Raw genomic sequence first — 72089 nt, forward strand, 5'->3', positions numbered from 1 at the left:
AAAACTGAGGCAGAAGAGGAAACTGCCTCTACAGAGGCCGACAGGTGCTTGGCTGCTACTGTCAGACGATTCTGTTGTTTTGTTTTTGTCGGGCGCCTCTTCGCACCAGTGACGTTGGCGCTGCTCCAGTGAGTTAGCAAACTAACTCAGTTAGCTTATTTCCCATCTTTCAAGATGGAGGAGAATTATATAAGTCGTCTTAGGACATTTTCAAAACTGAATTTTCAGTTAAAACAAAAGCTCATAACTGATGGAGGACCAACACCGGAGCTTAAAGGTTTGCTTCAAACTAAGGGACAGAAGACAACTCGCTCCTTCCAAACAGACTGGTGCACCCGAAAAAAATGGCTGTGCTGCCACAAACCGACTGTACTGTTTTCTCTGCTTACTGTTTTCAACCTGTGATAACGTCTGGACTAACGGGATATTGTATAAAATATATAAAACTAAGACCACAAATGGTTTTCAGTTCTCTAAAACATAACTGATGACACCAACTTAGATTTTTAAGTCAAGTAAAGTCAAAGTTTTGTGTTGATTTGCAGTACTGTGTTAACTAAATGTATGAGTGCTGTGTTACCTAATAAGGCAGAAGTCCTTTGTTAACCAAAAGCAAAGTCTCTGTCTATGTTTTTATTTATGTTCATTGTACACTAAGTGTGTTAGGTCCCGTGGTATTTTTTAAAGTCAAAGTTCTGTTTTAAGTTAAGTTCACAGGATGTTAGCTAAAGTGCGGCAGTCTTTTGACTTCTCTGTGGGCAGTCCCTCAAAGTGGTAAGTGATATCCCATTCTTAATCTATAAGGTTCACTATGACGTCAGTCTACCTTTTGCAGCTATAACAGTTTTAACTATTCTGGGAAGGCTGTCCACAAGGTTTAAGAGTGCGCTTTTTGGGCATTTTGACCATTCTTCCTGAAGCAGTTGTGAGGTTACACACTGATGTTGGACAAGAAGGCCTGGCTCTCGGTGTCTGCTCTAATTCATCCCAAAGGTGTTCTATTGGGTTGAGGTCAGGACTCTGTGCAAGCCAGTCAAGTTAATCCACACCAAACACTGTCCAAAATGTCTTGGTATGCTGAAGCATTCAGGGTTCCTTTCACTGATACTAAGGGGCCAAGCCCAGCTCCTGAAAACCAACCCTACACCATAATTTCCCCCTCCACCAAACTTTACACTTGGCACAATGCAGTCAGACAAGTACCGTTCATTGGCACCAACCAAATCGAGACTTGTCCATCAGATTGCTAGATGGAGAACTTTGTCATTCCACAGAACGCGTCTCCACTGCTCTAGAGTCCAGTGGCAGCGTGGTTTCAGTGTAAAAATGATTCATGAATAGATTTTGTGAATTGCTCACAGCACCTATATAATCAGGATGCTGTACTGTGAAGTTGGTTTAGGCAACATCCAGCTCCATGTTGTACCCATGCATACTTGTTAAGTGGTCTTCACACCTCACACTCCTTTGTTTAAGTGACGATCCAGTTCTTTCCAGTTGTGATGCCTAAATGTGGTAAACAAAAGACACCAGAGACATGGATCAGACCAGTGGTCTCTAGTTGATAGCTTCTGTTCCTAGTTCATTAGGCTTTTGGTCCTGTGAGGGTGACCTAGAGACAGGCCAAATTCCATACAGTACTTTGTTAACAAAGCCTTTTTAATGGCTTGGTACCACAGCCTCTCCTAGTTGTGGTGAGAAGAGAGGGTGCTGGAACCCGTGGACCACCTGAAACGGAGACAGACCATTAGCAGCTGAGGGTAGTGAGTTATGTGCATACTCCATCCATGTCAGGTTTTCTACCCAGGAGGAGGGGCTATCAGCACACCAGGCCCACAGGCCCTTCTCTAATTCCTGGTTTAGCCTCTCACTCTCAATCTGACCGTTGGACTGGGGATGAAACCCAGAAGACAGGCTGACCTTCATTCCTAGGAGTTTGCAAAATTCCGTACAGAACCGGGACAAGAACTTGGGAGCCATATCAGACACCATGTCCTGTGGTATGCCGTGTAGTCGAAAGACGTGGTGGGTTATGGCTTTGGCGGTCTCTGCAGCCGTAGGGAGCTTGAGGATGGGAATGAAATGGACCATCTTCGAAAACCTTTCGACTACAGTGAGTATGGTGATAATACCTTGGGAGGTTCGTAATCCTGTTACGAAATCCATAGATATGTGTTACTAGGGGCATCAAGGAACCGGGGGGGGGGGGGGGGGGGGTGCAGGAGATCAGGAGGGGCGAGGTGAGAAGATTTAGAACGGGCACATATGGGACAAGCTGACACGAAGTCCTACACATCCTTGACAACAGATGGCCACCAAAAACGCTGCTAGAAAACCTTGAGAGTTCAGGGAAAACCAGGACGTACATGTAGCTTGCTAGAATGGCAGACGTCAATCACCTTAGAGCGAAGGGGTTCCTTGTAGCTGCCTGACTGACCTCCTCCTCAACCTCAACAGCTGCCCCCAATCGAACAGATGGTGGGAGGATGAACTTAGGCTCCTCCTGTTGCTCTGGGGGCATATATTGTCTGAATAGGGCATCCGCCTTGTTGTTGCGGGTACTGGGCCTAAAAGACAAGACAAAATGAAAACGCTTGAAATCAATGGCCCACCTAGCCCGCCAGGCATTCAACCTCTTTGCAGTCCTGATGTACTCCAGATCCTTGTGGTTGGGGAGGACTGTGAAAGGGTGCTTGGCCCCTCCAACCAGTGTCTCCATTCTTCCAATGCCAGCTTGACCGGCAAGAGTTCCTGGGTCCCCACGTCGTAATTCCGTTTAGCACGGGATAGTCTCCTGGAAAAGAAGGCGCAGCGGTGCCATCTGGAATCCCTAGGACTCCGTTGGGAGGACGGCCCCCACCCCAGTTTCTGAGGCATCCACCTCCACCAGAAAAGGGACATCCGGATCTGGGAGATTGAGTACAGGAGCAGACGAGAACCTGGTACTGAGGTCCAGAACAACCGAGTCCTGGTGGATTTTAACTTGTGGAGGGGTGCCGCTATTTGGCTGAAACCTTGGATGAAGCAACGCTAAAAGTTAGCAAAGCCTAGGAATCTTTGTAACGCCATGCGTGATGTGGGAGTAGGCCATTCCTCTACGGCTTTAACCTTGATGGGGTCCATGGTTAAACGAAAACAAACCAGTTCAACATATCGCACAGTACGTCGTTCACTAGGTTCCTGGAAGACCGCTGGGGCGTTTGTTAGGCCAAAAGGCATTACTAAGTACTTATAATGTCCTGCCAGTGTGTTAAAGGCGGTCTTCCACTTGCCCCCCCCTTCTCACCCTGGCTAAGTGATAGGCATTCCTCAGATCCAGCCTGGTACGCACCTCTTTAACTCAAAAGCCGATGAGATCAATAGTAGGGGATACCTATTCCGAATAGTGATCTGATCCCCAATAGTCGATGCACAGACAAACACCTCCATCTTTCTTCTTAAAGAAAAAAACAGCTCCAGCAGGAGAGGTAGATCAGGGGTGTCCAAACTTTTTGCACAAAGGGCCAGATTTGATAAAGTGAAGATGCCTGGGGGCCAGTAGATGCTTCTGATGTTTTTTAACCAAAAAAGTTACATGTTACAATGTACACAATTATGAAACAATTTTCATCGTCACAATTCTTTTTATTTTTCAAATGGCAGTGTAACCAAATATAAGCCGCTCAGGCAGACGTGAACAACTCTTAAACGACAACTCATATCTGGGGAGTCAGATAACAACTGTATGAAATACCTTAAATTTACATGAGTTTGATAAATATCTTTGCCTCATGAACATTTTAAACAGGAGTTATATGTAATGCAAAGTTGTCTCTTATCATTAAAGTTTAAAACAAGTACATTTTGCTCTTATCTTTTACAACATCTTTCAGAGTAATAGTTTGTTACAGGTACACAACAACAACAGTTATATCCAAATCTTATTCAACCCCTTAAGTTCTACTGTCCCTCCTGAAGGAAACCTGAGGGCATCATGCGAGTTATGACTGTGTACAATCTAGCTGCTAAACCTCAGCGACACAAGCTGCACACCGTTGGAAAGCTTAGACTTTCGTCTTTCCGACCATATAAACCATTTCCAGCTACAACAACCACAGAACAGTCACCAAATGTTTAAAAAACAATAACCATAAATCCATAAATTTTCCATCACTTACTTTTGACAACTTCTGAGCTTCAAATCGCGCTCAATCACGTCATGTGTGGTCTCTTTTCGTTCGTTACGATCCAGAGAATGTAATCCAATAAAGCGTTTCGGTCCAAAACACACAGTACATCCACACTGGTCCAAAAACTACAAGTGTTCTGCTCCAACTCGTGAGCGAAAAATAATTTTTTCCAACTTCTGTGAGCCATAACTCGCTAAATTCAAAAGCGAAAGTAACGGGAACTTTTCAAGATGGAGGCTCCCGGGCTTCGGCTTCAAACGAGACCAACAAAGCCGTAAACCTCCGTTCATTGGCCCCACCATAGCAACCCCTAGCACACGTGGTCCAACCCTCCCCCTCCCCCCACTCACAGGCCACTAGCACTGTCTAACAGTTAGACAGTGCTAGTGGGCCATAAATAATACATGATAAGACCGAAGTTGCGGGCCGTATGAAATCTTACTGCGGGCCGTGATTGGCCCCCGGGCCGGACTTTGGATATCCCTGAGGTAGATGGTCGAATAAGACCAGCAGCCAAGGATTCTGTTATTTTCCCCTCCATAGCCTGACGTTCTGGATTAGTGAGCGAGTACAACCTGCCTCTATGTGGGGGGAGTTAGGGATCAGATCTATAGCACAGTCATAGGGGCGGTGCGGGGGTAATGACGTGGCTCTGGACTTATTAAAAGCAGTTTCGAGATCGTGGTACCCAATGGGAGCTGTAAGAAGACCAGGGCCATGGACCAGGTCGGCAGGAATAAAATTGGAGTCCGTCCCAGAACCCTGATGGGGAGCTGTTGCTGCGGGGAGCTGATAAAAGGGGATGAACGGAAACGAGCGCCAGGGGTCTGAGAACAAGAACGGCTCAGCAGGGACCTGATCCAGCCCACTGAGTGTCCCCTTTTACTGAACAGGAGCGAATGGAATGTCCCGAACCTCCTGTCAGGGACTGTCAGGAAACGAGCGTGATGCAGGACCTACATGCACAGCTGGAGACAGAACTAGCTTGGAGGTTCGTTTAATGAAGAATCACTCCACAAACGGTGGGCAAAAAAATCAGCGTCAGACAGGCAGCGATCGCCAACAGGAGATCCAGAACACACAGGCAAAATACCCACAGGGAACAGGCAAAGACAGGTAAGTATGAAAAAAAAAACAGGATCTTACGTAAGAACATGAGAAAGATCTATCTTATCTTATCTTATCTTATTTTACTTGAACAGTAACAGAAAATCAAATGCTGGACTGAGGTGATAACACGCTACGATCTGGCAGAGAACTAGGGTACAAGCTGGGACTAAATACACAGGTAATTACTGAATGAAAACAGCTTGTGGGCCTCTAGGTTAATCCACGGGTGTAGCAGGTCGTTGGGGAGCAGGACAGGGAAGGACAGGAAGGCGCTGATGAGAAAACTGTCTCTCATACTAGCGTTCTCTAAAACGTTGAAAGTGCAAATAAAACTTACACCTGGTGTCGAATGTGCTTCTCTGAGGTAATGGCAGACGATCTGGCAGCTAATGGAGAGAGAATAGGAGATTAAGTGCGAAGGAAAATTGACCACAGCTGAATAAATCAGGCAACTAGGCAGCAGGTAACAGTGGAAAAAGGGCAAGGGGAAAGAGAAAAAAAAAGGTTTTTTTAACATAAACTACCCAAGGAGTGCTGGTACCGACAGCCTTGATTTGAACACAATCTTTAAAGTGATGAATCCCCGAAGAACTTCCTTGTTAAGCAGTTCACAAATATATCTGGTTCTCATGACTCAGGTGAGGTTCTCTGAAAGTTGAGTCTTGTCAACTGAAACTGCAGCAGAAGCGTTTGTAGGTTCTACTACAATTTGGGTCCTTCTTGGGGGATGGTTCTTCACACCTACTCAGTCTTTTGTCCACCTGCTTCTTTACATGTAGGAAGTGAAGTTGAACTAATGTGTGGGACTTCCCGCGGACTGAGGAAGATAACTTTGTCAGTTGTTAGTTATTTCTGTCTAGTTGAAAAAATGGTCAGAAAATTTAGTGGTAATCAATAAAGGACAGTAGTAAGTAGAAAAATGAATCACTTCTCATTATTTAAATAGAATATCCATCTGGTTTATTAATGTTTGACTAAAGGGTGTTTTGTTCAAAACTGCTATGACTTTCAGCTTTAAAGTTAGAATAGACTCCACTCAACCAGCATTGATTTCATGTCAGTTGCTGATATAGTTTGTTGTTCACACAACACTAAACCTCAACATTCATTCACTCAAAGTCTTGTTAATTTATAAAACACTGAGTCAGTGTTTATTCTATGTCAGAATAAAAAATGAACAGCTATAGTTTTTGTAGTTATTCTAATAAACTTGGTTTATTATAAGCTGAATAGTATTTACTGATCCTAAATTGCTAAGTGTCAGGGGCTTCTGAGGTGAAGGACCCATATGCACGGTTCAGACAGTTGCAGATGAGAGTAACAGGATTTATTAGGCACAGGCAGAGTAAAGTTCAGGCAAGGTCATACACAGTGGGACTCAGGTAAAAGCACAAAGGGAGCAGGCAAACTCAGTTCAGGGGAGAGGCAAGGTTTCACTAACAATGAGCACAGCTGAGGTGCAGACAAGGAGCAGGCAGGAATCAGAAGTTAGGTTCAGGCAGGATCAAAAAACAAGGTGAGCTATACAGAAATGCTGGCAGGTGGTGTGTGTATACGCAAAGAGTAACAATCTGGCAAATGACTAGTGTGTGAGCTGGAGTTTAAATACTAAGGCTGATCACTCATTATGAACAGGTGTGTCTGGTGTGAACCGGTGATTGCGTGAAAAACAGCTGTGGTGGTTAAAACAGGAAGACCTTAAAATTAAAACAGGAACTGAGACAAAACATAAGTGACATGGCTGTGATATGAGCAGAGCAGGAAGTCCTTTCAAAGTAAAACAGGAACTGTAACTAAAACATGACAGTGGCATGGTTGTGATGTGAGCAGAGCGGGAAATCCTTTCAAACTAAAGCAGGAACCAGACCGAAACTGTGACACTAAGCAGCTCACAGAGGAACAGTTAAGGTACTTTAGGAAGAGGCCTCAAAGGTTGTTAGCACCATTAACTTGTATGATGCTGTATGACTTCCGTCTGCCTGGACACTTCTTCCAGCTCTTCCAGTGGGACCCCAAGGTGTTTCCAGGCCAGCCGAGAGACATAGTCTCTCCAGCTGGTCCTGGGTCTTCCTCGGGGCCTCCTACCCGTGGGACATGCCCGGAACACCTCCCCAGGGAGGCGTCCAGGAGGCATCCGGACGAGATGCCCGAGCCACCTCAACTGGCTCCTCTCGATGTGGAGGAGCAGCGACTCTACTCTGAGCTCCTCTAAGGTGACAGAGCTCCTCATCTTATCGCTAAGGAAGCGCTCAGCCACCCTGGGGAGGAAGCTCATTTCAGCCGCTTGTATTTGTGACCTTGCCCTTTCGGTCATAACCTAAAGCTCATGATTATAGATGAAGGTAGGAACATAGATTAACCGGTAAATTGAGAGCTTTGCCTTTTGGCTCAGCTCCCTCTTCACCACGATGGACGGATACACCGACCACATTACTGCAGCCGCTGCACCAATCCGTCTGTCAATCTCACGCTCCTTCCTTCCCTCACTCATGAACAAGACCCCAAGATACTTGAACTCCAACCTAGAGAGAGCAAACCACCATTTCTTCGTCGAGAACCATGACCTCAAACTTGAAAGAACTGATTCTCATCCCAGCCGCTTCACACTGGCCGGATGAAGCACATGGATGGAACACACTAACCCTGTCCCCCTTTTTGTGAAGAGGGACAACCACCCCGGTCCAGAGGAACTGTCCCCCTCATCCATGCGATGTTGCAGAGGCGTGTCACCCAAGACAGCCCCACAACATCCAGAGACTTGAGGTACTCAGGACGGATCTCATCCACCCCCGCTGCCCTGCCACCAAGGCTTTCCAACTATCCCGGTGACCTCAGCCTGTGTGATGGGCGAGTCCACCTCTGAGTCCCCTGCCTCTGCTTCCTCAGTAGAAGGCATGTCGAAGGGGTTGAGGAGATCCTCAAAGTACTCCTTCCACCGTCCAATAACATCCCCAGTTGAGGTCAACAGCTCCCCACCTCCACTGAATACAGAGTTGGTAAAGGACTGCTTCCCCCTCCTGAGGCGTTGAACGGTTTGCCAGTATCTCTTTGAGGCCGAGCGATAGTCCTCCTCCATGGCCTGCCCGAACTCCTTCCAGGCCTGAGTTTTTGCCTTCGTAACGGCACGGGCTGCAGCACGCTTGGCCTGCCGGTACCCATCAGCTGCCTCAGGAGTCCCACAAGTCAACCAGACCTGGTAGGACTCCTTCTTCAGCTTGATGGCGTCCCTTACCTCCGGCGTCCACCACCGGGTTCAGGGATTACCACCACAACAGGCACCGGAGACCCTGCGTCCACAGCTCCGAACAATAGAGGCGGAGAACTTAGTCCACTCGTATCTATGTCTCCAACCTCCCTCGGAATCTGGTCAAAGGTGTGAGTTAAAGGTCCCTCTGACAGAGGGTTCAGCCAGACGTTCCTAACAGACCGTCACAAAACGTTTGGGCCTGCAAAGTCGTTTAAGTCCTGTCTTAGTATTAGTCATGCCACAGAGTAATGCTCGCCTGGAAAATAAAATGTATGTAATAAAAATAAAAATATGTAATATTACTTAAATGATGATAATAAGTGATTCTAAATTGTTGTTTTGATTAAATATTATAAACAATTAGTTCAGTAATGAGTTGCAATGTCATTTGATTCACGTGTCACAAATTTATCCTTTAAATCAAAATTTATCTAATCTGAAATCAAAATCAATCAGGTATCAGCACTGCACTGTCTGCTTTGGGTCTCGGATGCTATGCTTTGAGGAGAATGTGCTGGTGTAAAACCAGTTCAGCCAAGTTTCTAATATTGGCTGCTCTGTCTGAAATGAAGCTTCTATTGTTATGCTTATCTAAGCTTCCTAAAAAGTAAAAAAAAATTGTTTTATTTAAAATGGTTCCTAAAGCATGCAGGCTGACACATACAACATCCAAGTGGATATGGCCAAATATATACAATGAGAATTGAAGAAATCCAATTCAACCTAATACACCCATTAACTGATAAACATCCAGAAAGTAGTTTGCCAGCTATTGCAGCATGAGCTGCTATTCCTATGCTTATCATTGATAAAGGAAGTACAATACTCAACTCTGACATGAATTCAAGGTTTATAAAGTTGCAATTTCTCAGCTTTTTATTTGGGTCTGTAAGGACCCTATTATCTGTCGGTTTGTCTACCAAACAGAGTGTGAAAAGGACATAGCCAAGAACTATTCTCAGAACTATTTCTATACTTGACCCTGATTATACAGTTCAGATTTTTTCAGACAAGCTTTTGTGATCAAAGCTCCACTATTTGGTTTTACCCTGGAAGTGCATCATTGGTGGTTTAATTGGGGGTGGCCAAAATAGCATGTTTCACACCTTCCACGCAAGCACAAGGAGGGGGGCTGCTGGTAAGGTGCTAGAATGAGGAGGGTCAGTGCCTGTAAGTCAAATCAGCGAAAATGAATCATTGTGTCTGGATGGCTGTATAGCCATGGAAACCCATTCAATGAAGCTCTGTTGTCGAGCTAATCTGGAGGCCACATGAAGTTTGGAGGTCTGTATTGATCATCACTGCAGAAAGTTGGCGATCTCAGGATCCGCTCACCCCGCTCTGTCTGTTTACTGACAACCACTTCATGGCTGAGTTGCAGTGATTCCCAAATGCCTCCACCTTCGTATAATACAGCTGACAGTTTACTGTGGAACATTTAGGAGCGAGGAAATTTCGCGACTGGATTTGTTGCACATGTGGCATCCCATCACCGTTCCACACCAGAGATGGGGAAGTTCGATTATTTTACCTGACTTGGATCATTAACTCTTGAACAGTAAAGTGAACAAATCATTTCGAGTCACTTGCTCATTTCGTTCATTTACAGCCGGCGGTGCTGTGGGCGTTGTAATAATGGTTGCAGTTCTCAAACAGTATACACTGACGACAACATGGTTTGCTTCAGCGAACAAATTATCCTCACAACAAAACAAAAACACAACAAAATGCCACAAGCAATTCAAACCATGTGAAAATCTAGTAATTACACACCACATTAACGTGACTTCTGTCCTGCATCTTCTCTTCCATTGTTGTTTAGCAGCGCGACGGGCAAACAAACGATTGGTGAGGATCTGTATGAACGAATCACGAACCAACTGGGGTGATGCTGCTCGCTACAGAGTCTGCGCGGCCTGGCTGTCACGTGATAAATGAATGATAAACGATCCGTATGAACGAATCACAAAAGAACTGTAGTACTTGCTGCTCGCCATAGAGCCTGACCTGTGATCGATAAACGATGAACAAGAACAATGAACTAAACTGTGCAGCCCGAGCTACCTTTTACCTGATGGCTGGTAGAGAAGTCAAAGTAACAAATACACTGCTGCCGCCCCTGAAATATTACCCAGAGAGAAACACAAATACATACCTTTGATTAAATAACATTTATTTGAGAATAAAACAAAGACTGTGATACTATGCTATCACATATCCGTGAGGGTTTGATGGTCAGTCTGCTTTAATGAAGTTTCCACACAACCAGCTGATGTTATGGCGCTGGCTGTGTTAAATGTTTTGACCAGTGTGGCAATTTCAGCTCAACTGTGCAAAAGTTGCTTAGTGCTTCACTGGTTACAATAATGAAACTAGTTACAAACAGGAAATGTTGTCACAAAACAACAACAAACCTGGCAGCGTGCAAGCTGATTTATAACAGTATCTGTTTGGACCTTCAAGGTTGAAGCACAAAAAATGAGGTCCTAAGACAGGGTAGAAGAGGAGACTACATTTACCACCATGGTTGGGTGTGATTCCATTGGGGTTAGCTCATTATTAGTCAAAGGCCGAGCACTGTATGGAGGGTTGTAATGTTACATTTAATTTGAGCTCTTTAATAACATGGTTGCACCCCTATTCCTGAGACACAGTGTGAAGACAGAGCGGCTCTCATTTCAGGTCGACAAGATTTCATCTTCAATTACCTTAATCACGCAATAACCCCCTTACACTTGTCTTTATATATCTATATATCTATATATCCTTATGTGACTTGCTTAAAGGTCTGTCTCAAAGCACTGCATAATCATTCTAAACCTAATTACTACAGGGCTGTCTGATGCAGCCCCATGCGGCCCAATCATATTTGCATTGAGTGGCCAAAAGCACAGAAAGTGAGGCCGGATAGCGAGACATCCCACACATTGTTGTAAAAGCCACTACTCATTTTGTACATCATGGTAAGGTCACAGGGTATCCTTGCTTTATGTTCGTAATTCCTGTCTCTCAGACTTTTCTATCACTTGGTAGACATTCACATAGACATCTGTATTTCCAGACTAGAAACACAGCACAAACTGTGCTTGCACAAACCTAACTAAATATACTGAAGGCCTTTTCAAGGAGACTAATTATATTGCTTTTCACACTAAAGAATATTGAACTTCAATGTCTCAATAAGGTGTCTTTAAGTTTTCATTCCACAAAACCTTGTAGATCGTCCACACAGCCCCTGTCAATGTGTGGTTTTTAGTCGCCCTCAAAAAACAAGCTGTTTTTAGGGGCGTGTCGCAAGCGGAGCTGCTCGCCACACTTATATGCGAAAGCAAATGCCTTCTAGATTTTTTAACCTGTCATGGGGTTAGGATATGATAGGTGACAATACTTCCACACCACGGACCTCAAGAGAGCAATAATAATGTAAGTTAGTAAGTTATTAGTAGTATAAGTTATTTCGATAATGGAGCCCATTTGTTTTATCCTGAATCTAACCCTGAAGCTGGAGAGGAGGAGAAGAAACTGAGTTGTCATCTCTTCATGCTTGGTGTGTATGTCAAGGAGTTTCCTGGTCGATAAAAGACTCACTGTATGTTTATATTTAGACCACTTGTGGAATAACTAACTTACCATTTGAGTAGAAATGTGTTTTGTCGGTGCAATGCTCATTAAGAATCTTTTTAAGCAATTGTATTTTTATTTCTATTTACACGTTTTTCTCATCGGTGGGTCACCTTAATAGTTTACCCTATTAAAAAGAGAAAACTTTTAAAACTATGTTTTCCTGAATAAAAGTTCAGTAAAAATAAGTAATAGACAACACCAACTTTATTGTCAACCAGAAATGTTAAATACTCCGTCACTATATAGCGCTTTAACCACCCTTCCAAGGTCCAAAGCGCTTTACACTACTTCTCAGTCACCCATTCACACTCACATTCACACACTGATGCCAGCAGCTGCCATGTGCCTGTGCTAAGACAACAGAAACATAGTTTCAAAAATAAAATAACAATTCAAATATAAAATATAAACACTCTATAATAATTAAAATCCTCTATTGCCAAAGAAATTATCTTACTGTTGGTAAATGTACATACCTTCACTCCTGATCTGAGCATCAGATATCTCTGAACCAATAGCTATTTCAGTGATTTCTCTGTTTGACAACCTCATTGCATGTGGGTAACTAGGATGTGCCGTCCTACAGTATAAAAAAAGACAATTTTATATTTCTCACAAATTGTATCATTGTATTAGTCCTACAAATATAATTGCTGCATGCTACACATGATGGGGTAATAACAGACATAACCGCGTTCATCTGAAATTTCCTATTGTAGCAATCGCCCAGCTGCTGGAATCGTGTGCAGCCCTGCCCCTTAGGTTCCAGCTGGAGAGACCACTTGGGCACGCTGCGCGACCATTCTCTGGTTGTAGCCGACAGCATGCCACTAGCTTCCCAAACCCAGGTGTGTAGATACAGCAACAGACAGCAGCGCATTTAAACTGCTCTCTGGTTGTAGCCATTAGCATGTCGCTGGCTTTTAGCTTACCTCACATATGTGGGTTAGTAAGATTTAAAACAGACAAACTAACATATTTAGACATCACATAAGTATCAAGCATGTACTTACTACAGCGAGTGGATGACGGACTGTAGGAACAGATCCATTCTTTAACCTGAGCTGAGAAGCAAACCCAGCATTGTAGCACCCTCGTTCTCGAAGTCCACATAAATATAAATGCTGAGGCAGTGTAGCCAGCACTGATCCATTGGAAGGTTGAATAGATTCTGGTGTGGGTTAAAGCACCAAGGGAGGAGTCTTCCCACTGTGACTTTGCGGTGGATGACTTGCTTTGACTTGGATTAAGTCACAAAATGTGAAAAAAGGAGGAAAATCTACCATGCTCATTGTGTGTAAACATGACCCCTTGAATCATGGAAACGTTACAGAATATTTATAAAAAGTGGATTTTGCATGATCGGTCCCCTTTAAAGTCATGAGAGTGTACACTGACTCTGTAGACACTGGCGTTTCTTTTTCTGAAAAGTATAGTACCTTTAGTGACATGATATTTCTTTTAGACGTCCAGTCATTTGAAAGTGATTTTGCTCTAAGCAAACCTGCAGAAAGCTGTCACTTGGTAATTCCCTTTTCCATGCCTAACAATGGGAATGAAAATGAGAGAAAAGGGCAGGTTTAATCTTTACTGTTTGTTGAAAAAAAAGGCTGAGGACTATTGCATTTGGTGTATGTACACATTCACACATCACTAGCAGTTTACACCCACACAAGCACTAAACCTAGAATACATAGCATTATAACATGCTAGATAAAGACTGTTGTTGCGTGTGCCTCTAGCACATGCACTCCCAAGAATGTTAAGGATGGGAAGTAGCTTTATGCACGACCTTTAACTACTTTTCTTCACCACTCCACACCCATTTCTCCTTGACTGAACCTGCAGCTACAAGGAGGAGCAGGCATACAAGGTCCCAGGGGTGATCAAGGAGGAAGGGCTTAGTGGAGCAGGGGGACAAGGCTGTCACACCGTGTCAGCTGATGGCTTAGCGTGATGCATGTCACTTATCAGATTGGTGGGGGTTGGGGATCATAGTATGTATGCATGTATGACAGAGGAAGCATTGAGAAACTAGATGCAGATGCCTTTTATGTTGTTCCTTCATTTATACACATAAATATACATTAAACATGCATACACACACAATTTACATGCTCCTGGAAACATAATACCCTCCTCCAAAAATAAATTATAAAAAAATCACAAGCAATCCTTAATCCTTCCTTCAAGCTCAGTGCAGTAACTGGTCCTGTTAAAAGCTCCTTTATTCCCCCCCCTCTCCCTTCCCTTTTCATCTTTCTCACCCCTGCCTTGGTGCCCCAGTTCACTTCACTGCACACAAGCTTTCTTCTTCCACTTTTACTTAATCCACGCCTCACTCCCATTTATATGACCCCCATTCTCCATTTCAGAGTTGCCTTACAATTTTTGCAGCGTTCACCTATTTCTTTGTACATATAAATGCAAAATCACACTATATAATACTGTAAAGTAACAGTATATGAACTGTGTAAAATATTACTTTTTGTAACACCCAGCCATTAAGCAAATGACCAAGAATATTGATTTTATGTGGTAAGCAAATACACATTTACACTATCTATGAAAAAATAGAGCTTCTTTTAGATGATATATATATAACTATAAAAGATAATGTCAGTCTGAGGCACAGCTTACAATGTCTCCCTGATAAAATTGCGTAGTCAATAGAATATTATTCCTCAGAATGAAAATGAATAATCACATGGAAAACAAAATATTAATAATAATAAAAAAATATTGAATTTACACTTGGACACAGTGAAGCAAATGCATTCTCAAATCCCTAAATGACTAGAACTTAGATTCTATCAATACATACATACTTCTAACCATTCACACAATAATAAGCTTATCATAAAACAAATCAAATTTTGCGAAGTCTGAAGGTTGAGTCATGTCAGTTGGATTCTTTTCAGTAGAAACATTTTACCACTAATACAGATGACTTCTTTAGTCTGAAGGAAGTTGGCTGAAGGCCAGACATTTATCCTTCAGTAAGGTTTCCCCTCCCACCTTTAACGACGGGCTCAAAATGAAAACAAAGGGCTGAGGGTAGTGACTAGGTTTGAAGTCTCAAACTCCTCCCCTATCGTTACAGAGTCGTTGGGTTTGTCCTTACTGTTGGACTTGTGAATAGGTCTCGAGCTTCTCTGCAACGATCTTCTTTAGAACAACATACGCTAAGCTACTCGCTAGCTAAATAAGGAATCCTAAGGAATCTGTGGATATGTACCAAAGCATGCTAGCTATCATATTGTGATATTGGCTCATATCATGAGTTATTAGCCAATGAACACCATATGCTAAGCTAAATAAACAATGTAAACATTCAAATATTGTCATATATAGTCAATATTACTGGTGAACCAACCCCATTCTGTTATTCCTATGTTATGGGAAGTTACCCAAGAACTCTTTATCTGCCTTATCTGAGAACTTCTGCAGATGACAGGATGCTGAGGTGGACATGAACTCTGCAGTATAGACAGTGAACAGAAACAGATCCAGAACTGTTCCCTGCGTGGCTCCTGTGTTGCAGACAACCATGTCAGACTCACAGTGGCAAGCCCTCACATACGGCAATTGGTTCGAGAGGTAGTCCAGCATCCATGCAGACAGATATTGGTCCACCCCTATGTGCATCAACTTGTCCCTCCGAAGCAACAGTTGGATGGTGTTGAAAGCACAGGAGAAGTCAAAGAACATGATTCTTCACAGAGCTCCCAGCCTGGTCTAGATGACAGCATTCTCAACTCCGATACCCGTCTGGTAGGCGAACTGTAGCAGGTCCATTGACTGACTCACCATAATACGAAGATGGGTGAGCACCAGCCTCTCCATCGTGTTCATCAGATGAGAGGTCAGCGCCACCGGTCTGTAGTCTTTGAAGTCAGTCGGCCGAGATGTCTTTGGTAAAGGTACCACGCAGGATGTCTTCTGTACTGTAGGCAGAAAGGCACAACAGCACAAGAAGAGCAGACAATGGCGAAGTCACAGAAGCAGGCAGTCAGGCAACAGAAGGCAAGGCTACGGTACAGACGGGTGATCCAAACTTTGGTTCTAACATGGAGGTAAACCAAAAAGGAGAACCAAAACGAACACGGCAGAGTTACAACACGTGATCATTATACACAGATTGAGTCCAAGAAACGTTTACAACCAGTCCATGAGAGAAGTCCAAACACGGGAAAAACAACATAAAGTCATCCTTTCATCATCTCAGGGAGGATGAAGGTGAAGCGAGGCTCAATTCAGCAGCCGTTGGGCTGGAAGAAGACCACTAACGCCCAGTGGCGAACGGTGGGTTCTGGGAGGTCGGCATTGAAACAAGCCGCCTCCAGAGACCCAGAGGGAGCGACGACGTCCTCCAGCATGGGGGCCGGTGATGTCTGCCAGTCAGGATACAGGTGGAGGCCGATACATGTAGGCAGATAGGTACAACGTTGGCGGATGCCAATCCAGGAAGCTGAAGAGTCGAGGAGGTCGCTAAGCCAGGGACAATGGCAGATGAGGAGCTGGAACCAGACGAGAAACCAGAGCCAGAGATGAGAAACCGGAGTTGGAGCCAGAGACGAGAGACAAACCAGGGACGAGGACAGACGAGGAGACGGAGCTAGAACTAGAGACAAACCCAGAGATGGAGCCGGTTGCGTTGAGGGTCCATGACTGGAACAGGCTGTAGTGCTGCGGCCGGGGCAGGCTGCGGATCTGTGACTGGAGCAGGCTGCGGTGCTGCGACCGGGACAGGCTGCGGCCGGGGCGGGCTGAGGTAGATGAGGTTGGGGAATTAGCTCAGAGTCCTCAGGGTTCTGACTGGTTCTGACCATGAGAGGTCAGGGTAGGGTCGCCAGGAACCAGCATGAAGGTCGATGGTGGGATCAGAACACAGGGGGGATCGGAGGGATTCCTGCAGCGTCTGGTTACGGCCGCTCCCCAGCAGGTAGAGCCAGAGCGCAGTCTAGCGACTGCAGAGATACCGGAGCTGAGGATTTAGCAGGGCACAGAGGCAAAGCAGGAGCAGACACATGAGCAGGACCACGAGACCAAGTAGGAACCAAGGAGTGGAGAGCACAGCAGGAGCTGGTGGTGGGACGTCAGTGGGACGTCAGTGGAGAGCCATGAGCCGATGTTGAATGAGGGATCAACGCACAGGCGGCCGCGGCGCGCAGGACGTGCTCTAATTCCTCACTTGAGCACAGCTGGTCGAAGAGGGTGTGAACGTCGGGAAAGTCTAGCCCGCAATCCTCGTCCTCCAGGACGAGAACCGCCACCTCAACTGCGCTCAGCTGGGCTTTCGGGCTGGCTGCTTCCTGGTTGTCCTTCACCAGCGCAGAGATGTCCAGGTATGTCCTGGCGTCGCAGAATTCCTCTTCACAGACAGACAAAACTGAATTGAACAAACCCCTGGGGCTGGCTGGGTCCAAGTCGGGCCAGATCGTACTGTCACAAACATGGTTCAAGATGGCGGACCCAATTACACAGCACTGAAGGCAGACAGGTAAGTACAAGGGTTTGAATGCAACTCAGAGTCAGGATACAAGCGGAGGTTGGTACACGTAGGCAGATAGGCACAACAGCACAAGAGGAGCAAGCAATGGCAAAGTCACAGAGGCAGGCAGTCAGGCAACAGAACGGTCAAGCAAGGCTACGGTACAGACAGGGGTGTTCCAAACTAGGTAACAATCGAGATAACTTCCTGGCTTTTGTCCTCGTTAACTCCCCCCTATCCTGGTTCAGAGTGAGGCAAAGGGGGGGTGGGCGGTGGCTGGTCTGGAGCTGTGGGTTGTTTGGGGGGTCCCTTTGTTGAAGGGAAGAGTAGACTGCGTGGTGCTGAGGTGTGAACAGCTGCAGCTGGGAGGAGACGCCTGGACTGGAGAGGTGTGAAGAGGGGGCCGTGTGGTTGGAGACTAAGCAGTGGTTGGAGACTGGGCAGAATAAAATTTATTAAAAAACAGGTTTAACTCATTTGCCAAGGCTTGGTCACCTGTGAACTGGCGACCATTTCCAGCCAGTCTGTGGCCAGAGAAGTGTTTTAATCTTCTCCACACATCACAGAAGTTGTTCTGCTCCAGGCGATGCTCCAGCTTCTTCTTTTAGTTGTCTTTGCACTTTCTGATTTTATACTTTAAGTCCCTCTGTACTCCTTGTTCCCTAAGAGAAAGGCCCTATTCTCATTTAAAAGGACATTCAGCTCAGGGGTCACCCAGGGCTTGTCTTTGGAGAAACGCACTCTCTTTGTTGCCAAAGTGCTTTCCACATGGAAATTAATGTAGTCCGTGATGCAGTGTGAGACTGTCAATGTTCTCCCCATGTGGGCTGCAGAGAACGTCCCAGTGTGTGGTTTTAAAGCAGTCCTTCAATTGCTTTGTTGCCCCCTCAGTCCAGATCTTCACTGTTTTAACCTGTGGTGTCTGTTGTTTCACCATTAGAGTGTAAGCAGGGGAGAGAGAGTGCCCTGTCTGCAGCCTGGACACGTTGCTGTGCACACATCGCCAATGAGCAATGACTACGAGCACCTGGGAGATAGTACGGCCGAAAGCTGACTGCCATCAGTTCAATGCCCTTGCTACAGTGTTGTTGTTAATGGTGATGTGGTCCGGGTTACACCATCTGTCGTTCACAAACACCGCCAGTCCGCCGCCTTTTGCCTTTCTGCCCTGCGCTACACTCCGGTCCGCCCACACCAACGTAAATCTGTTAACAGAGATCATAGAGTCCGGTGTGTCCTGATTCATCCATGTCTTGGTCAAACCCAGCAGGCTGCTCTCCTGGTACACGCGCTGCAGACGCATAAGCGCCGTTAGCTTGTCCTGCTTGTTAAAGAGAGAGCGGATGTTTCCAGTAATAATGGATGGCATGTATGGCTTGTACCTCCATTTCCTTTCCCGGCGTTTAACTCCAGCTCTGCAGCATTACAGAGCTGCTGGAACTTGATGACACACACGCCGCGCCATCTTGGTAGAGTTAGATGTTGAGATAACATTTGTTGAATTGGTGCTACATAAATAAAACAAGTTAAATTGAATGCATAAACTAACATTTAAATAATGAAACACATAAATGTGATCCTTGTGTGCACTTGGTGAAGTATTCTTGAGCAAGCACCACATGCGGTGAGTGGTAAGGCCGAGAGACACTTCCTACCTGTGCAAAGGCTGGCTGACTGACTATTGCATTCTTCAAATGAACATGAATGGATGGTTGGGTACACACTGTACAAGAATACATAAATAAGAGGATGTCAGAATTGACCTTTTCCTGCCGAAAAACCACTGCTATATACTGTTATGCTGAAACTTCCTCTTTAAGGGGTGCAATCACAGAAGTAGTCCATCATGCATATTATAACTGCCTGCATTTCTTGTCAAATGAGGAAGCTATGGTGGTAGTAACAGCTGTGATTAGTATTCATGTCGAAGTAGCTGCTCATTTCACAGAGCTGTCAGCACCTCTGATGCTTCATCGTGACCTACTTCTTCACAGTAAGTCTTTCTAAAAGTCTGTTGAACTGTCTGTCGCCTGGCTGACAAGAATCTTCTGCACACAAAAACTTTGCAGAAAGATGAGAGATGAAGAGGTTGCTTCTAAAGTCAAAAACTTTAGGGATAATAATGTTCTGATCTCTCCACCAGTTCAGCATTAAGCAGAAGTAGCTGTCAATTAAATGTTAAATGTGCAGCACCAAACTTTTATTTTAAGGTCACATTTGCCTCCAAAGCATGTGTTGTTGTGTAGAACATTTCATCTTTAACTACCAACAGCTTGACTGTAAAATAACTGACAAATGTTTGATTATTACTGACTGATGATAATACGGTTGTTGCAGTGCTGCTGCCAATCAATGTCTTTGGCTGCCTTTTCATAGTGATGCCACCTCCATACCAATTCCTTTTCCCTCCCTACGGCAGCACACAGCCTAATGAAGAGAATCCAATCCTTGTCCAATATCAGATCTCGCCATTAACAGTCTCCAATCAGGCAATTAAGAAAATGCATTTAGGCTTGCCGTAATTGACCACTGACGTCTTGATTTTGGTTTATAGACAACCAGTATAAAAGTAAGTGTATTCCGTTCTAGATTAGAATTGTGGATCCAATAAGCCAAATAAACAGCATGCATGAAGAAAGACTGAGGACACATTAGAATTACTACCTACTGCAGTATTTGATTAAGGCACTCTTGTAAACTTGGCATGAAAGATCTGCTCATATTAGCTAATGAAATCAGATCTACTTACTCTAAATCAAAACATTACAAGAATTAATACCAAAAACAGTTGAACTATGTCTAAATGTAGATGATTATGTTATCTTTATAATATATGTAAAAGTTTTTTTTAAATATTATAATCGTAATAAGGACAGAGGGGAAAGAAATAAAAAAAAAATACAAAAATGATAAGGAGACAAAATATAGACAAATGAGCGTTATGTGCAACTTAAGAGAGAAAAACCTATTATCATTTAATGTGACTATTGTCTTTTATTAGATGGCTATATACAAAATAAGCATATATGAAAGTATTATAGTAGTAGTAGGGTACGGTAACTCTTAATAATTATAGAAAGTCATTATTGATAACATTAATGATGAATTAATTCAAAAAAAGTATGAAAATGTTTGGCTTGTGTTGCTAGTACCAAAGTTAAGGGGTTTGGTACTTTATAGGCTATGATTTTATGTTTTTTAAAAATAAGTTTAAGTAGTAGTAGCATCGAGATCAACAAATAAATTAGTTCATCAGCACAGGTAACGTGATCAGTATGACAATCCGTTGGGCTGAAGTACACTGATTTATCTCTTTGCATACTGCATTTTTTTTTTCTTCTCGTTTCTCAGGACAGTACTTTTGGGGAGGTAGCAAGCTTAGAGACGCTGCTTTATAACATATTAAATTGTGTTAACTGTGCATTTACTATATCATTGCTGGGCTTTCACAGTTCAAACCCAGCACCTCGAAGGACATGCCTTTGAACTGCCAGGGATCTATCATGATTTAAAGCAGTAATTCTGGGCTGCTTTCAGCAGTTTTACCAACTCCATGTGGCCTCTGGTTCTTACCTTTCTGCAGCTGAATGTTGAGTTTGCGCCCTTTGTTTTTTATGTATAAGCTGGTGTATGAGTTTGCTCTACCTTTGCACTGCAGAGAGGGGGTGGGTGCCAATGAGGTCCTGGAGACCGAGATGTGAGGTAATGTACACTTTCGACCCGTGTCCTCGTAGCTACATGGGCAACACAAAATGAAGGTGTAATTAATTTGTTAATAATTTTAATCATGTTTTGCAATTTGCCTTGTCACACGTAGTACCACTCTTACAAATCTTGATATAGTTGTAAGACAGAAAAAGGAAACAAGCTTACTTGTTATTAAATCCAGGTTACAGCCCATTTCTGGATGGTCTCTGTCTCTTAGCTGCCGAAAGCTTTGGCTGAAGCAAAGAAAGACAGAGACTCTGGTTTAAAATGTTTATTGGATACTATCACGGAGGTTAATTTATGACTACACTCAGTGCTATTCACAACATAGCAAAACATGTTGGAAAATATGTCAACAATAACTTAGACAGGAAATTGATAAAATAAAATGAGGCAGATTAAACACACACACACACACACACACACACACACACACACACACACACACACACACACACACACAAACACTGTGTTTATTGTTATTACATTGTTGCCAAATAATAGTTCAGGTTAAGAGGTCAACATCTATCCCAGATATTTGTCAGCATTTATTGTACCACACACAAGTCATGTGGCTTCACAAGGGGCCAAAAGCACTGTGTGTGTCTGGATACCAAAAATGCCAATTCCTTTTTCCAGACCCTTTTATCACCCCAGTAGTGAAGTAATGTTTATTCCACCCAAATGACAACCTCAACTCCCACAAAACATTTAATACTTCATTCACTTAAGCTTTACAGACTGACGAAAAATAACTGATTGAATGTTGATTTGCATGCACTGTTACACTTTCTCACATACAGCGTAGTGCCATCACTTTAATAATCAGGCTCTACGCAAGCTTGATTGAATTACCCCATCAATGTATGATTAGATTCATTTAGATTAAATGATTCAAAATATTTAGCCATGCAAAACAATTCATGATGATTAGACTATCATTACTATTTAAATAGTTGCTCTGTGCAGAACATAATCAAGACAAGGAGGAAGGGAATGAGAGAAAAAGAGAAAGAAGGCTGCAAAGGAGGAAAATTTATGACTAAGACTGAAGAGTTAGCAGGTATCCAGGCAATTTCTTACTGTGGAAAATCAAATTATTATTTTACTCATTCGTGCTCATTGAGGACAGGAATAGCTTTATTTGTAGGTAGAGAGAGAGAGACTTAGGATAATATATTTTTCTACCACAAGGAATGACTGCGAGTACTTAATGAGATTACAGAAATTAGTGTACTGTAGGTGGTTTTCACTAGCCACTCACAAAAGATTATATTTTACAGTGCTGCTGTGTGGTTATACGTTTTTCCCTACAGTTTGGGCTGTAATGTTTACTGTCACTACAGCTACCAACACTACGCATAAATGTCTGAATACACATTGAATTTGTTGTGAACCTGGGTTCTGACCACTTTTCTTTCACATTCAAATGCTGAGCAGCATGATACTGTAGAATAAATAAATAGATTTATTTATTTTTTTTAAATAGATAAATTAAATTTGCTTAGCCCTTTGCACCTTTTTCAGTTTAATGCTTATTATTTTCCCAGTTGTTAGGTTTTATTATTTTTAGGTTATTTATTCTAAAATATGTAATTCTTTGGTTAAACCTTTTTTACTTCATTTAAATTCACACATTGTATTGAAATATAAATCTACTTTGAAAATGCATGATGACACAGTAAAATACATGATATGTGATGGACAAAAGCAGAAGCTACAAGCACTACAAAAAGTATATTGTATGTTGTGAATCAGGTGGCCTTGCAGCTTGGTAGGTTACTCCAGGTGTGTCCTTGAATAAGACTAGCTCCCCTGCCTTGGTCCAGGGGATCATTTTCGTCGTGACATTGTAACAAATGTGATAATGACAAATTAAGGCTTTCTTTCTTTTTATTTTCTTTTACGAGACAATAGGAAAGGGCGATGATAACAGAACAACCTTCTGGGCTACATTCAGCATATAAACAAAAATGCAAACAACTAAAGAGATTTTTTTAGCTTTTGTAAAATGAATGGTTGTTGGTTAATACCTTGTTACCCCCACCTATTTGTGAAACTCAGTGGGCAGGTACTATTTTATTATTAATAATGATGAGTTAAAAAAGAAAAGAATAACAAAAAATATTCCTCAAATATAAGACTCCTTGAATCATACAACATTGAATGGGAACTTCTCTCAATTAGAAAATCACTTATAAACAATAGTGATTTTCTAATTGAGAAAAATTCCCATTCAATGTTTTTGGAAAAAATAGAAGTAGCTAAAGTAATACTAGAGAGAATACATCGGGTGACAAACACAACTTCACTAACTATAGACCTGTTTCTCTTCTACCACAATTTTCTAAAATTCTAGAAAAGCTATTCAATAACAGACTGGATAATTTCATAGATAAATGCAAACTTCTCTCTGACAGTCAGTATGGATTCAGAACTGACCAGTCAACTACATTAGCACTAACGGTTTTCAAACAGTAGAAGACATTACCAACTCCATAGACAGGAAGATATTCATTGATCTAAGAAAAGCTTTTGATACAATAAGCCATGAAATTCAGGGAGTTAATATTGAAATAGTCTCTGAAATTAAGTTTTGGGGAGGGATAATAGATGACAGAATCTCCTGGAAACCTCACTTCAAACATGTTCATGTAAAACTGTCTAAAAGTATTTTAATTAAAACCAGTAAAAAAAGTAAACACTTTTAGAGCCAGACATCTCTTCATACACTGTTTGCTCAATGATTTTGCCATATTTAAACTACTGTGTTGAGAATTGGGGAAACACATACAAGAGCATACTACAGCCTCTGTTCATTCTTCAAAAAATAGCCACAAGAAAAGTTTTTAATGCAGGATACCATGACCATACCAACCCACTTTTTGTGCAATCTAAAATGTTAAAATTACTTACTAACCTGGTGGAGTCAAAATATGAAACAGGTTGGGCAAAGACTTAAAAAATGCCTTAACATGCCTCAAATGTAAGTCCTCAACATTATGCCCACTTTGTTCCTGGCATGTATATGTACAGTAGATGTCAAAGGCATTAGGAAGGTAAAATTGGTATTATTTAAAATAATTGATTTAATCTGCTTACATATATGTTGTTCAAACTTCCTTACTTGTTACTTAATGGCCCAAATATTTAAGTTTGCAAAATGAAAGAAAAGGAAATAAGTTTGTACAGTAAATAGAGTGGCATTGTAATAAAGTTAACTTTAAGCTTGGATAAAGACCAGCATCGAGCCTAGAGAAGCACTGTAACTTTCAAGCTTCTGTCCATCCCTCTCTCTCTTTCACTGTACGCCTGTCATAAGGCAGGTCTCAGAAAATGACAGGGTGCTGTCTGAGATAATCCAGACCAGGGACTACTATTTTCTAAAAGAAATGCAGTTATTGCCTTCTTGGAGCTTAAGATGAGAAATAGCAGCATTTTATTAAACACTCACAAACACTTTTATGGCAATGCAATCTTAGCAATCCCTTTAAAAAAGAGAAACTTTTACTTTTAAACTCCCACCCTCTGCCTTTTTTCAATAAATACATCAGTGAGCTCCTTGGAGCTTTATTTAAGCTCTCGGGCTATCTAGATGCAAAAAGATCAGATGTATGCCTACATAGCACAAGTACAATCTCCATCTGTTTTTAAGGCACCAAGTGCCTGAAAAAGCTGACTGACTGCTGATGTGTCCTTGGGAAAAAATGGTATAAAATTATAAACCATTGATAAAATTCATGTATGTAAGACACTTAACTACCAATAAGGTTTGGACTAAAATTGATTGAAAGTATATGTGTGACAAAGACATAGGCATTAGTCGATTGTTACTAGACACATTTACAGCAGTACATTCAATGTGTCCCTCTTCACCCCAGACATCAGGAACAGAGGTTCAACAATTCAACCAAATGCAGCCACTCTAAAAGCATTGACATAATTGACAGCACAAAGTGGACACTGACAGTGATATCATAGAATCATCTCAAATGCTTAATAGGTGCAAACAGGGGCATGAACTAAATAAAGATTAAAGATCTTGGACATAGAAGTCTCTGAAGATGAAACATAAAGCAGCTGTATGAACTATAGGAATTAGCATTATTTAGGTTTTTGAAAAGTATGATTATTTTTAAATGTAATGCACTGTCACCCTAAAAACTCACTGTGTAAGTAGTTTTGTAGATCCTTCTCAATTATTGTACTTTGAAAAGAGAAAAAAAACAGACAGTCAAGACAACAGTCTGAATTGTTTAATGGCTTTACTTTATCTTGTGGCTGGTTAACATGATTTGAAATATGATTTCAGGAGGGCCATCTGCTGTACATTAATGTAATCACAACTCATTTATGAATGTCTATTATGTCCACAGTTTCAATACAATACTTACAATCAAAACTAGTCAAAGAATGAGACGCTCATTAAGCTAAGCATGCATTTGTGTAAGGTGTGCATTTGTGGCAAATCTGAACTGCTATTTACAAGTGTGCAATCGATAAGGTCAAGAAAGAAAGAAAGAAAAAGAGGAATATGGAAGAAAATATGCAACAACTCTAAGCTGGAACACACGCGAAAGGGTCTGTCCAGCAGCTGCCCCCCGGATCTAGTTCAGTGAAGCAAAATACTGCTGCTGGCTTGTCTACAGTTTGTTGTTTGCTGTCTGGTTATGTGGACTGTCTGTCCCCTGTGGCCCTGGTCTAGACACTAATGACAGCATGCTGAGTCTAATGTCTCTCATCCTAGCATACAGGATGGAGCTGGGCCAAGCAATTAACATCATTTCACTGACCAGACACGAAGCTTGAGCATGTCTAAAGTTAATTGAAGGCTCTGATAGCTGTTAGAGAAAACTTTAGCTGAAATGTATTGAAGATGCAGACTGTAAATACATTGCATCGAGTGCATTCTACTGTCAAAACACTTGTATTTGTTTTGTGCCATTTATTACTTTTATACACTGACTCAGGATGACTGCATGTCACAGCTTCTATGAGACACAGTCACACAAGGTCAAAGCTAAATATAGTTTCCTTAAACTTATAAACAGCAATGGGATTAGGGTCCAAAAGCAATGACATGTAGCAATCTTCAATGGCACCCATCGTTTCCCAGATGTCATTCAATTTCATCTCCCTGCTATGTCATTTCAGCTTATTCCCCTACCTCCCTCTTTCAGCACTAGTAGTAGTAGTCACATTCACCTTGGTGATGTGCCAGAGCCTTGGCATGCAGTAGGAATCTTTGTTATACACAAGCTTTTAGTTTGATTACATCTGGCCATTTTATTTGTCCTTTACTTTTTTTCTTAAATGACCATAAACTGGGCAAGCATTGCTCCTCTTTTTCCCTCTTATTGACCTTTCTCATCAGGTAAAAATAATTAAAGGGATGCGGTCTTCTAGACTGGATGGCAGTGCAGCGCAGAATAGAAGGTTACTTTTTTTTATTATCTGTGCAGTCAAGAGCAAAGCTATATATAATCGCATATGTTTTTCTTCCTACTGAGGACATGCAAGCTGTACGTGGACGCTGGATTGGGTTGAAATATGTTGTCTTAGCAGTTAGTGCCATTGAATAAAAAACAATGTTTGTAGTTTTACATATAGAAAGAGATGAAAAACAAAGCCAGAGAGAACATCCGCTGAGCTTTAAGTTGCAGGACCCAGATAGCAAGGTAACATTGATTCACAATGTTGAAATTGGATCAGAATAATCATTTGGTTGAAGTTGAAATTTCAACAGTACATAATATAGATTCAATGTTGATAACCCATTGCTTTTTCAATGTTGAAAAGGCAAACATTTAATCAATGTTGAAAAGACACTGTTGTTTCAGTGTTGAAAACAAACTTCAAATCAAAAAAATCAATCACAACAGGGTTTTTTTTAATATAGAAATGAGAAGCAACGTTGATACTCCAGTGCATTTTCAACAATGGGGATAAAGGGACCTGGGAAAAATAGATTTTTTCTATTTTTATATCAATGCAGATGAACAAGATTAAACCTTGTACTTTGGTATAAACCATTTTAAGGTAAGGTTCTATATGCCCTGTATGAAAAATTATGACTGATGGACTTTTAGCACTGACGTACTACAGGAAATGTGTTCATATCAACTAGACTTTGCAAGAGCCAGGAAAGACTCTTATACACTTAGTTTAATAAAATATTATTAAACAAAATATTATTTTACTATTATATTAGTCTTGCTAGCATTAGCTATAGTATTGCTTTTGCCATAGCAACTGCACCACCAGTAGCAAGTTATTATTAACACTAACTTAGCAGGGTATAGCTAACTTAACTTGACCAACATTTATTAGCTGTTTCTGAAATTTAGTGATTGAGTGTGTGCATATTATAATTATTGTATTTTTTTAGTAATTATTGTTTAGCTAATTTAATTTACCTGAATAATATTTGTAATATTGAAATATGCCACTTTTCTTGTTAAGGCAATGCTAAATTAGAGGGAGGGTATTTTTTAGTGGCTTAGTGATTGCGGGTCTTGATTGCTTGGTACTTAGGGATAAATCATGTCTGTATCTGCCTTAACAAATTTAATGATTAATTTTATTGTGTGCATTTATTAACTGGTAATAGCTGCATTCATGGTGATTTATATCAAATTAGTAATTATTGAACTTGTAATTGTTATGTGTCAGGTTTTCGTTCTTGGTTTCATTTTGAAAGGACTTTTCTGTTTTTGATTCCAGTTTCCGGTTTTATTTTGTAAGCACTTCCGTTTCTTGTCACACCACAGCAGTTCCCGCTTCACTCCCGGTCCTCATTACACACACCTGTTTTGTATCAGTAATCAACTTCTTGCATTTAACCACCACCTGTCGCCTTAGTTCTCCGCCAGATCGTCGTACGTATGTCAGTCAGTACCTACTAGCGTTTCACCGTCCTACCTGTTTGCGTCTCGACCCCGCTTCGCGTTCCTGACTCCCGATTCCTGCCTGCTCCTTACCGGTACCGTAAACCTTATCAATCCTGTTGCCGAACCCTTGCCTGTCCCTGGACTTGTTTTTTGCCTGCGTCTGTTGTACCTCAACCTGAGATAAAGTGTGTTTGACCTGGACCGTCTGTCATAAAGAGTTCTGCATTAAAGCCGTAAATTTCATCCTCTGTCTGACGTCTCGGTGCTGTGCATGTGGGTCCGTTCTCTGCCGCTTCGTGACATTATGTTTTATGAATCATGTACAATACACCCAAATGTGCAAATGGTTTAACAAAGTCTTTTCAGAAACAAAAGGGTTAAAAAGCACTGAGTCAGATATCAAGACTCTTAAAGTCTTAGCAAGCTGACAGTTTTGAGATGTATATATATGATAAGTGATGATCTGAAATAATAGAGAAACAAATTTGATAAAAATGTGATGATATAAACAAGCATAAATGATAAAACATGCAGAACTTAAAGGGCCCATATCATGCAAAATCCACTTTTTAGACATTTTGGAGTGTCCCTATGACTCTATGGGTCACATATACACACACTGAGCACGGTAGAAATGCATTTCCTGCTTTTTTCACATTTTGAAAACGTAAATTTTCTCATCCAATGAAAACAGCCACGACCTACTCTGAGGCCCTGTCCCAGTTGTCGTCACACTGGTTGAAAGTTCTCCTTGCAAATCCTGAACCACCACCCCCACAATGATCCCGAACCAAAACTGGACTTCCGCCATTTCCCCCCTCTCACTCACCGTGAACAGACCAGCACGGCAGCGCCCAAGTCCTCCCATAGAAATAGTTCAGTTCTTAGGTGTTCTAACCAACACCAAAGTCTCTTCACTTTACCAAGGGATCAACAAGTGAGGACTTTGTGGGTCACTTTTATTTTTAACGGACCGGTGCCAGAAACACTGCCTCAGCATTTATACGTATGTGCATTTCAAACGAGGGTGCGTACAATGCTGGATTTGTTTCACGGCTCCTGTTGGAAAAAAGGACCTATTCCTAAAGTCCGTCATCCACTCACTGAAGTAAGTACATGCTTGATATTTATAATGTTTTAAAATGTTAGTTTGTCCGTTTAAAATGTAGTAACCTATGTGTGAGTCAAGTTACTAGCTAGCACACACCTGTGTGGAGAAAAGCCAATAGCTATCGGCATTGAGCGGCTACGGGCAGGGAGCGGTGGGTCTAGCGTCTGTCCTTTTTCTGTAATCACATACACCTGTGGGGAACAGCTGATCTTTATCGCCCTTCCAGCGGTGAGAGACAGGAAGCGGTGGATCTAGCTCGCTGTAGTAAGTTTGTGCTTGATACTTGTGATATCTAAATATGTTAGTTGGGTCTGTTTAAAATGCAGTAACCCACATGTGAGACAAGCTAATCGCTAGCGTCGCTAACGGCTACAGTGAGTCAACTGAGCCTTTGTCCCTTTCAAATGTGCTACTCTGAGTTGGTGCAACCACACACCTGTGTGGGGAACAGCTAATAGCGATGGGCCTTCGATTGGCGACAGGCAGGAAGCGGTGGATCGAGCTTTTGTCCTGTTGACGTGCTGCCGCTCCTGTTTGTGTGTTGCGTTAGCCGTTAGCATGCCTTTAGGCCTTTGCACTTTAGAGCTACAGCTGGTCGATCGCTACAAAAAGAACCTGCAGATGAACGCGGTTATGTTTATTACCCCGTCCTGTCCAGCCTAAATCAACTTGTGATTTGGGGTTATGTCATTGTTCTATCAAATTCTAACATGATTAGTTGGAATGATTACTGTGTTGTGTTTCAAGCTTAGTTGCTAATTAGTCACATCTCTACAATACCTGCTGCTTATCTGGTCAGTTACCGATAGCTTGTACCATAGCCATTATATTTGTAGGACCAATACAATTTACAGTAAATGTAACAGTCTTTTCTATACTGTAGGAGGGCAAATCCCAGTTGCCCACATGCAAGGAGGCTGTCAAACAGAGAAATCACTGCAGACTGTTGGTACACAGACATCTGCTGCCCAGCTCAGGAGTGAAGGTATGTAAGTTTGTATGTACCAACAGTAAGATAGGTAATAGAAGAATTGGTATATACTGTTTAGATTTTATATTTGAATTGTAACAACTGTTTATCTGTTGTTTTAGCACAGACAGGCCTGTCCTCTTGTTTGGTTTAATTTTTTGTCTGGTATTGTGTGTTCTTACATTAGAGAAGGTTTTGACCTACATAATAATTAACATTTCACTAATCTACAATTCTGATTGCACTACCTTTTGTTTTGATGAGGTGATGGTGAGGACAGCCACAGCTTCCATCTGGTAGAGGACTGCTTCCGCTCAGTCTTCCAAATAGTGATGAGAACAAGGATCACCACATCTCCCTGTTTACCCTACTTTCATGCATTTCGTCTGCAAGGCCCTGCAAAAGCTTCTCCTTCGTCCTCAAACCCCCAGACTTCTTAATTAACTCAGTAACCTATACATTGCACATTGGAGTGTGAAGGTAACAGTTTGTTCTAGCTTTGGAGTAGTGGTGTATTTTTTTGGTTTACAATAAAGTTGGCTTTAACTATTTCAGTATATGTATTTCACTGAACTCTGTTTCTGAAGGGAAAACACTTTTATTTAGGAAATCATAGTATTGAAATTACATGTTTTTCTCTTTCTAATATGGTAAGCTATAAAGTTGAAGCGGCCATAAATAAAACGCATATAAATTATATATAAATAAAGTTAAAAAAATTCTTAATGAGTGTTGCACTCACAAAAAACACATTTTTACTCAAACGGTAAAGGAGTTATTCTACAGGTGGTCTACATCAATCATACTATGAGTGTTTTAGTGTTTTATCCATCAGGAAACTGCCTTCATCTACAACCCAAGCATGAAGAGATGGCAACTCAGATTCTTCACCCCAGGAATCCTCAGCACCAGCTCACTAGCCTCTGTAGACTAGATACCTGTAACAACTTTAGATACAGAGACATATTACTGTCAAATTTATCATGAATGACAAAAAACATAATTGAAAGCAGTAAAAATACGTTAGGTCAATATATAATTTGAACCAATGCTTTTTGTACCCAGGAAGGTCATGCAGTGATTGCTCTAAATATTAATGCACATTTTTTAAATAAAATTGTCAGAGCAGCAGCACAAGTAAGACAAAAACAGTGAAATGTGTAAATGTAAAATGTATTTATATTATTTCAGCTATGCTCTCAAACTTATTTATTTGTATAATGTAAGCTAAAGTAGTGTTTTCTATTAACGAGAGTTTTCCAGGTAAGTCGTGTTGTGAATATTGAAGCTGCACACGCCATTTAGCATTCGCATTAGCAACCGCTAGTCGCTTTGCAAATTACATAAATCAATTAAATTGAAGTAAATGCGACATTACCAATGAGACACATCTTGCATCAGCCGAAATGTGGTGACTTCAACAGCCTCCTCTTCAGCTTCAGGGTCAGATTCGGGATCGTAGACGTATGGTTCTACTACGCTACGAACCAGCTGACTAATGTCGTGCAGTTCTGTAGTGGGTCTTCTTCTTCTGTGGAGGATTGCGGTGGATTGCATTCTCAATGTCGCACTACTGCCACCTATTGTATCCTAACCGTGCGGGGGCTCGTATCCATGGAGCCAATTTAAAAAAAAAACAACAAGAAAAAAGGTATGCGCTTCCGCACAGAGGTGTGGTGAGCAGCTTCGCTTGCGACACGCCCAGAAAACACAGCGTTTGCTGATGGAGAGTGAAAACCACACATTGACAGGGGCAGTGTGGACGATCTAAAGGGTTTTATGGGATGAAAATTTACAGAGACCTTACTGAGACATTAAAGTCTAATATTTTTTAGAATGAAAAGCATGATATGACTCCTTTAATTCTTAATCATTTTGCTTTTTTATTGCTTTCTGTTTCTGGTGCACCCAGAGAAAAACAGTGTTTAGGCAATGTTGAGTTAATCTTGATTTCCCATTTCTTTCTCTTACAGTGAGTTGCAGCACTGAAGCTGACTTCTTCCGATACGAGAGTTTTCGATTAAGCCTTCCATTTATTTTACATTGTACCATTTGCCCAACAATGTATATTACTTATTTGGTTTAGAAGTTAATCTGTTCTACTGCTTCTTTACTCTCGTTCTTGCAGGTTGTAGAGCTGCATGAAACCTTAGGTGTCTCATGATTTTTCTTTAATTACTTAAAGTTGTGGGACTCTACAGTATGTCAACTTTTACAGGGTTGTACTTGACAAAACACATCTCCGTCTGTTAAATACATATAGAGGATCAGTACATTAAGGGTGTTTATTGTTTTTTTGCGTTTACTCTAGGCGAATCGTCAGCAGACAATTGCTTCTCCACTATGTCTGTCTCTTCCACTGAAGAACTGCTTTTGAAGACACAAGGATGATGTGGAACGTTTGGTAAATTTGTCAGAAACCTGAAGGACCAATGTGTGCTATATAAAATACAGCCATTTTTGTCACCACTTAATTTGAAATAAACCCTTAAATCATAAATATAATCTTAAACAATGAATTGTCAAACCGAACATAAAACTTCACATGAATATTTTAAAATTAAAATATGTTGCATAAAATGACGGTTTTAGACATGGGCGACCGGGTGGTGGCGAAATCACAATCTCGCCTTGCATAGTTACGATCGCAGGAGGGTGTTCTGGGCGCATAGTCACGGTCGGTGGGCATTGTCGCTATAGGGCTATAAAAGATAGGTTAAGTGATCTTCACAGGACAATGTGTAACTTTTCTCAAACTGAAGAAGCTTCATGAACATGTATGTGGTAAAACTTTGCTACTCTAAAGAAGCAAAGTTTTTGTTGTTGTCTTACTTTTGGATGGTTGTAAAAACTGTCATTACATTTAGTGTTAATCAATATAAGTGGAGTAATAAGTATGTACAGGTATATTATGTACAATTAAAAAATATTCATGTGGTTTATTAATGTTTGGCTAAAGGGTGTTTTATTCAAACTGATATTGCTTTTAAAGTATAAAGTTGGATAGGATCCTGCTGTACATAAAGCAGGATTAGCTGGGTAATCTTTCGACATTTATTTAACTATAAATCAATAATTGATTTATAGTTAAACCAGTGTTGATTTTACCTTGGGTTTTCATCTATTTTCTGATGTTGAAACAACGTTATTTCAGGGTGCAAAACTGATGAAAAATCAATGACGATCCGCAACCTTGATTCAATAATTATTTAGTTAAGGTAAAAACATTGATCCATCCATCCATCCATCCATCCATCCATCCATCCATTTTCTACCGCTTTTCCTATTTGGGTCAAGGGGGCAGAGAGGCTGGAGCCTATCACAATTTTGATTCAATGTTTATTCAGCGTTAGTCTGCTATCTAGGTTCTATTTATTCAGACTAAATCAATTCCCACATTTGGTTTTTTAACTGAAAGGCACTACTTGGATTCCTAGGGGGGCCCCCTTTGTTTTACACATTCGCCATCTTAAGAAGATGCCAAGGGAGTAAAGAAAGAAGGAAGCAAGTGGTACATGCATAAACATTTAATATTAATAAAATCAACAATGACAGCAACTGTGACAAGAAAATAAACAAATGCAGCTTAAAAGTCCTTCCGAGCAGTTCATTGTCCCTTCTACCTAAAGTACCTACAGGGCGGTCAATGGACAGGAAGGCTTTAGCTAGCATGCTAAAGTAGCCATGAATAGCTGCTTTTGTTACGTGTACAGGGCAATCACTGGCGCACCACGAGGGGCATGCTGAGCCACTTCAGCGAAACTGGTGATTCACTTACAGTAGGGAGAGATATGCACACATCAGGTTTTTTCCTTAGTTGAAGAGATTTATTGATAAAAAATAGTACACAAAAGTTAAAGGTAGCTGTTCATCACATAATGTAAATAAAGTGGAAGGACAATGGTCCAATCTCACTGGGCTCACTTTTCTGGTGTCTATCCAGTTGACAAACAACAATTCACGGCACCTTTTTCTGTAGGGTAGGGAAGGGAAAATGAGGGAATCCTGGTGTTAAAAATCAAAATGATCAGATGTTGAAGCCATTTATGGGATCGGAGTCATCAAAGCTTTATTGATAGCATCGTAATTGTGTTGTCTTTACAAGGCAAAGTCATCCATCATGAGGTCAGACTGGCAGACCCCAGGTCAATTAAACACCCAAATTGAGACTCAAATTAAGTAATTAAGATAAGAATGTTGGGCTAAAAGACAATAAATGAATGAAAATTAGTAAAGACTTGAGGAGGGTTGGCAAATGTAGTTTGTGTTAATATTGTCAACCTGTAAAGATAAAGATTAGCACTGATGCAGATGTGCAGATAAATTATATTATTTTTATATATTGTTACATAAGGCTCATGTTTGTGTTTGGTTTGTGGAAGGATAAATTACTCTAGACACAGGTAAAGGATCCAGTAAGGAGTCAGCTCTTCCTACTTGCTCTGTTCACTCAGTACTCCTTTGTTGCTTCCTTAGCGCATTTTCCTCCTCTTAAAATGAAAAAATAAAAAAATAAAATGACAACAGGTTAAATTATAAGATGACTGTTTTAGCTAAATTAAAAATTAGCATTTATTCCATCATGATTTGGCTGAGTTTTTTCTCCCCCTCTCCTCTATCTCTCCTTTGGCTTTTAATCTAATTACCTTCGAGAACAAATTAGAGCCTCCAAGCTAGAGGCTAGTGACAAAGCCACCTTGCGATTGCTCCTGCTCAATTAATCAGGTCTTGCCTTTAGTCTGGCAGTGCTGCTGGCAATATGAAGTGATGATATCAGGTTTAGAGGGAAAAAAGACACATTTGCAGTCATATTTTTCTCTCACTCTCCAAGCACACAGCTTTTTTGTATGTATATGTGTGGGGATGGGCAGGTATATAAAGTATTCAAATAGTGCATTGTGTCTATGGGAGGGTGTGCAGAGACACTTTAGTTGTAATTCCCCACGGTCTCCCCTCACCTTCCATTTTTCTCTGTCTTTCACTAAAATGTCAAATGCATCCAAATAGATCTATATATTTCTTTATGGAAAAAAATCTACCCTTTTAAAATGCTGGGATATCTTTGGCAACACATAGTAATGACACAGAGAGACTCTGTTCCCATTTATGTTTTAGAGTTGGCATGGGGGCATAAAAGTATAATCACTAATCTACCTTAGGAGACCTTAACTCACCCTGTCTATTACCCTTTTTTTACTATGCTGTATTAAAATTAATCAGTGAAGCAGTCACACCAGCCTTTAATTATATGTTACCTGAGGTTCTAGGTGCCTCAAAGGCCAACATTACAAATGCCTATTACAAACCATCCCCTGGCCTATAGAATCTTTTCTATAAGTACCCTGCCCAAAGGAATTGTGCCCCATAAGAAGTTATGCATAAAGAGGGTGTGGACTGTAGAATATATATGTGTGTGTGTGTGTGTGTGTGTGTGTGTGTGTGAATGCAAAGTAATGCAAAGTAAATGCTAACATATTAATGTCACAATATGATATCATTGAATTTGAAATCTGAAACTAATAATTTGTCATCAGAGCAATTGTGAATGATTGTATTCTCATATTTTAATACACAACTCACTTCAACAGAATTGTATTTCTAACACTAGTAAACTGGCAAATCAGTGTTAGACTAGTCAATGTGGCTTATTAGAGTGAACTTTACAACTTCTCGATCATTTTAGAGTCTTGAAATAATGTTTTACTATTGCACGTTAACAAATGCCAGCATTGAAAATACGAGGAATAATTACTTTTTAAAATGTAAATTTTATGCAGTCAATTCCCTAAAGATGGCTACTGCTTTCCCAATAGACTTTTGAATGTTGAGGGGTCAGAGTCTCCTTTTGACTGGATAAGGAAGGTTCTGAGTGACAGCAGAGAAGAAAGACAGTCTAAATATACATTCACCTCTCCCTTTCTTTATCTCACGATCACTGAGCCTGTCCTTCCCCCTTCTGTAAAAGCCTTCCATTTCTGCCTCCCCTGAGTGCTTTTAGCACTCTGTTGATCCCTTGGTAACCAGTGAATTGGGGGAACACTACTTTTAAGCAAGGTACTTGTTCCTAGTTTTCACTTTCTCATTTTGTCCCTATACTGTCCTACTCCCTTCAATCTCTCTTTTATTGTCACACCTGCAGATAGCAGAGAGCCACAAACTATGGCTGGTTGAACGGTTAGCAACATGGCCATGAAAACTGCAGTGCTTGAGTATTTTATAGTCATGAAAGAGAGACGCAAAAAGAGAATGAGGCAGAGCAGAAAAGTGCAGAGTCTTGTTCAAGTCTGATTGACACACCAGAAATATGAGTGGAACAAGAAGAGAGAAGATGGCTGGGAGGGATGTAACAGCTGTCCGCTCAAAATGGAAAATACACACACACACACACAAACACGCACAATATCTCATCTTTACCCTCAAACAGGTCTTCAAACTTGTAAAAAAACAAACAGCCGTACTTCGATGTAACCGCAAGGACACACACACACACACACACACACACACACACACACACACACACACACACACACACACACACACACACACACACACACAAATTCTTGTACTTACTTTCTTCAAAGTGAAGACTACCATTGACATAATGCTTTCCCTAGCCCCTTACCCTGACCCTAACCATCACAACTAAAGGTAGACATCTAACCCTTGCTCTAATCTGAAGCTCTGAAGCAATTCTAAACGTATCATCTATAACCTTTGCCCTAAAATCACATCTTTAACCTCAAACGGGCCTTCAAAGCAGAGGACCGGCCAAAATGTCCTCACTGTGAAAAACATCACTTTGTTAGGGAAATACGTTTTTCTGTTCTGTTCTCAATACACACGCACATTCTCACTCATTGAAAACAAGTGACTAAGAGTTAAAGATTGTTTGTAGAAGAGTTGTTATTCTCTATCTATCACTGACCTAAAGACATGTTACACCATTAGGCAAATAAAACATGTAGCTGTCACAGTTTGACTCATTATCCACTTTTCCCATCATAAACATTCCACTTACCATTATTAAACCCAAAGTGTCCTTTGATTATATTGGACATGAATGTTGCATCCACTAACACAGACTCACACGTCACACCATTTTTTATACCCCACCAGCCCTAAGGCTAAGGTAATAAAACAACTTTTGTCACAATCATGACAATTATGAGCTACTTATTGTTTGTATGTCCCTCCTTTGTGTGCATTAGCAGCAGGGGAACATTGCAGATGAGTGATGAGTTAAATAAGAAAAAAAAGGGAAATGTCAAGCAATTTTATCATTTAGAAGATAATACTGGGGCATACTTATGTAAAATAGTATAAATAAGTATTCATTGAAAACAATTGAGAAATAATTATAAACTTGTGTCTGGGAGATTCCACTATTTTTTCTTTACTTTTTTTTTCGATATCAAAAAGGCTAAATAACAAAAAGGTCCCAAGTGGAGTAGGAGCATGTGGTTTATGTTTGTTTTCTCTAATATATACTGTACAGTATGTTCTCAATTAGCCTGTCTATTTTTTTGCCACAAATTGATTTTATGAACTGAATTCCCAAGTGGGTCAGGTTAATGTAACCCAACAACACAATCACTCTTAAATCTACAGAATATAAAGCATGTTGTTTTTTTGTTGTGGAAGAAAATATATTGAATATATTGTTCATAAAGGTTTGGCATTTGATGTAGATCTGCATGAAGCTAATAACAGGAACAGACTGCTTCCTGATGCTGTTAAGCAAATTAGATCAGAGACCTGAAGCTTTATTTGTCCAAATCAGGATAAACAGCGACAAGATGCGGAAGGGTGGAGCAAAGAGATGGACATTGCTGTTTATGGGCTGTCATTTGTTAAAGCAAACCCCCATCCATCTGACACAGTCTTTGTTTCTTCTCCTCTCACTGCCATTGGTGTATGGTACTCATCATCTAGGGCCTGAGCTGATCTTTCAGTGACACAGCTGCCTTTTCCTTTGCTCACTGACTTGGTAAATTGTGCTTTAATTAAATTTGGCTCACTAATTATGAAGGCTTAAATCAATCACCAGGTCAATAAGAAAAGCCCAAACCTCACAACTGAAACAGAAAACACTCTTGTGCCAGAGGTTAAAGACTACTCACAAGCTCTGAGAATAAAGCTGTTCGAATACAGTACAACTTCAAAACAGGTGCAGATCTATAATTTATCATGCAACTATAGAAAAAGGTTTAAGAGAGATATGACTTTTGTAGATCCATAATTCTGAATAGATAAGTCTATTAGTTGAGCCCCACAGAGCAAAGGTTCCAGCTGAATCGTGGGTCTTAACCATGCATTAAAAGGAGTTAAGACTTTTCATAGATTAATCATCATTTTGAACATATTAAGTGGGAGGACAGTCTGCATTCCACTGTTCAGAATGTTTAATCCATCTTTCAACATGAAGGTCAATGAATAAATGACACTGAAATAATGGCAGAATTTCAAAGACAGCACCATGGTTCAAATGAGTTAAGGCTGCACTGGTAAAGAATATATGCAGAGCAGGCTCTCACAAAGCAATTATCTAATTTCTTTAAACTGTTTAACCACATTGTGACCATAAACTCTTGATGAACTGCACATGAAAAGCAGGGAAAGTGGGAGAATGATTGGCTGGGTTTCACAGAATTTCTTCACAGACATATTCTTGTAGCGTTAAAGGTGATTCCCCTGCTATATCCAATCTATGATTGTAAGCAGTATTCAGTGTCAAATTCTTTCAAAAGCTTACAGACAGTATAATTTGAAGACAGCATGATTTGCAATTGTTGACTGGTGAGCATGTGTATGTACAGTAAAGTATGTATAATGTATGAAGTAAACAAAATATGATACTGCACCCTAAAAAATGCTGGGTTAAAAAATAAACCAACCATAACCCAGCTGCCGGGTCACAATTGGATAGAACACACGTTGGGTTGTTTTGACCAAAGTGCTGGGTTACAATATTTTAACCCAGCATAATGGGTTGTTTTTGTGACCCAACATAGTGAGTCAAATAAATCCAACCATTAGGTTCATTATTACCCATACATTGGGTTATTTTATTCGACCCAACCTGGGGCCCGTTTCAGGAGGGATGTTATGTTGAAACTCTGAGTTTGTTAACCCCGAAATGAGGAAATCTCAGTTTTCGGTTTCAGAAAGGGAGGCAAGTTAAACCCGTAAAGCGGGGTAAGTTAAACCCGTTTCAAGAAGAGAGGTAATTGAAACTCAGAGTCAGTTACTATGGCAATTTACTCTGTGAACCTAACCTGGTTGGGAGCAGGTTTTGTTCAGGAAACCTGCAAGATTCTTTGTGTTGCGTTACGATGTTTTGCAAACAGTAATTTTTTTTATAACATTGGAGATGCTGAGCACATTAGTAAAGCCAATGTACAGTATGTAGAAAGGTTCGACCTCAAGCGCTTTCCTTGCCACAAGCTCCTCTAAGCCATTAAAGAGGAGTTGCAAAGGATTGCAGGTATGTGGTATTTAATTCGTTCAGTAAGGCTAATCTGAAAAATGATGATCAGTGACCTCTGGAAATAAACTAATAAATGTGCAGGTACACTGACTCCTCTTTGTAATGGTCAAAGGCTACATCACCATACTGTATCTGACATGTATCATTTTTACACCACCAAGATCATATGTGATGCTGCACATATTATCACAAACGTGGAGGCCAAGTGGCCCAGCTTTGGCCATGACTGATGAATATATCATGACTCAACCCTAAGTAACAGGCTGCACTGTGGTAAGTACATGTATGCCCTATACACTTATTTCAATGCATGCACTACACACTCACAGGAGCATTTCTATGCAGCACTAAAGTAATGTGAACTTTCTTATAGGAGAGATTGAAGGCTTTCTGCTTGGAGATAGGGGTCACCCTGCCAGCCCACACTACTGACCCCTTACCCAGAACCCGAAGCAGGCCCCCAGCTTTAATATGGCACACTGCAGAACAAGAGCCCAGGTGGAAATGACCATAGACCTGTTGAAAGCACGTCTTCAGTGACTACATCACATCAGGGTAACACCTGAGAGGTCCTGTGACATTATTGTGGCATGTGTTGTTCTCCACAACATTGCAATTATTAGAGGGGAGCAACACCCTGCCCCACAAATACAAGACCCTGAGGAAGAATCCTTCCATCAATGTTTTCTGCAGGGTGGATGGAGAATTAGAGATGTGACTTCTTAATCAACCATCACCACCACCAATAAAAGAAACTGAATAAATGCAAATCATAATTTATTTGGTTGTCTTCATTTCCTACAAATACAAAGGCAATTGTTAGATTTTATGATTCTTCCAATAATTCATACAATTCACCTTTAACTATACACTCACCTCCAGCTTTTGCTTGAGAATTTCAATTTCTAGATCTGTCTTTTCAGTCCAACTATGACTATTTTCTTGATAAGATGTACTAAGGTACTAAGTAGAACTATGAAGGAATGGTGATGTACCAATTTGAGGAAGAGGAATTATTGTAGATCAAATTTCAGCTATTGATGTCCATTCAATGTACAGTATGATATTTTATTGATGAATAACTCTAAAAATATGCAGTAAAAAAGGGTGATATTTTATGTGGTAGTAGTATGTGGAATACTAAGTAGAACTGTCAAGAAATGGTGATGTACCATTTTGAGCAGCTTATTTTATTGAAGGTCAAAATTCAGCTATTGATGTCAACTAACCTTACTGTACAATGGTTTATTGATGGATAACTCTAAAACTATACAGTAAAAGCATGTAGGATGGTATGATGTACCAATTTGAAGAAGTCCTTTTATTCAAATCCTAGTTTTAGAATAGAGCCCAATTCCCTTTTTATATTTTTCATCAGTTCTTAAACATTCACTGTAAATTCCATAATTTCTTAAATTTGCTTCGTCTCCTTACGACATTAATCCTAATATCGCCTCAGTTGCTCATTAGAATGAGTGTCTCCGCTCTTCTCAGTGATCGCAAAACTGTTACCGTAACTATCGCACGAATCGCGCACGTCGAATATAGCGACGGCTCATTTGACAACCGAAAAGCAAACAGCGGCTCATTTGACCGCGGATAAACACCCAGGAAGCACGAACTTTCAATGCAGCAAAACATTACAAAACATTAGCGTAACCATATCGATTTTACGGTGCTCTTGAGTCATTGTTGATTTAACGATAAACTACCGAAAACTAGAGAAAAACTGGATAAGCCCCATTTTCATACATCGATACAAAATATGTCAAAGAGAAAAGACGTGTCTGCAATACTTAAAAGCTGTGACCAGTAGAAGAACCTGTGTGTTCTGCTATTTATACTTTGACATAAACGCCTTCCCATCAGGTTAATCCATCAACGTTTGACTAAGCATTTTAACATTTATTATGCCGATAAGCTGAAACAGATGAGCTGATGTGCTGGCTAGCTAATGTTAGCAAAGTCATTTTTTAGCTATCTATCGCTTTCTAATGCAAATATTATTAAAAGGACATTCAGAGTGGGACAGCAACTAAGTAGAAACTAAATAACTAATAAGGCCAAATAACTGTAGAATATAAAATTACATCGTTTTTAGACGGTTAGACTAAATAATACCTAGTCAGTGTTAGCTAACTGATTCTAGCTAATAAAATAATACTGTAGAAGTGTGTAAAAAGAAAATAAAAACCAGTAGCTGCATAAAATGTATTCAATGTAAGTATTAATTAGTGTTAAGAATAGAAATTACGATTTTATGAATATTTTACCTACTATTGCTCTGTGTTCTGTCCAGTCACCTCTTACAACCGCAGGAGTCAGAAGATGTCTGTAGAAAGTTTGAGAAAGATGGAATAGCAGGAAAATATTTGACCCATACACTGGGTCACATTAACACAAATAGGAGTTTAGATTGTCTAAAGGCATTTGACCTACTCGTAAACATCCCAACAATATGTATACAGTTTTTCAAATAACCCAGCACTTTTTAGTGTGTGAAGAAATTAAGTGTCAACATGAATGTTTTTGTGTTTGGGCATTGTCACAAACCATCTGTTTGTCAAAACCAAATGATGGACCATTACACATACATGGAATAAATAAGTATCTCAGAATTTCATAAACAATTTTAGAACATTTTATTATTTACAGATTAATCACAGCATAACCTACCTGGGAGCTTTGGTTCTGAATACATAACACATTTTCAATTGCTTTTAGTAATGTATATGATATATAAAGTGCTAATACATAACAAATAGAAATGTAGTTATTTTTTTGCATCTTACATTCTTCATGAATTCAACAGTAATATGTCTGTGTGCGTCTTAAATCGTTGCAGGTATCTACTGTAGCCTAGAGAAGTTTCTCAGCTGGTGGTGGAGATTTCTATGTCATCCCATCATGTGTGGTCTTGTGGATCAGGGCAGTGTTTCCTGAGGAACAAGGCACCTATGTTGGACTTAGACCACCTGTGAAATAACTAAAGTACTGTTTTTGAGTAGAAATATATTGCTGTTTTTTTGGTGAATAAACGCTAAAATATTAAAAAACATTATTCTTTTTACCCTCATAAAAAAGAGGCTTAGTGAAACAGCAATAGTCAAAGCCAACTTTATTGTAAACCAATGCACCAGCATTATAATGCTGGATAAGTTACCTTCACAGTCTCAATGTGCAGGTGGAGTAGCCTAAAGGATTAATAAGGGTAGGATTTATAGTTATTCTGAAAGCATGGTTTCTGGAGCGAAACAGCTACAGTCATGGGCAGTTGGCTGGGGAGATGTGAGGATCTTTGTTGTACTCATCATGTTTTGGAAGACATTTTAATCGGAAACTGTGCGGCAGCGGTACAGCTTGAGGATGCAGCTGTTAACCTTGACACCATTCTAGAAGGTATAGAGAACAGAATTGTAAATTAATTAAATGTTAAAAATGACTAATAAAATTAATCAACCTGAATGTGTATCGAAAACCAGTACTGATGATATCTACTGTTCACGGAGCAGAGCCTGAAGACACCTGCCAGCATGGGGACAAGGTATCGAAACAATACGTGGCTGTCTTGCAACCAAGCATTGTCCGTGAGTACATCCTCAAGAAGTGTGGCGTTGACTTGGCTGACAGAATGACCAGTTACTCTGGCCTGAGTGCTCAAACTAATAAGTGGACAGTGTGCATGCTAATGCACTTCATAGATCTGGCTTTCATAGATCTGGTACATCAAAGAAGAGCATCCTGCAGTTCCTTGAGTTCTGTATTGAAGTGGCAAAGACACTCTTCAAAAGCCGAATCAAAACAAGGGAAAAAATGTCCAGTGGTGGCAGTACCCCACGTCTCAGTCCGCAGAAGAGCAAGACCACATCTCCCAGAGTTGATCAGCCTGAAGAACACAGCACGCTGAATAGCAGCAGGCTGCACTGGGAGAAGTCAAATGCGTTGTGTGACCTGCAAGGTGTTCTTGTGATGCATATAATAAAGACGACATTCCATCAAATTAAATTTTGACAGCTCTAGGTCAAAGGTCACCTGGCACTTTTACCTGGCTCCTTTGCCCTCAGGTCAAAGGCCACCTGCACTTTAACCCCTAAAGGTCAGAGGGTAGTCAGGTCAAAGGGTACCTGCCCCTTCACCTGGTCCCTTCGCCCTCTTAGGTCAAAGATCACTTGCACTCTAACCCCTAAAGGTCAGAGGGTAGATCACCTGCCTCTTCACCCTCACCTATGACCTGGCCTTCACCAGGTGAAAGGTTACAGATGGAGCAGCAAATCTTTGCTGCCTCGTTCCTGCAGGAATTCTGGCTGATCTCTGCATTACATTTGCATGACTTAGGCACCATCTCACCAAGCCCCCTTGTACCAGTCACGACCCCCCCACTGTGATGTACATGTACTGCATAGTTGCCTTGTTAACGCCCCCTAAACCTTCTTTTAAGAAATTAGTTGCCCACAGGTAGACTGTAAACACGGGGTGTATATAAACCTCATCAGTGTCTAAAATCCCAAGTAGTTTAGTGAATTAACCTTGAGTTTCAGCACTAAAATAAAGTTGTTTCAATTACATAAAATTAATGCTGGTAAACTGTAACACAATCATTGATTTAGTATTGAAGAAACAACTAAACCTGTTTTATGTGAAGCAGGAGTCTATGTATAAAATCATAGCAGTTTTGAATAAAATGCCCTTTAGTCAAACATTAATAATCCACATGGATATTTTATTTGTGCTAATTATATTATTTACCAGTGTACTCATAATGATTAGTGTTAAATTCACTGGCCATTTTTTCAACCAGCCGTGTTTTCTTGCTTGTAGTATCCTTGTCCTGTCTTTTCGGTGGACCTTGATTTGCAATTCTGGAATAACTATTTTTTGAACATGGAGCTAATCAACTGGTCACTCAGCGCATTGGATAAAGTTTTCTCACAAAGAAAAGAAACTCCGGGGAACCACTCTGCCCCTCGTGGACTTTTGCCTCTGGCTAGGTGCGAGATGCTTAGAATTCCTGGTGCCCCGTGTGTCTGGAGCCTGGAGAGGATGGCCTGGATTGATGAACTGAAATACAGGAGACAGATGGATAACATCTGCATTCTGTCCCTTCTTCCTCACCCCTCCCCTTCCCGGGACCAATCTAGCTCACCAGCTGTGCCTCTGTCTTCTTTCCCTTATTGTGTCTCTTTTCAAGGAAAACTGTTGGACTGGTTTCTAAACATCTTGGTCGGCCTCAGTCATACATCTACACTTTACTGATGCAGATGCACCCCTCCCCACCACCTTACAGTTTTATCGTCGTCTACTGTGTGTATGAGTGTGTTTTTGTATTGTATTGTTTTGTACTGCAACTTGCTTCTACTGTCAGTGGGGACGTGGCGCCACAGATGGCTGCCTGGGTGTTCTAACACCAAGGTAAGTTCCTAGTTCTGTAAAGTGCACTCTACAGGACCTGGCAATAAATCTCTTTCTGATTCTGATTCAGACAATTGACAAAGTCCAGAAGCTTCTTCGGTCTGAGGAAAGTTCCATATTATCCTCCAGTTTGGCGTCACAGTTTGGCTTCACCAAGAAGAACACAAACTGTGTAGAAGCTGCTCTAGATAGAATCAGTCGACATGACTCAACATTCAGACAACCTCACCTGGGTCATTAGAGCCAGATATATTTTTGAACTGCTTTAAAAGATAATCCTTCAGGGATACCTCACTGTAAAGACTGGAGTCAAATCAAGGCTTTGTTAACATAATGCTGTATGGGGGAATTTAGTGTCTGTCTATACAGTAGGTCCCTCTTACAGGACCAGTAGCCTAGTGGTTAAGGCACAGAAGCTCCCAACTAGAGACCCCTGGTTTGATTCTTGCCTCTTGGTTTCTTTTGTTTACCACACCACTTCAAGGGACCCAATATTCAAAGATCTTTGCATCCGATATACAATTTGTAAAAAGCCAGAGCCCTTGGTTTTATCATTGGCGTCCAACAGTAGTGACTCTGGGCTCTGTTGGCAAAGCGGGAAAACAAACGTCAGACACAGGGCAAAGCATGTCAAAGCATGTGCCTCAGCCCTGGACAGACACTGGGCCTAGTTGTACTGCAGGAAATCAGAATATGTGCTGTCCATCTCATCCAGTAATAAAGGACTTCTGAATACGTAAATGTGTTAGTAGACTTATGTCATCTGATGTTCTTTCAGCTCTGTTTTATTTCAGTCACCTTTTACAGCCAAATGTTAACGTAAACTCTAAGGTGTTGGCTCAATAATTTTTAAGTTAACCTGTTCACACATACAAGAAATCAACCTTTAGCTGTGATTAGGGATAAGAATATCGATTTTCCGGAATTGATACTTAGATACCTGCTGGTCGATACTTTACTAAGTATTGATTGATACCACTCCTAATCTTGTAAAATTCCCATTGTTATCATTAGTATTATATTGTAGCGATGCGAGGGGGTAGATAATTTGGTTGGTGGTTGATTGTTCCAGTTCGTGTTGTGTGTTATGTGGCGCTTTTATTTTGAAGCGTACATGTATATAGTTGCGTGACGTCAGGTGTGCTTCCGGAGGGGGCCAAAGAGAAAGAGGCGGGAGTTTTTTTGAGTAGTTCCAGGTTGATTGAAGACTGTTTAGAGACCTGTTGTCACTCTGTTTGGTGATTAAGAAATAAAGGAGTGCTGTTCACACTGAGGCTCGTGTCAATATTTTGCTATACCACCGTCTTACGTATTTAGGTCAAGCATCTCATGAGACAGCTAAGAACTGTGGGCATAGGAAACGTAATGTTAGGGGTTGATTGGTTACGTGAGTGGACGATCTGTTAATGGTTGACAATTATTTTATTTGTCCTCTAAATTAATTAGCGGACATTTACTAATAATAGTAATAAATTCGTATGCTCTCACATTTTACAGTATATGTTTATATACATAATTATTTGAATTTCGCATGTTAGGTAGCAGTTAGCTAGGCTAAGCTAGTTCTGTGGTGCTTATGATTGTACTGTGTTGTATTTTTACAGAATACCAGATCAACATAAAACATAGGCTGTAGCCTGACAACATCACTATTCATCAAAAAACAGAAAGGACTAATAAAAATCAACCTAAACCATTTACCAAGTGGAGTATATACTGTATTATTTATATTTATGTCTAACTGTATTCTATTGTCATTAAAGATTTGGTAGCATGAATCATAATAAATTAAATGCTTCTAACACTAACATCCTGTTGTTCTTGTAGTTCCTTTCCTCATTTGCCCTCTAAATGCCTCACACTATCTTGTTCTTTTTTATCTATCGCATGAAAGTGTGATTAAACAAGTCTTGCAAGGATGGTATGAGCTAGACAAGGGAGTGACAGACAAACCGGGGTAATTCTCTTTGTGACAAGCTCAGCATACATGGTACCTTCCAAGGTCATCCCTGTTATCCCAGCAGGGAGCTACTGTCACCTTTAATAACGTTAAAAGGGAACCGTTCTTCTTTCCACTGACAGGCTGAGCAGAGAAGGGACCAGGGAGAAAATTGCACTCTGCAAGCAGTATGAGATGCAAAGTTGGGTGCCAGGCTTGCAATGATTAATTGTTACTTTAAAGTAGTGTCTAAAAAGAAGTATGACGTCTGATCTCAGTTTACTGTCTGGTCGGGGCCAGGCTTTGTAAAATCAGACTACAATTACAACAGGAAATATCATTACACTGTCCCCAGTGTGCAGTTACCAGCCCAACTGACCTGCCTGTGTTCTGTTTCTCCATGTTGTTGCTATTGTTGCTCTTGCTCTTTTTTTTTCTTCCATATTCCGTCACTCCACTGTTGCTTACTTTTTGCTGGGTTTTCTGTATAATTCTACAGTATATAATTGTATTTTTTGTGTTTTGTAAGGTTTTAAGCCTTACTTTGTAGTGTGTAAAGTGCCTTTACATGTTTTTGTTGTGAATTATTTAAATCACACATAAGTATCTGCACTGTAACCCCACCTCCTCCTGTCTGCTAAGGCACTGGTCCACTGGATGGTTTGCACTGAGAGAGGATCTAGTCATCTCTCACTGAGTGGTCCAGACACTAACATCTCTAGGAAGACTTCGGTAGGCATAGCTTTCTTTGCCCTGTAGTGAAACATGAACGATTAACATCACTATAAAACATATTAAAAACTAAAAAACAAAAAAAAACATGACTTAAAGATGTGTGTTCTTCAACCCTTTGGGGTATATGTAAATGGTTGAGCTCTTTGGACAGCTAACACACTGTAATTTTCACCACAGCTGTCAGATTCACCGTAGATCTAAATGGTAAATAGTTTTATACTGTAGAACACAGAGAAAGAAATAATCTTCAACCCCATGCTTCGGCCTTTTCCCGCTTTCCCGAACTGAAATTAGGTGTTAGGGATACGGAATCTTTGTGGAATGTGCCAGATTACTTTCGGTTTCGTCTGTAGTGAGTTATCACTCATAGAGGAGGGGAAAAAAAATTTTTGGCCCATAGGTTGGAGCACAACTGTAGTGATAGCGGGAATTTTTGGCCCAAAACACTTTACTGGACTGTATTCTCTGGATCGTAGAATGACACCAAACACGACGTGAATGGAAAATGTACTGTATAGAGTCCAGAAATTGATCAAATGTAAATGATGGAAAATGTATTGCTTTTGGGTTTTGAGCTTTTGGTGACTGTGTTGTGACAGTTTTTGCCGCAGCAGAGTCACAGCTTTTCTGTGATAAACGACATGTCCCAGTAATAAATACAGGCTCTTTTGTTGACGCAGGCAAGCACTCTTCAGCTCAAACAAACCCAACTCTATATTGGGCTACGCTATTCAAAATTTTGTCAGAACATGAATAATTCATACCCCGAAATTAAATTGTATTCCGTATTTATACTATGTACCTTTTTTTTAACATTACACCTTTTGTTCCAAGATTTTCACTAGTAGTGCAGTTGCCGAATTAACATACTTGCTCTGACATCTCTCTGCTCTGCTCTGCTCTGCTCTGCTGATTCCACATCAGATAGTGAATGATTTAAATGGCAAGCCACCATGACTTCACATGTCTAAAAGCTTTTTCTTACTAGGTTTAAATACTTTAATGCTGTGCAAGATAAGCATCCAAATAAATGATGACAGAGTATAACTTTTCTCTCCAGCCACTAACTACATGCGGATGTCCTCTGTGAATAGCAAGAGGGGTTTCCACTGAATATACTGTGTCCTAAATCATTTACAAGAACACAAATGGTTCCATTTTGGGGGGAAAGACAGCTTGAAGAGGTGGGAAACAGGAGTGTGGAGGAACAGATTAAATATGTATAATACTTTGAAGTGTACTCATCTACAGGCCAAAATTGGAGTACCACTCAGAGGTCTGCTAGTTTCATTTAATTAATTTACATTTCATTCCTATGGACTAAAATGTAGTCTGCACCAAAAAAACGTGATACAATGATTTTTAAAAACATAATTCAAGTATAGCACAAGTTTGTTTACAAACTGGCCTAAAATATCACTTGACTGACTGTATCTTTTGTTTATCATACAATGAAAAAACAGGAACTCTCCTCAGATTTGTGATCAGTCTAACCTGGTTATAAAAGGTTTCCTAAACCTTAAAATGGTCACACAATCATAAGGAGGACTACTGCCATATGCAAATAATAAAAGACATGTGACACAACTAAAGACACTGGGAATCTGGGAGATAAACATGACTACAGTTTTCAAAGTCCAAAATATGAAAAGATCCTCTGCATGGACAGTGGCTCCAGATACACAGGACACCAGGACTTCCAATCATCCCGCACATAACCAGAGACGAAAGTCCCCGCAGAGTATAATGGTTCTCCCGGTGATTCTTGTCTTTTTGGGAAAACTTTGTCCAGTGCGCTGAGTGACATGTTGATTAGCTCCATGGTCAAAAATATTTATTCCAGAATACCAGATTAGGGTGCTCAGACAAGAACACTGCAAGCAAAAGTAGAGAGCAGGTAGGGAGCAGAGAGAAAACAAGTCCTCAAGGGAGAACACAGTATTTTCCTGCCACAGCCACACAGTCTGTTCCTGCCACAGCTTCTCTGCCTGCTCCAGCCTCGGCCTTTCAGATTGCATGAGCCTCGGCTTCTCAGCAGCCCTCAGCATCGCAGCCCGCTTCAGCCACAGGGTCACTGCTTGTTTCAGCTACAGCATCGCTGAGTTCTGCAGACTGCTTGCTTCCTGTTCCTGGTGTTCCTGTTCCTGAGTCTCTGCGTCTGTTGGTCTAAGCTACTTCCCCTATCTGTTCTGAGCTCTCAAGGCGGGCTGGTGGCCTTACCTTCCAGATGGGACCTCCAGCGTGTACAGAGGTGGTTTGCAGCTGAATTCGAAGTGGCTGGGATGAGACTCAGTTCTTTCAAGTCAGAGGACATGGTTCATGACCAGAAAAAGAAAAGGTTTGTTCTGCCTTTGTTGGAGGAGAGCTCTTGCCCCAAGTGGAAGAGTTTCTTGGGGTCTTTTTCAAGTGAGGGAGGGAAGGAGCATAAGATTGAAACACGAACCGGTGCGGTGGCTGCAGTAATGCGGTCGGTAACAGTCTGTTCCTGCCACGGCTTCACAGCCAGCCTCTCCATTGTGAAGTGGGATTTCACTGATGATGGTTTCATTCATTATTCACAGTTCAGGCTCTGTAGCGAGCAGCAATCACTACAGTTCTTTTACTTTTTGTACAGAACGTTTGTTCGTTCGTTATGTGACCGCTACTGTACCAAGTGACTGTCGTGCTGTTAAACAACGGCAGGGAAGATGTAGGACACAAGTCAATGTTATTGTGGTGTGTATTCGCTTTTCCTGGGATTTAGTTGCTTGTGGCATATTCTGTATTATAATTTGTCCACTGAAGCAAACCATGTTGTCTTCAGTATATAGTGTTTGAGAACCACAGTCATTTGTACAACGTCCACAGCGTTGTACAAATTCTGTAAATGAACAAATGACTTGATATGATTTGTTCACTTTACTGTTCGACAGTTAAAGAGAGAGTCAGCTAAAAGAATAGAACTTCCCATCTGTACCAAACCTTCCTCATTTGGTCCTCTTTAGTATTTTCCACTTCCATCCTTTCCTCTGTTTCTGCTATGAAAAAGAGGGCACACTTGGCCAGAGGGAAAATTGACGCAATCTTTGTGTTGACGGGACAGGGCTCAAAAGGCAATACGGTGAACGGCACCACACAAACGCCTTCTCTTCATCTGGGAATTGGTCACAGCCACTTAGAAGTAAGACAATTTCACATTTCAATTTTTTCCCCCTCTGGCTGTCATATAGAGTGTCAGGTTGTATTGAAAAGTTGTTTAAAAAAGGGGTATTTTTTAGCACTGCACAGACAGGCATAGCGTAACTTATGAAGTTTTATGACTGATGAATTTTGGGATACAGAGAGAGACTGTGGCGAAAGAGAATATTTAAAAATCTATGAATAACAGGATGCAACTACATACAATATAACACACAGACCAAAGATATAAAATATGAAATTCGATCAGGAAAGCACAGCAGGATAAAAAAGATGAAATATTCCAGTTTTCACACTAAGATTAAACTGTGGAGCAATGGGAAAAGCCCATTGAGCCTCAACTTGCTATTGAGCAAACTGAGGAGAAGCTACTTCACAGGCCTCTGTCCCCAGCAGGAAACTACAATGTTGCTGACTTAAGCTCAAGCTCATCCACTATCAGCTAGTTACACTCACTGTGGCGGGTGCTGACAATCAAACACTGTCTACCTGCAAGCCTTGGGGCTGCAGGGAAGGAAGGATGAAGGGGTGAGACGAGACAGAGAGAAGAAGTGAAAAGCAAGAGCAAGTCAGATGGGGTTGAGCACTCTTTACAGTCAAGGTAAAGGCTGTATTTGGGATTCAGCATTTCCATATCTGTAATGGAGACAGCAGAGAGACAGGGCACAGAAAAACAGATTCTCATGGATGCCTTTCATGTTGCCCTCCTTTGATCTCCTTGCGGCTTTTGGCAGCAAGGGTGAAGCGCAGGGGAAAAAAATGGAAAATATACAGCTAAAGAGGAAATGAAGAGCTGTTTTGACAATCTTTCTCTATAGCTTTTGTACTCCAATCTACCATGGCGCTACATAAGTCCCCATGTCCCTTATCTATTTAAAACATAGTTTTGGTACAGTTTGGTACAGGTACAAAACAGCCAACCCAAATAGTTGCCGAGCTTAGTAGTAGGACTAATAGTAATAATAATAATATAATAATAATAGCCTAATGTCCTACCCTTTGCTCTTAATATTTAGTAGAATACAATAGATTTACAATACAATTACAATTCCTCCTCCCTCTGTAAGGGTTGATCTTCGTCCGGGCAATAACATGCATAATAAAACTTTAGCTAGTAATAAGATGTGAGTGTGTGTGGATGTGTTAGCATTCCTTTTTTTAATATCCCTACAATCTTGTCTGTACATCTAATTGTGACAGTGATCAAAGTGTGCAAAATAATTTCCCTCTGGGATTAATAAACTTCTTTGAATCTTGAATAAAAATCCCTGCCGGTTTACCCACAATCCTTATCTATAATAAAAAATACTAAACTAAAAATAAGCCTATCCTTAACCCCTTAATCAGAAGCTTTGCCTATAATTTATCATCCTTTTTGCATGTATAGTAAGAATGGAAAACTAACTGGTACAGTAAGCTGAACTAAATTTAGTCCCTAGTCTTGTGTTTTTCCTTTTCATTAAGACCATCAAATATTCAGATAATAGCTCTTGAACATTCTGGCCTGCCATCACAAGCATTTCAAATAACCCTCAGATGGTATCCTGTACCACTTCTGAACCATATGCATATTTTAGGTGCTGTCATAGTTGGTAGATGTAAGGAAAGAGCACCCTGAAGAATTGCTAAGTAAATGAATTCACACATTAGGACACAATGCCTGAGCACCACCTACACAGTGCTGACAGAGAGGAAAATTTCTTCTTTAGCCCCATCACGCTCTGCTGTGTGTATTCATACTGTCCCTTTGAACTAGTGCTGGGCAGTGATTAAAATCCTTAATCGCATTAACTGAGTTTTTTGTAAATATCTGTGATTAATGCATTCATATGAAAAGCAAGCAGTAAAGAATTAAAAAATAGTATATTGTGCATTTTTATTTTAAAACCACTGAGAGATCAACAGTTGGTGAACGTTGTAATGCCATGAATTTTATAGTCCTCTCCTTTACATAAAACCTGTGTATTCTTCCGGTGATGGTGCTTCATGCGTGAGGCACACAAGTGCCGTCAATCTTTGTGATTCTATTAATCAATGCACTATTAACATAAGTGCATTGATCTAAAAATAGTAGTAGTATTCATCAGTTTCTTTTTTTATAACATAAGAAATGTAATATAAACATTAGAACAGCAAAACGGGAGGGAGGTAGAGTTGGGGATGAAGGAGTACATCATTAGCAAGGAAGAGATAATAAGTGAAAACACAATATATAGTTATAAGCAAACAACTGCAAAACTGACACCACAATACCATACTGCATAGAAACAAACATTAAAGTGCAACAGGGACATTTGGAGAAGACAAAAAAAAACATTAGACACTGAGACAAACAAGAAGTGGGGCGGAGGAATAAGAGTAAATAGTCTGTTGGGGGAAACAGAATGTTCTACTTCAGAAAGAAAACATAGAACACACACAGCGAACTGCGAGAGTTGCTAGAGCCAGGGGAGCAACCAATATCAGGGGAGAGAGTTCAAGTAAACAAAACTAGGGCAGAGAAACAGAAAGAGAAGGAAGACAGAAAAAGGTAGACCCTGACAAGAATCACTTTGAACTTATGTAAAATAGGTTTAAAAAAAAGTCCCAGTTTCACAAATGGAATCATGTTGTACTAACTGCGCTTTTTTTATTACTTTAGAAAAATTCTAGTTCTGTGTGTGTGTGTGTGTGTGTGTGTGTGTGTGTGTGTGTGTGTGTGTGTGTGTGTGTGTGTGTGTGTGTGTGTGTGTGTGTGTCGTTGTGTGTGTGTGATCAAGAAACTATTTTGATGCCATTTGCAAGATACCATGTCACCTGCATGCTTACGCACTGGTATTTCCTGAATTGGAGAGGAGAAAATAACCCTCCAGACTGTCAATCCTAAATTAAAACTGGAGCAGGTGGCAGTAGACTTATATATAATAAATTTTCACAATAAAGCACAGAAGTAAACAATTAATAGATTAATAATCAACACCATATGGCCTTATGACTATATCACAGCAGCATATTGTACAACATTATTATGGCTAGCTTCTATCCTCTCTATTTAAACGTTTGCCTCTTGTTGCTGATACAGTAGGAAGACCTGAAGAAAGCTGATGGTCAACTGTTTTGCATAGTAAATCAAGATGCATTCACGTCTCACTCAGTTTAGTGCTGGTCTCCACTGTAGGATGGCTTAAAAGGGTCTGTTATTTCCGCTTTTGAGAACCAGTGATCTGTTGTTTGGTGCAGCAATCTTGTGATGAGCCTGGGACATATCTGCAGTTAAAAACAAAATGGGTTAAATGGAAAAAACAGACTTCTAGTCTAGGTCTTCGAATATAGGGTTTCTAGCTTAGGCAGAGTGGTCCCTTTCAGCACCCATTCAGAAACTGGTGTCATTTTATATTCAACGAGATTTCGTTGAGGTTCCATCCAATTCCTGGTCACTTTTCAGTTTTTCCTGGTCACTTTTCAATACCTCTGCTGCCATGTGGAACTTTGGGTGTGGGGCCACATCAACTCACATCGTGCTCATAAAGTTGCATTTAGGCCACAATTTTGAGTCTTTGTTTTAGCACATGGCTTAGCATGTGGTCTATGATCCCAACATGGAAGACAGACTGCATAATTAGAATAAGCAACGCACATGTACTTGTATTTAATGGTCAATTAGCCAACTAGTGATCCACTTAAAATGTCAGCCAGCGAGTAGACAGCCAAATAGAGCCAAACCCCCCCAGTGTTGGCACTAAACTAAATGGAGGTATAGCCAACAACCACCACATGCATACACAGAACAGCCACTGGGGACAGCACTGTCATTATCTGCCATCTGCAGGCCTGAGTGGGCTTAGTCTGCACGGAAAAGAAATGGGTAGCGTAGGAGAGGAAGCATGAAAACTTTTATGTCCTTTTATGTCAGTGTTTATGAGGGAGTACTCACAATGTGAAAAGTCACAAACGTACTAATACACACTTGTCAACAAAAACAGTTTTGTAGCCATAAGGGTCTTACTTTGTTATTATTGTAGAGAAGTGTGCTCTAGAAGAACACCTAGATAGTCAAAACACCATCACAATTGGATGTCTGTGTATGGAATGTGCTAATACTTAAATACCAATATTAGATTTTCCTTCTACTTAACTGCAATATAAAAATAGCTCAATTTTCCTATGCTCACTCACTCATATTCACACACAGATACAGTGACAATGAGAACAACCAAACTCCACAGAGAAAGGCACCTACTGTACAGTAATTGACCTCGGGAATTAAACTCTGGCTTTTCCCCCCCATGATATCTTGATGATGTGATGTCACTACAGTATTGATAATTTTGTGTAGTTGTCTACAGTATGTGCAGAGATGTCAACCTCACCTCCACACACTATCCTTTCCAACTAGAGGTTCTTGTCTTAGTCAGGAAACTTGTGCCCTCTAGTGCATGCTACAATCAACCAACCATAACATGAATGTACCCATATAATTAGGGTATGACTCTGAAGCTACATTTATTGAATCAAACCTGAAAAATTGACATTTCTCTCAGTCTCTGACCTACTATACTGTGTAACACATTTGTTCAAGCTTGTTAGTAGTCTGGGGAGTCTGTATTTTCAGCTCTGTATTTTAAGCTTTAAGAGCTCTATAAATCAATATCACTGTATTAAAAAAATAAAAGGCTAATTTTGATAAATGCATCCACATCCTCAGTGTTAGAAAAGGGACATGAGGACACAGTATGCCTGACCCTGTGCATAATGGGAGGCTATACTAAGTAGGAGCGTGTGTCTGGGGACTATTGCTGAACTCTTGTAACCTCAATTATTCAGCATTAGACACTGCAATTGATTTCCTGTTGGATCGACTTACTTAGTCCAGAGTATTGGGACAGTGACATGCAATAGCTTTTCCGGAGAGGGCTCCTTAAGAATGGATAAATGGATAGATGGATAGAGCTCTTTTAATAGAAAAAGAAAAGACAGAACTATGGGGGTTGTAAAGGTTGTAATTAAAGACACACTTATCAAGGCTGTGATTGATAAATATGTCACAGTCTAGGTAGCTAGTTACTCTAAGGGGAGGGGGCTGGCTTAGGTTGACTGTGCACTATTTAAATGGTAGACACTGTGTAAAGGCCAGAGGTTTCCTATGAAACTACATAAATAAGAGTATAAAGGCAGGCATATGGTGATACTGTACATTTGATCTGTACAGTAAGACATGAGTCATTGTTCAAATAAATCAGATGGCAAAAGTTACCATTCTCTTGTTTCTCTAAGAAATGGTTACACTAAAGTATATGAAGGTCATAGCACCTTTAAAAAATAATAAAGAAACTTCTATTTTCTTCCTCTGTCTCTATTGTTACAGTACTACTTTAAAAATCTACATGCTGTGGTTAGCCATCCAAGATGGTAGAATGTCTTTGGGAGTTCTTTGGATAGGGTTAGAGCCAGAGAAAACAGGGTAGATACCACAAAAAACTTTAATAAAGTAACAAAATGTGTACAACAAACCTAGGACCGAAAAACACTAAACAGGGGCAAGATTAAACCAAAAGTCTCCTTTATAAACCAAAACCAATTGTATAAACCGAAAATCCAAGGAGATACAAGTGATACCATAAACACAAATAGAAAATGACAAACAAGAGGGACATGAGCTATGAAGCTAGCTATGGAGAGGAACATGAGCTGTGGCACTAAGGAGGAAGGGATGGAGCTAGGGAGCTGAGGAGCTATGGTGTGGAGCTAAACTGTGGCAACATGCCGTAACTTAAACACAGGACACTAAAATACCCAGGGCATTACATTTCACAGGACTCTCACTTGACTGGAACTAAAGCGTGACCTAATTAACCTAACCTGTAGCATTGCTTCCCTCTACGTACTCCCCATACATGTGACATGACTTTATTACAATGCACTTCTGAAATGTATTACAAAGTGTGAGTAATATGGCTTTAAAGATGCATTGCTAACCTATTTTAACAACTGACATGATTAACAAAGATTGGTACAATGCATGGCTTGCATTGACTGCAACATGTGACCAATAAGGCTTCAAACCAAAGCATGAGCTGCTGAAGCTAGGGCATGACAAAAACACAAGCAAACAATGAGACCTGGTGAGGGAAACAGTTGGGACTCAAATGTCTCCATGGCATGGACACAAGAGAACAATCACTTACAGCAAATATGAGCTTAGCATCATCTCCCAAGACAAACAGCAACCACAGCATGCACAAGTGAGTTTTTATGTGGGTAGCAGAAGGGCAAGCACAGGTGAGAGGAACTGACTTGATTATTCCAGCAGAGAGGAAATGGGGATGGGTGTAGTCCAAAAGAGAAAAGGGGGCGTGGATTGGGAGCCAGGGCAAGTTTTCTTTTTTGACCTAGGTTTATCTTTGTAAACACTGGCTAATAATTTGTCCATATTATGATATCTTTTTACAGAAAATACACACAAATACACAGAAAATACACAAAAGATTTACACAACACATCAAAATAAAATTTCAGCTACAGGATGAAGAGAAAACAAAATGAGTGATGAACAGGTCAAATGAAGACACAGGAAGGCGGAGAACTCTGGTTCATAGCCCTACCAGGGCATTTTTTTCAATTTGACAAATAATAAACCTAACAAAATAATGTATTTTACTTTTTATTTCATCACAGATAAGAAACATTTCTTCTATAACAAAAATCAACACACTTCACTTTGTTTGGTTTTGTTGTTTGTATTAAACAAACCTTTAATACACTTGCAGACTTACAGACAGACAGGCAGACAGACAGACAGACAGACAGACAGACAGACAGACAGACAGACAGACAGGCAGGCAGACAGACAGACAGGCAGGCAGACAGACAGACAGGCAGACAGACAGGCAGACAGAGAGATAGACATGTTGAACAGCAGAGAGAGGATGTTTGTTTTTGCCTGTTTACAAATAATAAGTAAATACACAGACTAACTAGGAGATCTTAAGCAAAACACTATAATATTAACTATACACACAAATTTCCTGCAAGAGCACAAACTAACAAACAAACCCTCACTGACTAAAAACCAAAGAATCACTACAATTCAGAACAACTCCAATTTGGAATACTAAAAAGGGGTCCACAACTCACAACACATAAAAACCTAACAAATAAAAACAAACTGTCTTGTTTATAGTAAGATTTGTTAGTTAGTTGGTCCGTTACTTGAGGTCAGCAAACAGAAGAACAGAACGAAGTTGGCATTAGGAGTAACACACTACCAATTTAGCACAGGACAAAAAGAACGTACAGTAAATACACACCTACTGTACAAAGGAAGGAAGCACAAGGCAGTGCTACGGAATAACAAATATGAAATATTATTAATAAGGACACATTATGCATTACTGGGGAATGCGTTCAGTGGTAAGACAACAGTCCCTAACTGACGGTGGTGCAGACCACCAGCTGTCTCCTGCACACAGCTCCTGTAAGATGCCCTGTGATCGGATCTCCCTGCTGTCGGTTGCCTTGCCTTTTGGCTGTAACAGCTTCATCTACTCTGCATACTGTAACTCAACTGGGCTGCACTCTGTATCATTAAAGCAACCCTGAATATCAGACTGTTCTAACATTATACAACTTGCTGTCTTCTAAATAATCCAGAGCAGTTCGCCAGGCCATTGAATATTAGTGCTGTAGGTGTATACAATGGCGGCCCGTTCAGTTTCGACTCATCAGACTGGCTCCACCCCCTCTCAGTCTGACCATTACTGGGGCATGTGCAGAGAAAACCAGGAAGCACTAGTTGTAGTTTTTGAGCCCATGGCAAACCATCTGCTGAGGCGTCTTACGGGAGGAACAAATGATAATTAATCTGCACTGAAATTATGGAGCAATCTGAGTGTCTCTTGTAATGGGAAAAATTTGCAGAAGTGAGAATGTAAACATTCTTACTCACGGCGAGATAAGGTGGCACAAACAATTCTATTGGTCCAGAGGGATATTCCACTAAAGCCAAAGAAAAGTTAAAAGGCAGAGACAACCTGAGGATTGTGGGCTCTTTGCATCACACCTGCATGGTTTATGCACTGATCACCCCAGCTGGTTTTTGGTGTGTTGATGTGCACGATCAACGTCCATGTTTTTGATTTGCTTTCCCCATTATTTTTATTTTTCTTTATTTTCATAATACATCACACAAAAGACAACTCTCTCATCTGCCTCTTTATGGGAAATTTCCACCACACTCTTCATTCTTAAATATTACCCAAGGTCATTTTGGTCAACCCTTATTGAAAATCTGTGAAGTTACAGTAAGACAGCTGACTCCACAGACTCAAACCCCTACTCAGCCAAATACAGTAAATGTATATTTCTGCAGAGTATCTATCCAGCTATCCCTGTCACATAAAGTATGTTATCATTTATAATTTTGATTGAGGTACAGATACAGCCATATCCTGATCTGAAGCCAGACTGCACTGGGTTAAGGGCATTGTGGCACTCTAGGTGGTGTATAAGCTGCTTGTGGTGCAGTTCCCCACATATTTTTGAGAGATAAGGCTGTACTAGATTAGAGCTGTATCCTACCTTCTATAAGGAGCTGGGTGACTGCAGCAGAATTCCAGTCCTCAGGAAACACACCAGTTAGTAGAGAGTGACTGAACAGGCAGGAGGGCTGCTATGAACCATGGGGGGGGATGTCCTCATAGGCACAATTAGCTATCGCATTTTTGGTTTATTTGTAACAATAACTCAGTTGGATTTAATTAAATAGATTCAGAAATTGGTGGGTTTTTTTTATTACCAGCAGCGGGATGCCATTTTTATCTTCATGTATAATTTGCTTGGTTAAACTCCTTATTCTGATGATATATGGATTTGCATTTTGGTGCCTCTTATCTGGTTTAGAAAGAGAGTTTAATAATATATAGTAGTATAGCATAGTTCAGAGTTTGTAGCCTCAGTTTCCTTAGAAATTAAACTAACAATTGTTCAATCTGTTGTGCTCCATCATTGGATGCAAATTACAGAATGACAACAATTAATCTAAAACCAATTCGTCGAATTTAGGCATATTTCTCTTACATTAGCATTTCTTAATTCAAAATCTAAGACAGAATTTAAAAATTTTCTTCTTACCTAAAAGGCACCTAATGATAATGTAATCCTGAAAACCTTAGTTTTCTCTCCACTGTTAATATTAAGATATAAATAAACATATGTACAGTATAATGAACAGTATAGTATTTAAGATCCAGTATGTCAGCAATCAAAGGAGCACTGTTCCATCTGAGACTATTCGTGTTCCAGTTCCTGTTTTTAATCTTGTTTTCCCAGTCCCTGTCGGTACCTCTGCCTGTGCTGGATTTACTTTTTCTGATCATTGCCTGACTGACCATGCTTTTGCCTGTCGTTTTGGAACTGACACCCTTAAAACCCATTTTTACCCACTCCTTTCTTTCAAATGCTGTGCATTTGGGTCCTTCACTCTACCCGTTCCCTGATACTATCAAAACAGACCTTTGACCAAATATCCACTGCAGCTTTTGTAAAGATAAAGCAAGGTATTATAATAAATCTATTAAAAATGATAAAAGCAGTCACATGCACAGAAGTAACATTTGAGACAGAGAGAGGTTGTTACAATACAATCATCAAAATTACTTTTTTTTATGTTTATTGCTTTTTTCTAGCAACCTGGTTTCTGTTTCAACTGTACACATATTTCAGGCCGTGATATCCTGAGACAAAAAAGTGTGTTAAACTTAATTTAACACGGGCTGTGCATAGTTTCAAATGCACCACCCAGCTACAAAAGCAAGGAATTGTGCAAAATATTTTTTTCTGTTGTAACATTAAACAAACACACTGAAATTGTCAACAATTGCTTTTTTCTTGCCAAAGGAGTCACTGAATTCATTCATTGGTTCACTGGTTTTAACTAGAATAAGCTTCACTTTCACTTATATTTTGACACTACAAACTTTTTTATTGTAACTATGGACATTATAGAAGTATAGGAATTACAAGTAGAATGGGAAATGTCCAAACGCAATTATTGCCCAGACATTTAAAATCTCTAAAATATCTCATATTGCAGTCACAGTATGTAAGGCTGACTTTTAAAACTGCATATACACTGTCCACATGCTCTGTAAATCATCTCTTGATATACAGTATAATGACTATGTGACCTTGTTTCCACCCTAACTACTGTAAAGAGGATTTGATTAATTAATTGTGTCCTTGAGTAGGGTAAATATTTGTATAATCCTGACATGGAAACCAACAGTTGTTTAAGTTTTTTTCAATTTGTACAGTACCAGCAGGAGTGGTGGTAAAATTTAGATAAAAAATACACAATAATACAGACTTTGGATTATACGTGTAGGACTGCAGAAATTAGTTAGTGTGAAACGTGTGCCTTTGTATGCTTGTGTGTTTTCTCCAGGGCCACCTCCAGGGACAATATGGAAGCAGAACACCTCTAAAAAGGCATGACAACATACAGGCCACGGATATTTATGGGCAACGTGCACTTTCCTAATTCACCTTTCTCCTGTTTGTCTTCTGTTAGCAGTCATACAACCCAATTAACACCTTAAACCATTCTGAATGATTCCAAATGTCTGGATGCAATTAGAAGTAGAAAACATGGCCATTCATGGCAGGAAGGGGATTTAAGATGCTGGTCTGAGAGTTGTTACGGAATTTGTCTGACCTAATGACTGTGTAGTAAAGTCAAGTTGTTACTAAAAAATCTATTTATCTAAAATATATAAATGAAATATAGCTACATATCTACATTCATGTGCAAAATCATCCTTTATAAAACTATTGTCCCATTTACCAATTAGAGGATAAAAACTAAATATTTTGCATCAAAGGTGAAGTGGACTCTACTGGTTCCACATGCAGTTTGACATGCTGTGACCTTTCTTCCTAAAGCAGTCTCACGGGAAAACAATGAAAACAGCAATACACTCTGTATGTACTCCTGGGTTATCACTATGGAGGACTGGCACCAACAGTGCTGGTCTGCCTCTGGTTCCCAGAATTGCCTCACTTCGTCTTGGGCACAGATCGCAGCACTCATTGTCACCAGAACACTTGGTTAGTGAGATCTGAAAAGGTATGTAAATTAAAGTGATTAAGTAGTATAAACTTTTTTTAAATAAAAAACTCAAAATCAATATACGACTAGTTCCGTGTAGTGTATAATGCTGCAAATTTCAGCTCTTAGCTTGTGATGTTACACAGCTGTACGCTACTATATGTATTGTATATTGTTTAACATAGTTACAGTATGCCTGGTTAAGAGTTGCATTGCATGTAGGCTTCCATTTATTATATTGCAGTGGCCCAGGGGTTCTGACCCTCAGTGAACAGTGATTTACTGTAATTTACTGTGTAACAAAGGCTTTGCCTTTTGTTTGCAGGGTTACCACAGAAATGCTGATGATTTCTGTTCCTTACACTATTCCTCTTCGAGAGGACTGCACCTGTAATCTGTGTGTCAGCAGTGGAACGCACTAACCACTACACCAAACAGTTATTAACATAAATGTATATATAAACACAAGAAGGTATTGTTGCAATTACACACTAAATATGAAATACTAAAGTAAAATTAAGCAAATATTTTGTAACAATGAAGTAAACATTACTTAAATATAAATTACATAAATATACATCATAGTAAGTGTTGATGCAAAGGCCTTAGATCAAAATTTACTAAGGTGGAGTGAGTAAGATCTAGTGATTTGTTTGTTTTATTTTTATTTGAGTACTTGAATGAAAACTAATATGTCCTATTAAGTATAGTGTAGTTAATAAATATCCCTGTGATATTTCTGTGTGAAAATTGTTACCTAGGTTTTTTTAAGTAAGTTTCACTCCACAGTTTCTTCAGTGCATTTCTTTGAATAAGGAACCACACAAAATGAAACCGCATGAACTGGCCACTCTCCCATTTGTACATCCCTTAATAGGTTGTAAAATTATTCAAAACAACCAGTGGCCCTTATATACTGTTTAACTACATATAATGATGGTAACTGATTGAATAATTTATGGCTTTATGCATGACTTAACTGCCTCTGATCATTTAAACAGCTCATTATTTGAAAAGCAGTATGCAGAGCTAACCAGTCCAGACTGTACGATTATATGAAATTTTTTAAAAGGAATAAAAAAGCAGTCAGGGCCCCATCCAAACTTGAATTTTAAGACTCTTCATGTAAAACAGATAGAGGTATCCCACACAGATCAGATTCTTTGATTTATGACACAGGTCTCTGCACAGCATTTACTTCTGTTTTGTGTTACCCTGTGTTTTTATCTATTCATATTTGTGATTATACAGGACTTTATTTTCATAAACAGTGTGGAAGACAGATCAGTATGTCTGCTTACATTCTAAAGAGGCATGAAAAACAGGCCATCTAACTTCTTTCCACAGACTCTTAGATGAGGCACAACTCAACCACCCCCATACAGTATACAGTAACTAGGATAAGAACTAATATTTTATGCATCATGTTTAAACTACAGGAAGACTCATACAGTAAAGACAAAAAACACAAAGCGATAATTACACACGCAAATAAAAGTAAATTGATGGCAAGGCTGGAGGGATTTAATCAGGCTACACGTTTGGTATCTTTATTAGTTTTTGAGGAGACTATGCTGTAAGACATAATTAAAAATTATACCTTGTGTCCTTTCTAGAGCTGTCTGGGACTGACCATGTCCTGCCAGCAATTGGAGGCCCAGATCTCTTGTGTGTAGACACAAAGCCATATGGGAATGTGTCAGCTTGGCCTTTAGGGTATTCTGTTGGGACACTGTTAAATGTCCCCATTCATTGGCAATGCACATATTTTCAAATTAATTTGAAGCGGACTGTTGAGTGGGTTGATGATCTATTTGCACTTATGATTTTGCCATGTGATAGATATAAATATTTGGCCAGTGAAAAGAGAATGTTTGTGCGGCAAAATGTCAACAGTAAAATAGTAAATGGCAGCACCAGAAGCAAAGCAGGACCCAGCTCCTGCTATTCATGTCCACGTCTCTGTTCTCCCATGTTCAATACTGGTTACCTGCCAGTTGCTTGCCTTTTCAGAGGACAGACACACAGAACATTCAGAAAAAGCACCTGGAACCATTCCACAGTAGCAGCAACATTTATGAGCCAGGCTGTCCCTCTCCTTTCAGGGTAAGATGGGATGCCAGGTCTGGTCACTAATGGGCACACTTTCAGAACCTTGGCACCAGAGCTGTGAATCCCCCAGAGAGACATCAGTTTAAAGGACCCAAACCACTAATTGAGGGAACCCATGCACAGAAATGACAGATTATGACCTTTAAATGAGAATTTATGTGACCATTAGACGTACCAGGTTACCAGCAGAGATGGAGAAGGCATTTATTACCTGTGCTACAAAATGTCTGGCTCTGCCTAATTAGCCTGGTCATATGCAAGCTACAGACATTTTCCTGTTTTACACCTTGACCCATTTAAGTGTTATCATTTTCATGACCACTTTGATGGAGGGGAGCTAGAAAAAATACAGTGTGTACAACTGTTCGGGGACTGTAAGCCTGGACTGTAAGCCTGCCCATCATGTCCACTTAAAAAAACGGTACAGTACAATGTACTCAAGTTTTGTGCCATTACTATTAAATTCAAGTTCATTGTACTAATTCGGAGTAGAATCTACTGCAGTTTAAAACCTGGGCAACTTTGAGCTAAATGTAGTTAAAAAAATCTACGTTTTGGTGGTGATCATGTGTTTGTATCTCCATAGATACAGGATTTAAAGCTTTGTGACTGGCTGCTTCAAAATGAAAAAAGTGCATTAACATTATTAATGCTGTATCATTTATTTCACTCTGCCACCTCACTGACTGCTAGCTGACTGTAGCTGTTTCTGTTTTAATATTTTTTCGTCTCATGAGACACATGTGAACAATACTCGCGCGCACTACCACCACACTCCAGATTTACAGACGTACAATAATTATCATTTTTATACAATAGTTCTGGGGTCTGTTCGATATACAATATCCTAGAGACAATTTTGACACTACCATTCTTCATATGTTGATATTGACTTGATTGACGCGCAAAGCACCACAAACTCTTTTTACGCCTCTGTCAATCACATCAGCAGCACTGCTGATTGGTTCAATGACCTGCCCATGTGAGAGCCAGAGAGCTGGCGTCCAGCATAGATGCATCATGTCTCTGCGCTGAAAGAAGCACAACTGGTTCCTGTGACTAACAATCATTGCCAGTAACCAGAATCTTCTCTAACTATAAGCTTTATCAAAAAGGAAGGTTTTAATCCTGATATTAAAGGTGGAGAGTGTGTCAGCTTCTTTAATCTGAACAGGGAGCTGGTTTGACAGGAGAGGAGCTTGGTAGCTAAAGGCTCTGCCTCCCATTTTAGTGCTTTGTAGGTGAGTAGGAGAATTTTAGATTCTGTCCTACATTTTACAGGCAGTCAGTGCAGAGAAGCTAATGTAGAAGAAATGTGAACTCTCTTTCTAAGTCCCATCAGAACTCTGGCAACAGCATTTTGAATTAGCTGGAGGCTTTTTAAGGAGCTGTTAGGACATCCTATGAGTAAGGAGTTACAGTAGTCCAGCCTAGAGGTAACAAACGCATGCATCAGTTTCTCTTCACTCTGAGAGAGGATGCTTCTAATTTTAGCTATATTTCTAAGATGAAAGTAGGTGGTTCTGGAGATTTGTTTAATATACGATGTAAAAGAGAGATCCTGGTCAAAGATGACACCAAGGTTCCTTACAGTAGAATCTGAAACTAATGTTGTGTCATCCAATGTAACTAACTTCCTTAACAGTAATTTCTTATCATAGAAATTATGGAGCAATCTGAGTGTCTTTTCATTCTTAAATATTATTATTGTTGTTTTGGTTAACCCTTATCAAAAATCGGTTTGAAGTTTGATTTCAAAGCCAAATTCATGTTTAACATTTGTACTTTTATTATTTGTCATTGACCTTATGCTATTGTAAGATTAGGTTATTTTACAGTAGTACAATAGTTTCGGTACTACAGACGTCAGACGAAAGGTAGTCGCTCAGGCTGGTGATAGTGGATTTCTTAGGGAGGGGCACAATGGTGAACTGTCTGAAGCAGTTAGGAACTGTAGACAGCTGCAGAGGTTAAAGATCTGGGTGAAGATCGGCGCCAGCTGGTCAGCACAGCCTTTTAGACAGGTTGGGGACACACCGTCAGGTCCTGAAGCCTTTCTGGTTTTCTGCCTTTGAAGGAGTTGGCAGACATCTTCTTCACAAATCTTTAGTGCCAGTAGGGGGTCTGAATGTTGGAGGGTGTGGGTGAGCCTATAGTCTGTCCAGGAGGTGTGGTTCTTTTCAAACTGTTAAGGTCATCTGCTAGCCTCAGGGTGTGGAGATGGTTTCCTGGTGATGTGCTGCAGGCATGTCCAGACTGACACAGGCTTGTTTGTTGATAAACTGTTTTGCAGCTTCTCACCATATTTAGCTGTTTCGATCTCCTTTGTCAGCCTGTTTCTGGCCTGCCTGTACAGGAGCCGGTCACCACTTCTGTAGGTTTCTTTGTTGGCCTGGCATAGCTTCTTTAATCTCGGTGTAAACCATGGTTTGTTATTGTTGAATGTGTACCGTTTTTGTCTTTACACACATATCCTCGCAAAAGCTGATGCACAATGTCATAGTGTCAGTGAGCTCATGAATGTCTCTCGCTGCAGCTTCAAATACCTCCCAGTCAGTAGGGTCCTGCAACTCAGGTTTAGACTCCTCCGTCCACCTTTTCACCGTCCTGACCACAGGTTTACAGGTTCTAGATTTCTGCCTGTAAGTTGAGATGAGGTGAAATAGACATTTATCAGAGACTCCCAGTGCGGCATGGGGGGCTGAGCGGTATGCGTCCTTTAGCACAGTGTAGCAATGGTCCAATGTGTTCATGTCTTTGGTAGGACACTTCACATGTTGCCTATCTGGAGTGTGCTTGGCTCAGGTTCGCCTTGTTAAAGTCCCCCATGATGATAAGCATGCAGTCTGGGTGTTTCCTTTCCACGTTTGTTATGCGGTCAGGCAGGTTCTGTAACAATGTCGTTAGGCCTGAGGTGGGATGTAAACCTGGCCTGAGGTGGGATGTAAACGCTGACCAGAACGAAGGAGGCAAACTCCCGCAGTGAATAAAAAGGACAGCAGTTGCACAAAGAAGCACTCAAAGTGAGGACTACAGAGCTTCTTTAACACTGTGACATCTGTACACCAACCTTTGTTAACATAGAAGCAGGTTCCACCTTCCAGTGTTTTCCTGGAAAGCTCCGTAACACGGGCCAAATGGGGCCGATGGAAGCTGGGATGGTGTAGAGTGGCGTCAGGGATGTTCTCCCTGAGCCAGGTTTCAGTGAAGCAGAAGCTGAGGAGCAGAAGCTCATCCATCTTATTTATCAGGGAGCGCACATTAGCCAGGTGTATTGATGGGAGCAGTGTTGCAAGCCCCGCTGTCTTAATCTGACAAGTCTTAGTCTTAGTCTGCATTCCCCATCTGCACTTCCTGAAGATCCGATAGAGAGCCACCGCGCCACCGGGAAGGCAAATTTTCTGAGTCTGTAAAAATTGTGGGAAATGTTCCAGGGGATGAGTGTGGAGGAGTGCCTCTCAACATAGAACATAGAGTAGATAATTCATGAGGGTGCGACTGGCTGCATAAAATAAATTAAAAACCCCAAAAAGTACAGGGTCCCGAAGGGTAGAGAGCCACGGCTGCCTTCTGCAGCACAGAATCTTATTATGTTAGCTTATAACTGGACCTACTGTATCACTGATACCTTGATACCCCATTTATTATAGAGCAACCTTGCTGTATAGCAAACATAATAACAAATGCAGAACATAGGAAAGGTGTTCTCTAAGGACAGGAGAGGATTAAGTAAAAAAGGGTTAGGGTGTGACATATGGGTGTAGTGTGGCCATCCTATGCTTATAATCACTGAAGTCTTAGTTTGTACATACTGATGAAAACAGGCTTCTGAGACTAAGGAGCATAAGAAACTTACCTGCTGGATTCATAACACAAGTACATGGAAGGCAGCAGCAGCAGTAGCACCACACAGGAAAAGAAGAAAGACAAGATTAATACAATCACACATTCCAGAGGTTTGTCTGAATGGCAAACACATTACAGTTGAATAAAAATATACTCCTCAATATCTCTAACAAGTGCAAGTACCATAGTATTTATCACAGGCACCCAGTTGCATACAATACAGTACATGCACGCACACTCACGCAAATCATTGGTAATACTATTGGCAGCAAAAGCATGAAAGGGTGATGGAATGGTTTTCCTGAAAACCGAATACAGCACAGGTTATTATGAAAGATATAAATATAGGATGGGAGGCATAATGTAAAGATCTGCAATGACAGTGTGTATGTTGGGGGGAGTGGGGGTGGGGGAAAAGCACACCTACATCCGTGTGGGGGTACATACAGTACCAGTGTTGCAGCAACATGTTCAGGGATATTGTGGTCATGATTAAAGTAAAGGTGGGTGTTGACAAACCAACAAAATATCCCCTTAAAGTGATACAAAGCAACCATCTGTATGTTACATTGTTTATGTTACTTACAATAATATACAGTGAGTAATGAAATCCTTGTAGGACCCTAACAAGCACAATCAAAGTAACAAACAGGAACATATCCTCGTCTCCCCCCACTATTTCCACATTTTACCCATTATTGTCTACATCTGTCTCCCTTCAGTGAGTTCATACCCCTGTGGTGATTGTTGTTGCCTCCTACCTCACCCTTTTAAAGAGAGGGGAAAATGAGTATCTAGGCAACCCAGCATCTGTAACTGAGGGGAGAAGTGAGGATAGGAGAGAAGGGCTTAGAAAAAAAGAACACAATCGAGACACATAAATAGAGGGGTCTAAGTGGAACATTTTTCGAGATAATTAAAGCGATATGTCATTGATTTTTAAAGGGATATCACCAAAACAAAGATGATGTTTAAAAATGAAGGAACACTCAGATTTCTCAATATTTTCGATGTAGAGAAATGATCATTTCCTCTCCTCTGCTGAGACATCTCAGGGGATTGGTTGCCGTGTGCCTACAATACAGACTACAACTAGTGCTTCCTGGTTTTCCTGCCCCAGCAAGTCAGGCTGCGAGGAAGGCGCAGCCAGCCTGCTGGAGCGCAACTGCTCTCACCACCATTGTTTATCCTCACAAACACATAATTTTCAATAGCCGAAGATCCTGCTATAGATTATATACAGTGTAGAACATAGCGATTTCTACAGTGTGTTAGCACAGTGTGATATACAGTATAGGTAGCTACTTGTTTGAGCCAAAGTACAGTGCAGACGAGCAGAGAGCTGGGACCTGGCATCCAGCAGCCGAGAGCCAAGAGCTACCATCTGACATCCGTGAGCCTAGAGCCGGCAGCTGGGCAGCTGAGAGGAGCTGCATCATGTCTCTGCAGCTGAAGAAACCAGAAAACAAAGCAGGGACACAACAGTCGAAGGAGCATTGAGTAATTAATATATTGGACCTTTAATTGTTTTAGCTTGGGCTGTGAATTTCGCATAAAGTTACGAGCTGGTAGCTTGTGCATTAGCTTTGAGTGGCTCGCAGCAACTAATTTAACAAGACTACTTCATTTGTAGACAATATCGGCTTCACTGTAGTACAGTTACAGTACAAGCTGCTGCTTGCCATGTCGACTGTCGGGAGTAGCGTTAGATTAACTTGCTAACTTTAGCTTGTACATTAGCTGTGAGTGGCTGTCAGAAACTATAATACTAATTCAATAATTCATTACTGTATATCATTTTGTAGGCAATATTGGGTGGCTGCTTATCGTTAGAGACACTTGGAAGGGACAACCGTCTTGTTTTGCCAGCCACTGGCAGCAGATAAAGAAAAGAAGATGGTGACTTTGGAGTCTGTGGCTTTCTAACAAACGCCTGCTTTGATCCACAATAAAAGGCTGCTAAACGACTCAGAAGCAATGTCTTTATTCAAACTCAAGTGTAACCTTTTTATTAAAAACGTAAAGCAATGTCCTAACATATGGCCAGAAACTGGAGGAGCAACACGTCGTTGGATGAGGTAGTTCCAATCACTGCAGCTCGGGAGATTCGTCAGAGTGCAATGCATTCTGGATGTTGTAGGATATAATCATTTTCAGCCACAACACATACTATTGACGCTTTCCCTGTTTTCTCTGGACATAGACTATCAACATTTTGCCAATTTTTGCTAATAAAATGTCTAATATTTATAACAACATTTATTTTCAAGAAGTAAACAGCTTTAACTTTAAGTTGCTTTATGGAGTGAACAAATCACTTAAGTAAAAATGAAGGATTTTTCACAATTTTTCCAATTGTGAAAGCAGAAATGTACTAGATTGTAACTGTCAAACACCAGTGAAAGGACATCACTACATTAAACAAGACAAATGCACTTTTGTTGCTATGTGTGTTTCCAAGTGGGTTTCTTTATATCTTCGCATACTGTACAATAATTAAGTAGAGAACAAAAGAGAAAATGCAGAATGTGTCTCTTCAATGAAATTTTATGAAGATACATCCCCAATCAGACCTGAACTTGAAAACCTAAACTTGAAAAAATAAAAATGATGACGGCACTGCAGCACCGCTTGCAAAAAACAGCTTCACTGCTTACTACAAAGAGGTTCAGCTGAAGTGGAATAAAAATAATACATGGAAAATTGGAAATTATGCCAATTTCAGTATGCCCTGCGGCATCTGTGATGTGCTTGCATAAGGGCAAGCTGCAAAATAGATAAGGATTCAGTTCTCCAAACCCCTCAAGATACACAATGAAATGGCAGAGGAGGGGGGAAAGGAGGATGCATGAAAACAATGCAGTTTTGTGTTTACTTTGAGGTCTGTATATTTACTCAACTGCTTTTTTCATTATGCAAAAAAATGTTTATTCGTTTTTTAACTCACAATAGTGTTTTACTGGTGGTATGAATAGGATCAAAGAGAATTTATTGGAGACCATCTAAGATATTCTACATTAGCAGTCAAAGTCATTGTTTGTGACACTGTCTGGCAAAATGACACAAAATCACAAATGTTCAATTCAATCTGTAATCAGACTGAGCAATCACTTAAGTGCTCTGTGAAAACTATGTAAGGAACAATCTAAACCATTCCCAAGAGGCATCTCCCACTGCCACATCAAGGAAAAAAGCCCTCCACAGAAGAGCAGAGCTCATTTTGAACACATAATTGTCCTTCTTGTTCCCTACAGCCTCATTACAGAAGTATTTGATTACAGGGTGGAAAACAAAGAAGAGGATAAAAAATATATTCAAGCATGTATGGATACCGGAGTATACTGTAGGTCTGTTTGTGTCTCTGTAAAAGGGGCAGAACGTCTGCCTTTATTTGTGATGGTTAGGGTTAAGGTGAGGGGCTAGGGAAGGCATTATGTCAATGGTGAGTCCCCACGTAAATGTGAAACACAACTGTGTGTGTGTGTGTGTGTGTGTGTGTGTGTGTGTGTGTGTGTGTGTGTGTGTGTGTGTGTGTACGTACGCACGTGCGTATACTTGCATCAAAGAAAAATGTACTTTCCTATTAAGGGGGGACATTTTGACAAAGTCCTCATATCTTTGAAGGCCTGTTTATTTTGGGTGGAATTGCATGTCGCATCCATTTTTGGTTCAAAGTGGTGAAGCATAAATCCTTGTTCAGTTACCATGCTGCCGATCTGCTTCCCCCACCCAATGAACGGATTTCATTGGCCTCTATCACTGGCTCAGGCTCATGTGAAGCCAGTTGTATGTATACAAGCAGCAGTAAGCCCAGTGTCACAGTCTCGTTTTACTCCGCCAAGACCTCCCCTTTGTCTGCCTTTCATGTATTTTGTCTCTTGTCTTTTTGAGTCTCTATGTCTATCAAGTACATCCTTTGAAAATCCATTCAATCCCTCAGGAGAGAATACCTGGATATTGACAGCTCAAGATAATCAC

The 72089-nt window shown here is 40.4% G+C and overlaps 5 long non-coding RNA genes across 8 annotated transcripts in view; 1 reads left to right on the top strand and 4 right to left on the bottom strand.

Moving 5' to 3' along the window:
• Positions 1 to 7720, bottom strand: part of LOC121202206 (uncharacterized) — a 9138-nt gene extending 1418 nt beyond the window's left edge. For all 3 annotated transcript variants that reach the window (XR_008694477.1, XR_005897645.2, XR_008694476.1), the window contains exons 1-2: positions 2400 to 7720; positions 1 to 1728 (exon numbers count right to left, since the gene is read on the bottom strand). The exon at positions 1 to 1728 is cut by the window's left edge. This is a non-coding gene — a long non-coding RNA (uncharacterized LOC121202206). The remainder of the gene's footprint in view (positions 1729 to 2399) is intronic.
• Positions 7721 to 14185: 6465 nt separating this feature from the next.
• On the bottom strand, positions 14186 to 20953 carry LOC129604017 (uncharacterized). The gene is made up of 2 exons (XR_008694542.1): positions 16787 to 20953; positions 14186 to 16670 (listed from the first exon to the last, which is right to left on the bottom strand). It is a non-coding gene; the product is annotated as an uncharacterized LOC129604017 (long non-coding RNA).
• Positions 20954 to 21003: 50 nt separating this feature from the next.
• On the bottom strand, positions 21004 to 42342 carry LOC114853812 (uncharacterized). 2 transcript variants are annotated; one of them, XR_003785650.3, is made up of 3 exons: positions 42088 to 42342; positions 21518 to 21585; positions 21004 to 21378 (listed from the first exon to the last, which is right to left on the bottom strand). It is a non-coding gene; the product is annotated as an uncharacterized LOC114853812 (long non-coding RNA). The 2 variants fall into 2 exon arrangements; XR_008694541.1 differs by having other exon boundaries at positions 42084 to 42342.
• On the top strand, positions 28844 to 30873 carry LOC129604016 (uncharacterized). The gene is made up of 3 exons (XR_008694540.1): positions 28844 to 29350; positions 30237 to 30338; positions 30588 to 30873. It is a non-coding gene; the product is annotated as an uncharacterized LOC129604016 (long non-coding RNA).
• LOC129604015 (uncharacterized) lies at positions 30902 to 32181 on the bottom strand. The gene is made up of 2 exons (XR_008694539.1): positions 31702 to 32181; positions 30902 to 31270 (listed from the first exon to the last, which is right to left on the bottom strand). It is a non-coding gene; the product is annotated as an uncharacterized LOC129604015 (long non-coding RNA).
• Positions 42343 to 72089: the final 29747 nt, after the last annotated feature.

The sequence above is a fragment of the Betta splendens genome, chromosome 4, assembly GCF_900634795.4.
Source record: "Betta splendens chromosome 4, fBetSpl5.4, whole genome shotgun sequence".
NCBI classification, from domain to species: Eukaryota; Metazoa; Chordata; class Actinopteri; order Anabantiformes; family Osphronemidae; genus Betta; species Betta splendens.